The 71,246-nt window shown below is 48.9% G+C and overlaps 1 protein-coding gene across 2 annotated transcripts; it reads right to left on the bottom strand.

Annotated features, from left to right (window-relative positions):
* Positions 1-11,144: 11,144 nt before the first annotated feature.
* LOC311519836 (uncharacterized protein) lies at positions 11,145-35,492 on the bottom strand. 2 transcript variants are annotated; one of them, XM_084626799.1, is made up of 5 exons: positions 35,327-35,492; positions 32,948-33,036; positions 28,056-28,182; positions 14,649-14,762; positions 11,145-14,279 (listed from the first exon to the last, which is right to left on the bottom strand). In XM_084626799.1, exons 2-5 carry the CDS (start codon positions 33,026-33,028, stop codon positions 13,492-13,494), a joined length of 1,110 nt encoding a protein of 369 aa, XP_084482925.1. In that variant the 5' UTR covers positions 33,029-33,036; positions 35,327-35,492; the 3' UTR covers positions 11,145-13,491. The 2 variants fall into 2 exon arrangements, with proteins under 2 accessions (XP_084482925.1, XP_084482926.1); XM_084626800.1 differs by lacking the exon at positions 32,948-33,036.
* Between the last annotated feature and the right edge of the window lie 35,754 nt (positions 35,493-71,246).

The following is a 71,246-nucleotide window of genomic DNA, read 5'->3' as shown; positions in this document are numbered from 1 at the left end:
GAGAAGCTGGATATGAGTCAGCAGTGTGCCCTTGTTGCCAAGAAGGCCAATGGCATTTTGGGATTTATAAGTAGGGGCATAGCCAGCAGATCGAGGGACGTGATCGTTCCCCTCTATTCGACATTGGTGAGGCCTCATCTGGAGTACTGTGTCCAGTTTTGGGCCCCACACTTCAAGAAGGATGTGGATAAATTGGAGAGAGTCCAGCGAAGGGCAACAAAAATGATTAGGGGACTGGAACACATGACTTATGAGGAGAGGCTGAGGGAGCTGGGATTGTTTAGCCTGCAGAAGAGAAGAATGAGGGGGGATTTGATAGCTGCTTTCAACTACCTGAGAGGTGGTTCCAGAGAGGATGGTTCTAGACTGTTCTCAATGGTAGCAGATGACAGAACGAGGAGTAATGGTCTCAAGTTGCAGTGGGGGAGGTTTAGATTGGATATTAGGAAAAACTTTTTCACTAAGAGGGTGGTGAAACACTGGAATGCGTTACCTAGGGAGGTGGTAGAATCTCCTTCCTTAGAAGTTTTTAAGGTCAGGCTTGACAAAGCCCTGGCTGGGATGATTTAACTGGGATGGGTCCTGCTTCGAGCAGGGGGTTGGACTAGATGACCTTCTGGGGTCCCTTCCAACCCTGATATTCTATGATTCTATGAATATCTATATCCTAACAGTGCGCAGACATCCCCAGCGAATCACAAGGACGTGCAGCACAGACTCTTGTGTTGCAGCAATTGCAGTTGAAGCAACCCCCTTGCCAATGCCCATCACGGCAGCCTTTTCATCAACTCCGGGGTTGTGATTTGATTCTTTCCAACGCTTTTCTCTAAAGAAGCCTTTTCCTTGGCAAGCTATTACTTGGATTGCCAAGGGAGGTCTCTTCTGTTTCCCAGGAAGGCATAGGAAAACATGACAAGAGGAGACCAAAAGCCACACAACAAGGTACTACTGGGAGTTGAACCCAGGATCTCCCGTTTACTAAACAGGTGCTTTAGCCAGCTAAGCCATGGTGCCTGCCTCAAGAAGGTGCTTTCAACTGTTCCACTTCATAGAATCATAGAATATCAGGGTTGGAAGGGACCTTAGGAGGTCATCTAGTCCAACCCCCTGCTCAAAGCAGGACCAATCCCCAACTAAATCATCCCAGCCAGGGCTTTGTCAAGCCTGACCTTAAAAACTTCTAAGGAAGGAGATTCCACCACCTCCCTTGGAAACCCATTCCAGTGCTTCACCACCTTCCTAGTGAAAAAGCTTTTCCTAATATCCAACCTAGACCTCTCCCACTGCAACTTCAGACCATTACTCCTTGTTCTGTCATCTACTACCACTGAGAACAGTCTAGATCCATCCTCTTTGGAACCTCCTTTCAGGTAGTTGAAAGCAGCTATCAAATCCCCCCTCATTCTACTCTTCCGCAGACTAAACAATCTCAGTTCCCTCAGCCTCTCCTCATAAGTCATGTGTTCCAGTCCCCTAATCATTTTTGTTGCCCTCTGCTGGACTCTTTCCAATTTTTCCACATCCTTCTTCTAGTGTGGGACCCAAAACTGGACACAGTACTCCAGATGAGGCCTCACCAGTGTCAAATAGAGGGGAACGATCACATCCCTTGATCTGCTGGCAATGCTCCTACTTATACATCCCAAAATGCCATTAGCGTTCTTGGCAATAAGGGCACACTGTTGACTCATATCCAGCTTCTTGTCCACTTTCAGAGTAACAGCCGTGTTAGTCTGTATTCGCAAAAAGAAAAGGAGTACTTGTAGCACCTTAGAGACTAACCAATTTATTTGAGCATAAGCTTTCGTGAGCTACAGCTCACTTCATCGGATGCATACCGTGGAAACTGCAGAAGACATTACATACACAGAGACCATGAAACAATACCTCCTCCCACCCCACTCTCCTGCTGGTAATAGCTTATCTAAAGTGATCACTCTCCTTACAATGTGCATGATAATCAAGGTGGGCCATTTCCAGCACAAATCCAGGTTTTCTCACCCCCCACCCCCATACACACACAAACTCACTCTCCTGCTGGTAATAGCCCATCCAAAGTGACCACTCTCCCTACAATGTGCATGATAATCAAGGTGGGCCATTTCCAGCACAAATCCAGGTTTTCTCAACCCCCCCCCAACTCACTCTCCTGCTGGCAATAGCTCATCCAAACTGACCACTCTCCTTACAATGTGTATGATAATTTTACATTTGGGGACAATGTATACCTTCAGATCAGCGGCACTGCTATGGGTACCCGCATGGCCCCACAGTATGCCAACATTTTTATGGCTGATTTAGAACAACGCTTCCTCAGCTCTTGTCCCCTAACGCCCCTACTCTACTTGCGCTATATTGATGACATCTTCATCATCTGGACCCATGGAAAAGAAGCCCTTGAGGAATTCCACCATGATTTCAACAATTTCCATCCCACCATCAACCTCAGCCTGGTCCAGTCCACACAAGAGATCCACTTCCTGGACACTACAGTGCTAATAAACAATGGTCACATAAACACCACCCTATACCGGAAACCTACTGACCGCTATTACTACCTACATGCCTCCAGCTTTCACCCTGACCACACCACACGATCCATCATCTACAGCCAATCTCTGCGATACAACCGCATTTGCTCCAACCCCTCAGACAGAGACAAACACCTACAAGATCTCTATCAAGCATTCTTACAACTACAATACCCACCTGCGGAAGTGAAGAAACAGATTGATAGAGCCAGAAGAGTTCCCAGAAGTCACCTACTACAGGACAGGCCTACAAAGAAAATAACAGAACGCCACTAGCCGTCACCTTCAGCCCCCAACTATAACCCCTCCAACGCATTATTAAGGATCTACAACCTATCCTGAAGGATGACCCAACACTCTCACAAATCTTGGGAGACAGGCCAGTTCTTGCCTACAGACAGCCCCCCAACCTGAAGCAAATACTCACCAACAACCACACACCACACAACAGAACCACTAACCCAGGAACCTATCCTTGCAACAAAGCCCGTTGCCAACTGTGCCCACATATCTATTCAGGGGACACCATCACAGAGCCTAAGAACATCAGCCACACTATCAGAGGCTCGTTCACCTGCACATCCACCAATGTGATATATGCCATCATGTGCCAGCAATGCCCCTCTGCCATGTACATTGGTCAAACTGGACAGTCTCTACGTAAAAGAATCAAAGGACACAAATCAGATGTCAAGAATTATAACATTCATAAACCAGTCGGAGACACTTCAATCTCTCTGGTCACGCAATTACAGACATGAAGGTCGCTATCTTAAAACAAAAAAACTTCAAATCCAGACTCCAGCGAGAAACTGCTGAATTGGAATTCATTTGCAAATTGGATACTATTAATTTAGGCTTAAATAGAGACTGGAAGTGGCTAAGTCATTATGCAAGGTAACCTATTTCCCCTTGTTTTTTCCTAACCCCCCCAGCCCCAGACGTTCTGGTTAAACTTGGATTTATGCTGGAAATGGCCCACCTTGATAATCATACACATTGTAAGGAGAGTGGTCAGTTTGGATAAGCTATTACCAGCAGGAGAGTGAGTTTGTGTGTGTATGGGGGTGGGGGGGTGAGACAACCTGGATTTGTGCTGGAAATAGCCTACCTTGATTTTCATACACATTGTAAGGAGAGTGGTCACTTTGGATAAGCTATTACCAGCAGGAGAGTGAGTTTGTGTGTGTGGTTTTTGGAAAAAGGGGCGGGGGGTGAGAAAACCTGGAGTTGTGCTAGAAATGGCCCACCTTGATTATCATGCACATTGTAAAGAGAGTGGTCACTTTGGATAAGCTATTACCAGCAGGAGAGTGAGTTTGTGTGTGTATGGGGGTGGGGGGGTGAGACAACCTGGATTTGTGCTGGAAATAGCCTACCTTGATTTTCATACACATTGTAAGGAGAGTGGTCACTTTGGATAAGCTATTACCAGCAGGAGAGTGAGTTTGTGTGTGTGGTTTTTGGAAAAAGGGGCGGGGGGTGAGAAAACCTGGAGTTGTGCTGGAAATGGCCCACCTTGATTATCATGCACATTGTAAAGAGAGTGGTCACTTTGGATAAGCTATTACCAGCAGGAGAGTGAGTTTGTGTGTGTATGGGGGTGGGGGGGTGAGACAACCTGGATTTGTGCTGGAAATACCTACCTTGATTTTCATACACATTGTAAGGAGAGTGGTCACTTTGGATAAGCTATTACCAGTAGGAGAGTGAGTTTGTGTGTGTGGTTTTTGGAAAAAGGGGCGGGGGGTGAGAAAACCTGGAGTTGTGCAGGAAATGGCCCACCTTGATTATCATACACATTGTAAAGAGAGTGGTCACTCTGGATGGGCTATTACCAGCAGGAGAGTGAGTTTGTGTGTGGGGGGGCAGAGGGTGAGAAAACCTGGATTTGTGCTGGAAATGGCCCAACTTGATTATCATACTCATTGTAAGGAGAGTGATCACTTTAGATAAGCTATTACCAGCAGGAGAGTGGGGTGGGAGGAGGTATTGTTTCATGGTCTCTGTGTATATAATGTCTTCTGCAGTTTCCACGGTATGCATCCAATGAAGTGAGCTGTAGCTCACGAAAGCTTATGCTCAAATAAATTGGTTAGTCTCTAAGGTGCCACAAGTACTCCTTTTCTTCTTGTCCACTGTAACCCCTAGGTCTTTTTCTGCAGAAATGCTGCTGAGCCATTCGGTCTCTAATCTGTAGCGGTGCCTGGGATTCTTCCATCCTAAGTGCAGGACTCTGCACTTGTCCTTGTTGAACCTCCTCAGATTTCTTTTAGCCCAATCCTCTAATTTGTCTAGGGCCCTCTGTATCCTATCCCTACCCTCCAGCGTATCTACCTCTCCTCCCAGTTTAGTGTCATCTGCAAACCTGCTGAGGGTGCAATCCATGCCATCCTCCAGATCATTTATGAAGATATTGAACAAAACCGGCCCCAGGACCGACCCTTGGGGCACTCCGCTAGATACCGGCTGCCATCTAGACATGGAGCCATTGATCACTACCCGTTGAGCCCGACAATCTAGCCAACTTTCTACCCACCTTATAGTGCATCCATCCAGCCCATACTTCCTTAACTTGCTTGCAAGAATACTGTGGGAGACCGTCACAGGAACCTCGGCTCAATTCTGAGTCCTGGTAACCTTTCGATCAGCTCCAGACCCCTCATTTGCCACTTTCCAAGCGTGGTGGGGCGGTTGCCCCACGCAGGCAGGAGAAAGGTTAAGGCAGCCTTGGAAAGCCTGTGCAGAATCCAGCCAATCAGGAAGGGACTTATTGGGAGAGCCAATCAGGAGAAAACTTGCTGGAGTAGTCCATATAATTCCCAGGATCGCCAGCAGGAGGTGTCTCAGTGGTGAGACATGCCCCATTACACCAAGACTTAGCTGCAAGGAAGGATTGCGCTGACAGGTCTTTTCTTTTTATGAAAAGAGATACAAAATAGGAGCCAACAGACACACTAGGTTCAGCAAAGAAGAACTGGGGAGGATATGGGGGGAGGGGTAGCTCAGTGGTTTGAGCGTTGGCCTGCTAAACCCAGGGTTGTGAGTTCAATCCTTGAGGGGGCCATTTAGGGATCTGGGGCAAAAATTGGGGATCGGTCCTGCTTTGAGCAGGGGGTTGGATTAGATGACCTCCTGAGGTCCCTTCCAACCCTGATATTCTATGATTCTATGAACTGGCAGGTCTAGCCAGGATCTCCTGGTTTCGTAGGAAGGCTCTTCAGCCAGCTGTTCCCAAAGATCACTATCTAGGGGCCTTTTAACAGCCACTGCAGATGTTCACCACAAAAGAGACAAAGAGATGCCAAAATAGAGTTCTCCATTGCCTGCAGGCATCAAGCTACCGGGAGTTCTGTGCAAAGAGGGGCCTGTGCTGGTGGAAAATGCTTTGGTAGAGACTCTTCTGACACCAGCCATGGTCATACAGTGTTTAGAACTCTGTGTTGTGGCTTCAACATCCACAGATGCAAGTTCAGTTATGGGGACATTTTTCTTGTCTCCACATTTGTCTGATGCCTCCTTTCAACACTTGTCACCAAAAAGACCTGTTTCTTTTGCAAGCAATGTACAGCTAGACAAAGGCAGTCTTCTCCATTTCCTCAAATGATCTCCAAGCTGTGGGGAGAGGAGACACATTCAGCCAGGCACCACTGGGTGCTGGATCCTGAATCTTCTCTTTACTCAGCTGGTGTCTGTTAGGGGTTTCCCTTCACCCCCTGCCCTGGTTCTTGTCACACAGGCAGAAATCAGGAGACCAGCAGTCAGAAGTGAAGGCAATGCAATGTTTATTGGGGTTAGTTTCAAGCAAGAATATCCATGGTCCACATGCCAGGAGAGTCTGTTTCCCAGTGTTCTGTTCCCAGGTCTGACATTAGAGAGCCTTTATCCGTGTCCCTGTTTCCCCCTCCTCTTTCTTAGGAGGCCCAAATATACCTGCAGTGCACGCCCCTGGTCCTACCCCTTACAATTTATGGTCATGTTCTGTTTTGGGAGCTTGGTACCATCTCTTTTCTATCCCATGGGAGGGTAAGAAGTGAGGTTGTATACAGCCTTCCAGTGTGTGCTCACATGTTACACTCTCACCATACCTTTAACTCTATCCCTTCACTTTTCCATTATACTAACAAACCCATCTGGCTGGGCAGAAGCAACATACAGTTTCTTTGTTCTTTGTTCACACATATTAGCAAGGATATAAGAGTATCAAAAATCAAACCCAAAATTCTATCGCAGGCTAACAAACAGGCCTATATACTAACAGGGCCTTGGCCAGATTAGCCACATTGCTGCTCTCTGGGACTTTTCTTCTAACTGCTCCATTTTTCATCTATGACAATTAAAGGGAAGGTGAAAGGAGAGGAACTCTCCATTTCCTGCAAGACCTACAGAGATTGCACTATCAGGGTCTCTGTGCACAGACACACCCAGCGAATCCCAAGGACGTGCGGCGCAGGCTTTTGTGTTGCAGCAATTGCAGCCCAAGCAACCGCCTTGCCAATGCCCATCACAGCAGCCTTTTCATCAACTCCAGGCTCCTGGTTTGACTTTTTTCCAGTGCTCCTCTGCAGAGAAGCCTTTCCCTTAACAATGTGTTAATTAGATTACCGATGGAGGTCTTGTGCGTTCTCTAGAAAGACAGAGTAAAATGTGAGCAGAGGTGGTCATAGAAAGATAGAAAAATAGGGTTAGAAGGGACCACAAAAGTCATCTAGTCGAACCTCCTCTTCTTGGTCTGATGTTGTTTAACATCTTCATTAATTACCTGGATGTAGGAACAGAGCATACTGATCACATTTGCAGATAACTTTGCCTACTATTTCTCTGAGTTGGTTGAAATCCAACTGTCTGAAGACCAGTGCTCTTGCTTTGCTGTTCTCATGTCCTCCTTTCCACAGGATCCTGAATTCTATCAGATCATGATCACTTCTCTCCCAAGTTCCCCATCACCCTCACATTCCCTACTAATTTATCCCTGTTAGTCAAAACCAGATCCAAAATGGATAATCCCCTGGTTGTTTCCTCAGCTTTATGAATCAGAACGTTGTCCTCTATGCATACTAAAAATTTTCAGGCCATATTACATTTTGTTGTAATAATCTTCCAACAGATATGTATCCTAGTATATTCTGATATTCTTGTCCCACATACTCAAAAACTTTGCAGTCTTTTCAAACAGTGAATATATGAAAATATCCAAAATTGTTAATTAGAATGCTCTCAGTGTCTACCAGGATAGTATCCCCTGTAATTCAGTATACTAGTGCATGATGTGAACAGGACATCCAAGGCCTATCACTTCCCTTTTTAAGCTCATCTTTACTTTGGTGTGCAAATGTTCTCTTCCATGTCTGTATCGACCACCAAAGTTTGTGTTTGTATTATCTGCTTCCATACTTATTCAGAACCTTTATTATCTCAGCTGCAATAAATTCTGATGTTTCCTCTTTAAGTTTGACAAAATACACAGGTTTAATTTGAAGACACAAACTGCCTTCATAAGCCTTGAAATGCGAACAAAGAGAGGAAGGAATTTCACATATCTGTGATTCAGTGCTCCGACAGTGACATGTATTTAACATTTTTCAGGTTGTCAATTAGTTCATTATTGCCCATGGATCAAAAACATTTGCAACTATTCTTTCACACTTTGTCTGGGCACATCAGCATGAGCACTAAGGACACTTACTATTCATTTCTGCTTTGTGGTCCCTCTGTCTATAGCTTGGTACCAAAAGCCTGATCTGAAGTCTTGATATGAGCGCTCTTCTCATGAGAGACTAAGGGTATGTCTTCACTACCCTCCGGATTGGCGGGCAGTGATCGATCCAGCGGGGATTGATTTATCGCATCTCATCTAGACGCAATAAATCGACCCCCGAGCGCTCTCCCATCAACTCCCGTACTCCAGCGCCACGAGAGGTGCAAACAGAGTCGACGGGGGAGTGGCAGCAGGCAATTCACCGTGGTGATGACACCACAGTAAGTCAATCTAAGTACATCGACTTCAGCTATGTTATTCACGTAGCTGAAGTTGCGTAACTTAGATCGCTCCCCCCCACCCCAGTGTAGACCAGGGCTAAGAGACTTAAGCAGTTTGCATCCTAGGTTCCAAGACCAGAAGAGACAGTTATAATAATGTAGTCTGACCTCCTGTATAACACTGGCCATTGAACATCCCCAGAACATCTTTGAGCAGATCTTTTAGCAAAACATGCAATCTCAATTTAAGAATGGTCAGTGATAGAGAATTGACCATGACCCTTGGTAAGTTGTCCCAACGATGAGTTACTCTCATGGTTTAAAATATACACCTTATTTCCAGTTTGAATTGGTCTCGCTTCAACTTCCAGCCATTGGATTATATTAAACCTTTCTCTGCTACACTGAGTAGCCCAGTATTGAATATTTGTTCTCCACTTAGATATTTATAAATTGGGATCAAGTCACCCCTTAACCTTCTCTGGCTTAAGCTAAATAGATTGAGCTCCTTTAGTCTATCCCTACAAGTTGTGTTTTCTAATCCTTTTATCATTCAGCTAGATCATATCACGACAACTGCCCCTGCTCTAGGTGGGTTTCAGAGTAGCAGCCGTGTTAGTCTGTATCCACAAAAAGAAAAGGAGGACTTGTGGCACCTTAGAGACTAACCAATTTATTTGAGCATAAGCTTTCGTGAGCTACAGCTCACTTCATCGGATGCAATCATCCAAGTTCAAAAAAGAAACAAGGACAAAAAATAGAAAAAGGAACAAAATGTTTCTAAGGGGTTGGATCTCTGCACCTCTCGGCCTTTGGATTCCCCTGGAGCAGGAACTGTACCTGCAGTTGAGGAACCAGGTGCTGGCGTAGATGGTCCAGCACGTTGGGCTAGCAGGGTTTACAGGTACAGGAGACGAGTGAAGGCTGCATAGCCTGTCGACGTTGTGCTTCATTCCCCAGAGGGGATCAGTCCTGGGATCCTGGCAGCCTGTCTCTCTGAGGCTCTGTCTACACTGGCAGAGTTACAGCACCAGGAGTCACAGTGCTGCTCAGAGAGCGCTGAAGGGAAACCGCTGTTGTGTGTTCACACTGTCAGCTGCCTGCACAATAGTGTGTTCACACTTGTGGCACTTGCTGTGGTATTCGGAGCGGTGCACTCTGGGCAGCTGTCCCACTGAGCATCTCTTCCTCTTCTGCTGCTAAGAGTTGTGGGAAGGTGGGGGGGGGGTCCCGGGGCATCCCGGGACCTGTCCCAATGCCCCGTGATGCCTTGCTTCACATCCCAGCAATCCCTGTGCTTCCGTCCGCATTTGGCGCCATCTTTCAATGGTTGGTGTACTGCGCGCTCTGCCTCTTCGGGCAGCAGGAATGGATCCCACGCCGTTGACCAATATGCTGCTCCCTCCTACTGACACATCACGAGTGGCAGTGGAGTTACTCCTTCAACTACAAAGGCAAGAGGAGTTCGACATTGATCTCACCCCACGTACTAGCTGTGACACGAGACTGCTTGTGGCATTCACAGAGGTGCTGACCACAGTGGAACGCCGCTTTTGGGCTCAGGAAACAAGCACTGACTGGTGGGATCACATCATCATGCAAATCTGGGATGACGAGCAGTGGCTGCTTTTGGATGGGGAAAGCCACATTCATGGGACTCTGTGAGGAGCTCGCCCCAACCCTGCAGCACAAGGACACGCGAATGAGAGCTGCCCTGTTATGGGAGAAGTGCGTGGCAATTGCTCTCCGACTGCTACCAATCGGTTGCTGATCAGTTTGAGGTGGGAAAGTCGACCGTTGGACATGTGTTGACAAAAGTGTGCAGGGCTATTAATTGCATCCTGCTCCAAAAGACTGTGACTCTGGGCAACGTGCGCGACATTGTGGATGGCTTCGCACAAATGGGCTTCCCTAACTGCGGAGGGGGATAGATGACACACCTATTCCAATTCTGGCACCGGACCACCTAGTCACGGAGTACATTTACCAGAAGGGGTACTTCTCTATGGTTCTCCAGGCATTTGTGGATCACCGTGGGCATTTCACAGCCATTAATGCAGGCTGACCCGGTAAGGTGCATGACGCATTCATCTTTCGGAACACTGGCCTGTTCAGGAAGCTGGAAGCAGAGACTTTCTTCCTGGAGCAGAAGATCACCGTAGGGAAGTCAAAATGTCCACTGTGATTCTAAGAGACCCTGTCTACCCCTTAATGCCGTGGCTTATGAAGCCATACGTGGGGCACCCTGACAGCAGCAAGGAGCGGTTCTACAACAGGTTGAGCAAGTGCAGAATGATTGTTGAGTGTGCTTTTGGCCATTTATCTGTGAAGGGAAGGGTGAAAGCTTCACTCAGGGCTGGACCACTGAGGCTCAGCACCTGGAGGGTGAATTTGAAGAGCCAGAGACCAGGGCTATTAGAGGGGCGGAGCGCGGGGCCATAAGGATCAGGGATACCTTGAAGCAGCAATTTGAAGCTGAAAGCCACGAATATTTTTTGCTATGCACAGGAGTGCAGTGCTTGTAATGGTGGGGGGGATTGTGATTGGTGGAGACGATGCACTGTGACGGTTTAAGAAAATCGCCTATTGCTTTGCAGGGTTCTGTTTGCTTTCAGTTAATGGAACGAAGATGGCTTTCAAACCAAAACCATTCTTTTATTAAAAAATCAACCACCGGAGGAGAGACAAACAAACAAACAAACAAAAACACATCAGCACTGTAGGGGATGGGTAAAAGGTTACACATCTTGTTTCAAGTAATTTTCCTCTTAACAGCAGATTTATTTTAAAATTTATCAAAATGAATTCCATTTGAAATAGAAATAATCACAGTCCAGACTGGGTCTCTATTCTCGTACATGCTATTTCTTTCACATATTCCCCCACTCTGATTCCTTTGGAGTGAGGTTTTAATTTCAGGACTAGCCACCATTTCCGATACAGTAGGAGGGGGCAGGGAGAGAACGAGAAGAAAACGTGAATCATATTGTAACACTGAAAAGTTATCACAGAATCAGCCTCTTACACTAATTAATGTCATGTTTAATTTCACTGTCGCTGGTAACAATTTATTCAAAGATTACAAAATATAAACCTTTTGGGCAGTTTTCTCTTAATTCCCATTTCCACCCAGTGAGCTCTGTGTGAAGTCACATTCTACAATAACCTAGGAGCCTTCCATTTCTGTGAGTTCATGTCTCCCAGGGTTGTCTCCCAGAAGTGTGGGTGGAAGGGGTCTCTCACTACGTGGGAAGGCTGCATCATGAGAAAAACCACCTGTGCTCTATTTTCACATTTTCTCATCTTTCAAAGTAGCAGGAGGTGGAGAAGTGATACAAATGTGTTAGATTCAAGAGCAAAACTAAGAGACCAAACCACAGACTGGACTCAGCATTCATGTATCCTGCAGTCTGAACTTGGAATCTGATACACTCCCTCATTGGCTACCATCATTTTCTCAGCACGGAAGTGCTTCTTGTCCAACAAGGAAGCCAAATTGGGACCCATAGGCATGGAACGGCCCTGAAGGAATCAGGTGAAAAAGACAGTTGTTCCCAGTTTAATCATGGCATCCTTTAGGAGTGTGATCAATGCCACTTAACTAGGGAGCAGCGTTCTAAAAATAGTTTACCTGGGCCACAGGTCACCATAGCGTCCATCACTGGGGTGAAAATCAACCACTCGTACCTGCAATTTCTACCTGAGTTCTTGTCAAATCTTTGACCTTCCTTGGAGTAATTTTACACTTCTCTGCCATAGAATTCTTCACCAACCGCACAACATACCAGTTGCGATAGTGAGATATAATTCCCCCAAAATGCCCCTTTATTTCTTTAATCTGGTGGCACAGATTTAAATTAGGGACTAAATTCAGGTGCGGTTTACAATCCCTGTAAGACACCAAATGTCAGGTATCTATTAACAATAGGTGTCTTTCTGCACTCGATCACATTCAACACGGATTTCATTTTCTACACATTTGTATCTCCTCCCAGGGGTGAGCGGAACAGAAACCTCACTTCCATTTTTCCCATCCCCACCTAGCTAGGGATTGCATTTCCCAAATAATAGGCAACATGTACCTGATTAGGAAGGAGCTATCTTCAGGAGCCATCTCCTGCAGGGCCTGGGTCACAACTGCTTTGGGAGCCAGATGCATGGGTATTTTGCTTAGTTCCAAGTCATTTACTAGGGAATCCTCTTCCCAGCCCTTTTGAAAAAATATTGACCTAACCAATTGAACAACATGAGGGTTGGGATAGTGATGGGGAACAAGGGAATCCCTCTGACTTACCCTATCTTCTTCTGTTGTTACAGAGGGTGAAATGACATTTTTCCTATCCCTGCCCTGTTCCTGCTCTTTGTTATAGTTCAATATATTTTAAGTAAGGAAAATGGTAGTAAAAATATCTGCTCTCCAGCCCAACCTGCAGCAACGTCAGAGCAACTGAGAATGAAAGAATTTGTTCCTGAAGGGGGAACCTGATGACTAACAATTGCTTTGAAATGGGGGAACAGTATAACTGAGATGCTCAGGGTTTGTTTAGACGAGGAAAAGTGATGGAGTTTAGGTCAGGTCAAGGGGAAAGCTAATGCCAACCACTGCACCTGTATCTGCTCTACAACTATAATTGTCTTTTTACACCAAGATCACTAACTTGAGCAGCCAACGCCATGTACAGTCCTAGTGGATGTAAGGCACAGGTAGTTTTTGCCCAAGTGTAGCTTGTTGGGCTCAAACCTCTCTCCCCACCTGGAGCTGATGAACATTCCTGGCTGGAGGGGGGGACACTCCTACGACTCAAAAGGAAAGGGGTTGATAGAAAAGATCCCAGGACTGACCCCAAAGAAGGGTGAGCAGCAAAAGACAGAAGCAGGCAACTCCTCTGGGGGAGCTGAGAGACCACGGTGAAGATGGTGCAAAGATCACTATGTGGGAATTAGCAAATGTGATTTAAAAAAAAAAAATCTTTGGTCAGCCCTAGTCAAGGCATTTATTACAGTTCTCTCTCATGTGGATTTTCTGATGTCTAGTAAGGATTGAGCTCTGATTGAAGCTTTTCCTGCACTCAGAGCATGTGTAGGGCCTCTCTCCTGTGTGGATTCTACGATGTGTGATCAGGTCAGAGCTCTGATTGAAGCTTTTCCCACACTCAGAGCATATGTAGGGCCTCTCTCTTGTGTGGATTTTCTGATGTGAGATGAGGGCTGAAGTATGAATAAAGCATTTACCACACTCAGAACATCCATAAGGTTTCTCACCTGTGTGGATTCTCCGATGTCTGAGAAGGCTTGAGTTCTGACTGAAACTTTTCCCACACTCAGGGCACGTGTAGGGTTTCTCTCCAGTGTGGGTTATCCAATGTCTGATAAGGGTAAAGCTCTGATTGAAGCTTTTCCCACACTCAAAACACATGTAGGATTTCTCTCCTGTGTGGATTCTCTGATGTTTGATAAGGGCAGAGCTCCCATCAAAGCTTTTCCCACACTCATGGCATGTGTAGCGTGTCTCTTCCAAGTTGATTCTCTCGTGTGTAACAAGATCTGAGTGGCTACTGAAGTTTTCCTCTGGCCTCTGCTGACTCTCGCAGGCTTTTGCTTCTTCTGCGAGTGCACAACTCCCGGAAACATTCCCTTTGGATCTTCCTGATAACGTCCCATATGGTTCTAGTGGCTCAGCATCTTCCTGCTGGGGTTTTTCCTCCTCATTCTCACTCACCATCCCATCACCTGATGGGAGACAGAGAGAATCCAGACATAGGTCACTCCCTGCACCACAGAGAAAGGAAATCTCAGAGACAGGAATGGAAAAAGGGACGAACAAACTAAAATACGTGCAGGAGAGATCAAACCTATCAGGAGCTGATTTTCCCCAAACCCTTCCCCAGAGGAGAGAGGAAGGGATCAGTTCTGGGTCCACATCTCACCAGAACACTGAGGGGAAAGCGAGATCGGGGAGGGACCTGCTGCCGGATGTCAGTCAGGATAGGTGGGAAGCCATGAGTGACATCTGCCTAATGATTCCACATCTGCAGGGAACAATCCTGAACTTGGAGAGCTCACAAGGTCTTTGAAGGGCATCCCAAATGCTTCCTGTATTCATGGACAGTTTCTGAGTTGCTTTAACCAATTCCCTACCTGTGCAGGCAGCTCTCGGGAGCACTTCTTTCTCAGAGCCCTGGAGGTCTGGAACCCACGGTTCTTCCCCTCGTTCCAGCTGCGAGATCCCATCAGGTTTGGAAACTGGGAACTCTATTCCAGGCAAAGAAAACAAGGGAGGTCAGTGAAATTTGTGGGATACTTGTCACAAGGAATATTCTATGGTTTTATCCTCAGCTCATTTTTAAGCAGTAACATCCCAAGACCAGCTTCCTTGGCTCAAAGTGGCAGGAGAGTTATTATTATAAATCATATTCATTATCTTAGTGCCCAAGGACCAACAAACGCTGGGTCCCCATTGTGCTAGGCAAAGTACATACACAGAATAGTAGATGGCTCATGCCTTGAAGAATTTACAATCTAAATAGACAAGACAGACACAGAATGGGGGAAGGGGTAGAACCCACTGTTAGAATGTAGATATACTGAGGCCTGCCTGTAAATCCTATAGTTTAAGAACTTAGGTGTATATTTATCACTTAGCTAGTTACAGGGGTATAAAAACAAAGAATCAAAATCACAGTCCACCTATGTATGGGCCTTCTCTCACTCGGATAGTCCGAGGGCTTGTTGTTAGGGTAAGGCCTTTGGCTAAGCAGCAGGGGCAGCCATAAGCTGGGAAGTGTCTGGTCACATCCCAAACCAGTCACACTGAATAAGGCGGTATTGGGCTGTTAGGAAGCTGATCCTGCCCAGATAGTGCCCATCACCACCAGATAAAGAAACAGATCTTAAGATGGTTAAAGAAAACTTAGTTTGATAGCACCCTGTCTGGCAAGAAATCGCTTATCAATGGTTGTGGTTGTGAAACCCTCATTTCTCTATTGTTTTATCTTTATGGCCACCACTTTTCTATTGTTAATCTGTCTGGTTCTCCAATTGTTTCTGTCTGCTGTATAATAAATTTTGCTAGGTGTAAGTTAATTAGGGTAGTGGGATATAATTGGATAGAGAATTATGTTAAAATATGTTAGGATTGGTTAGTTAAATTTCAATAAAATGATTGGTTAAGGTATGGCCGAGAATATTCCTGTATAAACGGAGTCAAACAGGAAGGGGAAGGGGAAGGGAAATTGGAATCATGTTTGTTAAGGGGGGTAACAGGAACAGGGAATGGGGAACAGGGACACAGGCAAGGCATCAGAGCTGGGAAGAGAACACTGGGGAATGGACTCTGTCGGCACATAGAGATAAGCCCGACTGGTGTGAAGGGCTTCAGAATATGCTTGCTTGGAAACTAACCCCAATAAACATTGCATTATCTGCACTTTGGACTTCTGGTCTTTTGCTGCCTGTGTGACAAGAACCAGGGAAGTGGGAGGCCCTCTTAAAAAACTGACCTGACCCGATAACTAAGAGTATGTCTACGCTACAAAATTAGGTAGATTTTATAGAAGTCAATTTTTAGAAATCAATTTTATACAGTCGATTGTGTATGTCCCCACTAAGCGCATTATGTTGGAGGAGCATGTCCTCAATACCTTGGATAGCATTGACTTACAGAGCAGTGCACTGTGGGTAGCTGTCCCACACTTCCCGCAGTCTCCGCTGCCCATTGGAATTCTGGGTTAACCTCCCAATGCCTGATGGGGCAAAAACATTGTCGTGGGTGGCTTTGGGTACATGTCGTCAGTCGCCCTTCCTTCCCTTCCTCCCTCCGTGAAAGCAATGGCAGACAATCATTTTGTGCCTATTTTCCTGGGTTACTCGTGCAGACACCACACCACGGCAAGCATGGAGCCTGCTCACCTCACCGCTGCTGTTTGAGCATTGTAAACACCTCGCGCATGATCCTGGAGTTTGGGCAGAACCTGGCTGAAAGACTCCAGCACGAGGACGATTGTGAGGAGGACATGGACACAGATGTGAACCTGCTGCTCACAAACTGGGAAGAATTAGTAGGGGAAGCAAAAATGGACGGAAACCTGGGAGGCAGTGACCATGAGATGGTCGAGTTCAGGATCCTAACACAAGGAAAAAAGGAGATCAGAAGAATACAGACACTGGACTTCAGAAAAGCAGACTTTGACAACCTCAGGGAACTGATGGGCAGGATCCCCTGGGAGAATAACATGAGGGGGAAAGGAGTCCAGGAGAGCTGGCCGTATTTTAAAGAATCCTTATTGAGGTTGCAGGAACAAACCATCTTGATGTGTAGAAAGAATAGTAAATATGGCAGGCGACCAGCTTAGCTTAACAGTGAAATCCTTGCTGATCTTAAACACAAAAAAGAAGCTTACAAGAAGTGGAAGATTGGACAAATGACCAGGGAAGAGTATAAAAATATTGTTCGGGGATGCAGGAGTGAAATCAGGAAGGCCAAATCACACTTGGAGTTGCAGCTAGTAAGAGATGTTAAGAGTAACAAGAAGGGTTTCTTCAGGTATGTTAGCAACAAGAAGAAAGTCAAGGAAAGTGTGGGCCCCTTACTGAATGAGGGAGGCAACCTAGTGAAAGAGGATGTGGAAAAAGCTAATGTACTCAATGCTTTTTTTGCCTCTGTCTTCACGAACAAGGTCAGCTCCCAGACTACTGCACTGGGCAGCACAGCATGGGGAGGACGTGACCAGCCCTCTGTGGAGAAAGAAGTGGTTTGGGACTATTTAGAAAAGCTGCACGAGCACAAGTCCATGGGGCCGGACGCGTTGCATCCAAGAGTGCTAAAGGAATTGGCGGATGTGATTGCAGAGTCATTGGCCATTATCTTTGAAAACTCATGGCAATCAGGGGAAGTCCCGGATGACTGGAAAAAGGCTAATGTAGTGCCCATCTTTAAAAAAGGGAAGAAGGAGGATCCTGGAAACTACAGGCCAGTCAGCCTCACCTCAGTTCCTGGAAACATCGTGGAGCAGGTCCTCAAGGAATCCATTCTGAAGAACTTAGACGAGAGAAAAGTGATCAGGAACAGTCAGCATGGATTCACCAAGGGCAAGTCATGCCTGACTAATCTAATTGCCTTCTATGACGAGATAACTGGCTCTGTGGATGAGGGGAAAGCGGTGGACGTGTTGTTCCTTGACTTTAGCAAAGCTTTTGACACAGTCTCCCACAGTATTCTTGCCAGCAAGTTAAAGAAGTATGGGCTGGATGAATGGACTATAAGGAGGATAGAAAGCTGGCTCGATTGTCGGGCTCAACGGGTAGTGATCAATGGCTCCATGTCTAGTTGGCAGCCAGTATCAAGTGGAGTGCCCCAAGGGTGGTTCCTGAGGCCGGTTTTGTTCAGTATCTTCATTAATGATCTGGAGGATGGTGTGGATTGCACTCTCAGCAAGTTTGCAGATGACACTAAACTGGGAGGAGAGGTAGATACGCTGGAGGGTAGGGATAGAATACAGAGGGCCCTAGACAAATTAGAGGATTGGGCCAAAAGAAATCTGAGGAGGTTCAACAAGGACAAGTGCAGAGTCCTGCACTTAGGACGGAAGAATCCAATGCACCGCTACAGACTAGGGACCGAATGGTTCGGCAGCAGTTCTGCAGAAAAGGACCTAGGGGTTACAGTGGACCAGAAGCTGCATATGAGTCAACAGTGTGCCCTTGTTGGCAAGAAGGCCAATGGCATTTTGGGCTGTATAAGTAGGGGCATTGCCAGCAGATCGAGGGACATGATTGTTCCCCTCTGTCATAAATATAAAGGGAAGGGTAAACCACTTTAAAATCCCTCCTGGTCAGAGGAAAAATCCTCTTACCTGTAAAGGGTTAAGAAGCTAAAGGTAACCTCGGTGGCACCTGACCAAAATGACCAATGAGGACACAAGATACTTTCAAAATCTGGGAGGAAGAAGAAAAAAAAACAAAGGGTCTGTGTCTGACTGTATGATGCTTTGGCCGGGGACAGAACAGGAATGGAGTCTTAGAACTTAGTAAGTAATGTAGCTAGGTATGTGTTAGATTATGATTTCTTTAAATGGCTGAGAAGATAGCTCTGCTGAATAGAATGAATATTCCTGTCTGGGTGTCTTTTTTGTAACTTAAGGTTTTGCCTAGAGGGATTCTCTATGTTTTGAATCTAATTACCCTGTAAGGTATTCACCATCCTGATTTTACAGAGGTGATTCCTTTACTTCTATTAAAAGTCTTCTTGTAAGAAAACTGAAAGCTTTTTCATTGTTCTAAGATCCAAGGGTTTGGGTCTGTGGTCACCTGTGCAAATTGGTGAGAATTTTTACCAAACCTTCCCCAGAAAGTGGGATGCAAGGGGTTGGGAGGATTTTTGGGGGAAAGACGTGTCCAAACCACATTTCCCAGTAAACCCAGATAAAGTTCGGTGGTGGCAGTGGAAATCCAAGGGTAAAATAATTTTGTACCTTGGGGAAGTTTTAACCTAAGCTGGTAAAAGTAAGCTTAGGAGGTTTTCATGCAGGTCCCCACATCTGTATCCTAGAGTTCAGAGTGGGGAAGGAACCTTGACACCCTCTATTCGACATTGGTGAGGCCTCATCTGGAGTACTGTGTCCAGTTTTGGGCCCCACACTACAAGAAGGATGTGGAAAAACTGGGGAGAGTCCAGCAGAGGGCAACAAAAATGATTAGGGGGCTGGAACACATGAGTTATGAGGACAGGCTGAGGGAACTGGGATTGTTTAGTCTGCAGAAGAGAAGAATGAGAGGGGATTTGATAGCTGCTTTCAACTACCTCAAAGGGGGTTCCAAAGAGGATGGATCTAGACTGTTCTCAGTGGTAGCAGATGACAGAACAAGAAGTAATGGTCTCAAGTTGCAGTGGGGGAGGTTTAGGTTGTATATTAGGAAAAACTTTTTCCCTAGGAGGGTGGTGAAACACTGGAATGTGTTACCTATGGAGGTGGTGGAATCTCCTTCCTTGGAAGTTTTTAAGGTCAGGCTTGACAAAGTCCTGGCTGGGATGATTTAGTTGGGGATTGGTCCTGCTTTGAGCAGGGGGTTGGACTAGATGACCTCCTGAGGTCCCTTCCAACCCTGATATTCTATGATTCTATGTTCCTGAAAGCACGGGCTGTGGCAATTGGGACATCATGGCGGCAGTAGGGCTGGTTGATACAGTGGAATGCTGATTCTGGGCCAGGCAAACAAGCACAGACTGGTGGGACCGCATATTGTTGTGGGTTTGGGATAATTCACAGTGGCTGCAAAACTTTCGCATGCGTAAGGCCACTTTCCTTGAACTTTGTGAGTTGCTTTCCCCCACCCTGAAGTGCAGGAATACCAAGATGACAGCTTCTCTGACAGTTGAGAAGAGAGTGGCAATAGCCCTATGAAAGCTTGCAACACCTGACTGCTACCAGTCAGTCGGGAATCAATTTGGAGTGGGCAAGTCTACTGTGGGGACTGCTGTGATCCAAGTAGCCAGTGCAATCACTGATGTTCTGCTATCAAGGGTAGTGACTCTGGGAAATGTGCAGCTCATACTGGATGGCTTTGCTGCAATGGGGTTCCCTAACTGTGGTGGGGCGATAGATGGAACCCATATCCTTATCTTTGCACCACACCACCTTGCCAACCAGTACGTAAACAGCAAGGGATACTTCTCAATGGGGCTGCAAGCACTGGTGGATCACAAAGGACGTTTCACTGAGATCAACGTGGGGTGGCCGGGAAAGGTGCATGATGCTCGCATCTTTAGGAACTCCAGGCTGTTTGAGCAGTTGCAAGAAGGGACTTAGTTCCCAGACCAGAAAATTACCACGGGGGGGGGTGTTGAAATGCCAATAGTTATCCTTGGGGACCCAGCCTACCCCTTGCTCCTATGGCTCATGAAGCCGTACACAGGCAGCCTGGACAGTAGAAAGGAGTAGTTCAGCTTTAGGCTGAGCAAGTGCAGAATGGTGATAGAATGTGCCTTTGGACTTTTAAAAGCCCACTGGCACTGTTTGCTGACTAGGTTAGACCTCAGCGCAACCAACATTCCCATCGTTATTGCTGCTTGCTGTGTGCTCCATAATATCTGTGAGAATAAGGGGGAGATGTTTACGGCAGGGTGGGAGGTTGAGGCAAATTGCCTGGTGGCTGATTTTGAGCAGCCAGACACCAGGGTGATTAGAAGAGCATAGCTAGGCGTGCTATGTGTCAGAGAGCTTTTGGAAACCAATTTCTTGACTGGCCAGGGTACAGTGTGACAGTTGTGTGTGTTTCTTCTTGCTGCAAACCTGCCCCCTTTGTTGACTTTAATTCCCTGTAAGCCAACCACCCTCCCCCATTCGATCGCAGCTGGCAAAGGGTATAAAGTAACTATTGTTTTGAAACCATGCATTCTTTCTTTATTAATTTTTTAAAAAGTGAGATAATTGACAAGGTAGCCTGGGTGGGGTGCGATACGGGAGGAGGGAAGGACAAGGCCACATTGCTTATTGTGGCCACACTACAAATCAAAACTGTTTGAATGCCAGTCTTCTGTTGCTTGCGCCATCCTGTGGAGTGGAGTGGCTGGGTACCCGGAGCCTCCCCGCCACGTTCTTGGGCGTCTGGATGAGGAGGATATGGAACTTGGGGAAGAGGGTAGGTGGTTATACAATGGATGCAGCAGGGGTGTGTGCTCGTGTTGGCGTTCCTGCAGCTCCAACAGCCGCTTCGTCATGGCCGTTTGCTCCCCCATTAGCCTCAGCATCATCTCCTGCCTCTGCTCTTCGCACTCACTTAATGCTTTCCTGTCCTCTGCCATGGAATGCTTCCGTGCATTAGGCTGTGCCCTATCAGTGGGAGAGGACTGCATGAGCTCGGAAAACATGGCATTGCGAGTGCGTTTTTTTCACCTTCCAATCTGTGATAACCCCAGGGATAGAGACAATGGGGGGACCATAGAAACATTTGCACCCGGGGGCAGATAAAAAGGAGAGTAAAATTTAAGATAAAAAGGGAGAGTAAAAGTTAAGAAGATACATTTCTGAGAACAAAAGGGAGACTCTTTCACAGTGAATCAAGCAATTCACAGCAGACAGCACATGTGCTTTAGATACAAGGTCACATTTTGCCTTTTATATTGAGTGCCTGCCGGCATGGTGACACATCACACACAGCTGGGCAGCAGAATTCAGATGCCAGGCAGCCATGGTAAGGCTCAGGGTACGCGGGGTTGGCTTCTCATGCAGAACATGTGGGAATGGTTTCACATTGCAGTGGCCTCCTTTCCCATAGCATGCAGTGCCGGCTGGGTTTCACATTTAAAAGGAGGGGCTGCAGTTTTCGGGTGGATATGCAGCACACACCTACCCCCACCCCACCATGTGGCTATTCTTTGGGATGGTCCCTTCACCCCTCCCCCCACCACGTGGCTATTCTCTGGGATGATCCCTTTTAGCCAAGCGCAAACAACCCAGCATGAATGGGGTCCTTTTACTGTTCCCTTAGACAAATTCCTCTATTTCAACCAGGTGACCATGAATGATATCATTCTCCTGAGGCTAACACAGAAAGATAAAGACTGAATGTTGCTTGAATGTGACCAAAACCCAGAACCATTCGCTGCCATGCTTTGTGCTGCAATGATTCCAGACCACTTACTACTGGCTTGGCATGGTAGCATCCTACCGTGGAGGATGAAATAAGGCAGCCCTCCCCAGAAACCTTCCACAAAGGCTTTCAGAGTACCTCCAGGAGAGCTTCATGGAGACGTCCCTGGAGGATTCCGCTCCATCCCCAAACATGTTAACAGACTTTTCCAGTAGCTGTACTGGCCGCGAATGTATCCCAAGTCTTCAGGGCAAATCAAACATTAAACACGACTGCCTTTAAACCCCTGTACTGTAGTTACAAATGTGCACTCACCAGAGCTGCCTTTTCCAGCTTCAGGGTCGGGGATCCTGCCTTGGGAGGGTATTGGCTCCAGGGTGATGAAAAGGTCCTGGCTGCTGGGGAGAACGGATTCACCACGTGCCTACTGCTCATTCTCTTCCTCCCCCTCATCCACAAAATCCTCCTCCCTGTTGTGTGAGACTCCCCCCTTGCAGCTGTCCATGGACAGTGGTGGGGTAGTGGTAGGGTCCCCCCCTAGAATGCCATGCAGCTGATCATAGAAGCAGCATGTATGGGGCTCTGACCTGGAGCGACCATTTGCCTCCTTTGTTTTTTGGTAGGCTTGCCTGAGCTCCTTGACTTTCACGGGGCACTGCTGTGTGTCCCTGGTGTAGCCTCTCTCCACCAGGCCCTGTGCGATTTTGGCATGTATATCTGCATTTCTTCTTTTTGATCGGAGTTCTGCCTCCACAGATTCTTCTCCCCATACAGCAATCAGATCCAGTGTCTCCCTTTTGGTCCATGCTAGAGCTCGTTTGCGATTCTGGGGGGACTGCATGGTCACCTGTCCTGCTGAGCTCGCCATGCAGACCAAACAGGAAATGAAATTAAAAATTTCCTGGGGCTTTTCCTGTCTACCTGGCTAGTGCATCGGAGTTGAGAGTGCTGGCCAGAGCAGTCACATTGGAGCACACTGGGATAGCTCCCGGAGGCCAATACCGTCGCATTGCATCTTCACTGCCCCAAATTCCACCCAGCAAGGTCGATTTTAGCGCTACTCCACACGCCAGGGAGGAGTACAGAAGTTGATTTTAAGAGCCCTTTAGGTCAACAGAATGGGGTTGGTTGTGTAGATGCATTCATTTTAAAGTCAACCCAACGCTGCTAAATTCAACCTAACCCTGTAGCGTAGACCAGGGCTAAGAGGTAAGCCTTTAAGGAAGGTTTTAATACACTTTGGAACTGATCAGGGAGTCCCATGAGGACTGATGAGGGGGCCATGGTAAATATGCATTTAGATCCTTTTCTTGTTTTATATCTTTTCCCCATAAGGCACACTGTCATGGATCCATAGGATCTGTGCAATGCCCTGGATTTTAAACAGCCCTTGGGAAGCCTCTGGCTTCAACGCACCTATTTCAACCCGTGAACTCTGCCAGCAGGCCCAGCTGAACTACACTCCTCTTCAGAGACCGTTCCTCATTCATGCTTCAATGCACCTCAGCAAGTTTTTGCTGTGACACTGGGCAGACTTTTAAAACATAGCAGGGTTTATTAGTCAACCGAAACACAGCATTGGAAAGTCCTTAGATTAGGACAGAGAAGCAAAGAAGACAATATAGTCCAGACTGGACAATGCCTTTGAGCCATGCTGCTGTTGAAAACAGTTTCCTTTCACTGTGCCTGTCCATTCGTCTTCGATCCAGTAGAGCTCCCTGCATCTGTGAGCCCATTTCTTCCTGCTCCCCAAAACACGAGTCCATGTATGCTTCACTCAGCCAAGCGGAGATCCTCCCGTGGACAGGTGACAATTATTCCCTTGTCTCTGTCGGGTATTCCACTGATGTAAGTTGGTTCCAGCCAGTCCTTAATGAGCCATTCAGATCACCCCATGACAGCTACATGACAAAACACCTCATGTCTCCTGCTCTGTCTAATCATAGCAATACTAATCACAGAGGGAAACTGAGGTGTGTATTCGCATCATAGAAGTACCACCAAAATTCCCACCTCTATTTTACACACACACACAGCCCTTGGAGAGAAACCAAAGCACAGGAACAGGATGTTTGTCCTCCACTGTGTTCACTGGACTAGCTGCAACCCTCCAACCCTGGTCAAAAAGGAGAGGCATGTGGGTCCCTAGCCATAGAGAGGGGCTGGCTAGAGTCCTGATACCTGAGAGGGCATTCCTTGAGCAGAGCATGGAGGCAGGTCAAAGGCTTAGCTACCCCAGAACTGTGACATCGCAAAAGCGCATTTCGGGGAATTAGGAAATCTAGTGACTCAGGTGTAATGGGAGGGAGATGTGTAATGTGGAAAACGCTGGGGAACTAAACACTAAAATTCAGCAAAAAGAAAAGGAGTACTTGTGGCACCTTAGAGACTAACCAATTTATTAGAGCGTAAGCTTTCGTGAGCTACAGCTCACTTCATTGGATGCATATTGTGGAAACTGCAGAAGGTCTATCCCCGGCAAAGACAGAATATAGACAGACACACAGACCCTTTGTTTCTCTCCCTCCTCCCAGCTTTTGAAAGTATCTTGTCTCCTCATTGGTCATTTTGGTCAGGTGCCAGCGAGGTTACCTTTAGCTTCTTAACCCTTTACAGGTGAGAGGAGCTTTCCCCTGGCCAGGAGGGATTTCAAAGGGGTTTACCCTTCCCTTTATATTTATGACACGCCCCCCAAATCTCAGCTAGGGTGAAACACTGGCTGGGATTTCTTCCTGGAGCTCTAGGAAAAACAGAGTTAATAAGACACATGCATCTCTAAATATACTACCAAGTACATAAAGACTAACAATATTTTCTACATCTCAAGGACGATTTTAACCAGTTGATTCTGGGAAACTTTCACAGGAGAGTGCATCCCCCACTTTGCTAGAAGCTCCTGAGATGTGTTGGATGTCAAAATCAAAATCTTGGAGAGCTAAACTCCACCGAAGTTTTTTGTTAGTTTCTTTGACTTCTGCAGTTTCCACAGTATGCATCCGATGAAGTGAGCTGTAGCTCACAAAAGCTCATGCTCAAAATAAATTGGTTAGTCTCTAAGGTGCCACAAGTACTCCTTTTCTTTTTGCGAATACAGACTAACACGGCTGTTACTCTGAAACTAAAATTCAGGAGCAACAGCCTCTAATTCTTCCAGAAAAGGAGAACGTAAGAAACAAGAACTAGGCCACACAACTTCAGGAGGGACAGGCTCAGAGACACAAGGAGCCTGGAAGGACGACAGCTTTAGGTTGCTGCAGATGGAGAGAGGGGGGACAAGGCTCTCCCCAAACTCTCACTCCTGTTGACCCCGACCTGTGACCTATGACCCAGTCTCAGGTCTTGTGGGTAATTTTATACTTGCTAGAGGTAAAATGTCATTATCAGAGTATTGCTTATCAGCTTGGAACATGCATGGAGGGGCAAGGAGGTGAACAGAAATAAATGGGTTATTAAGCTTGTTAATGGCAGTGGTGAGCTGGAGCCGGTTGTTAAATTTAGAAGCCCTTTGAGAACTGGTTGTCCCACGACTTCTAAAAGGGCTTTGACATTTAACAACCAGCCCAAAGTGGTGCCTTAGGCACCGACTCCGTGGGTGCTCTGGGGCTGGAGCGCCCACAGGGAAAATTTGGTGGGTGCAGAGCACCCACCAGCAGGTCCCCGCCCCGTCCCACGCCCGGCCCCAGCTCACCTCCGCTTCCCCCCTACCCCCGAGTTATGCTCCACCCCGCTCTGCTTCTCCATGCCCAAACAGCTCATTCGTGGGATGGAGAAAGAGAGCGGGGCGGTGTGTTCAGGGGCGGAGGCGGAGCAGAGGTGAGCTGGGGCCGGGCGGGGAGCTGCCGGGGGGTGCTCTGAGCCCACCAAATTTTCCCTGGGGGTGCTTCAGCCCTGCAGCACCCAGGGAGTCGGCACCTAAGGCGCCACTTTTGATGTGATCAGTGGGGGGAGCAGCTGCTCCCCCTGCTCCCCCCAGCTACGCTCCTCCGCCCCTAGGAGCCAAAGGGACCTGCCGGATGCTTCCCGGGAGCAGCCCCAGGTAAGCACCACCGGGACTCACCATCTCGCCCCCCGGCAGGTCCCTCTGGCTCTTAGGGGCGGGGTGGGCATCCACTACGGTGACCCACGAGACCTTCCTGCCCGGTTCCGGGAGAAGTCAGGGGACAGGGGTAGATGGGGCAGGAGTCCTGGGGCACGGGGAGGGAACCGGTGGTTAATATTTGGCAGCTCATCACTGGTTAAGGCCCTTATATTAGGTCCAGGCTTTATGGGAGTGGTTATGCTAAAGTCTGGGATTTACCTGAATAGGCCTAAGGAGAGAATCCCAGGTCAGATATTTTGCACCCTCATTTTGAGAGGCTAATGAGGAACCACAAACAGGTGCAATAAGCCACAGGATTCTGAAAGAAGGAAGTTCGGGGGGGGGCAGCTTCAGCAATTAGGTTGCTATGCAGTATCTCAGCAGTTGGACTGCATTCATATATTGGAATTATTTATTAATAAGTGATGTAAATCATGAGTCTTGATGCTTAATTATGGACTTCCCAAAGGCCACATATGGGTTGTGGCAGATATTGACAGTCTTGTAATCAGAGTAAAGGAGCAGATATCGTATATATCTGTACTATTACCATAAGGAAGCAGATAAAATACCTCTCCTAGTCACCATTTTTTTTGTTTGTCAGGTCCTGGAGACAGTGTAAATTGAAGCAGGGCCTCCCTTCTGATGGTCTCCCTTGTCCTTTGATCTTTGTCTCCAATGGTGTCCATAACTGGCAAGTATGCACAGTGCAAGACCCTCTTTACTACACTTATCTTAGTCTAATCGTTAGGTGCATTGATCCTTGCCTATGATTTCAGTTATAACTGTCTGTATTAAATCAAGTTCTGTGTCTTTCACCAAATTTCATCTTCTCAATTAACTATGAGTAGCCAGGTACAGGGGCAAGCTGTACCCCAATATGTAACCTTAGAGGTGTAAAAATTGTCACTCTGTGACACCATCAACAGTGTCCGTTTGTGCTGGGTAGCGGCCCGGCTATGGGAGGGAGGAATGCAGCAAGGACTCAGGATCGGTGGCCGGGGTCGCTGTGCATAGAGATGGGGAGGGGGGTAATGAGTGGGAGAGGGAGGTCAAGAGTTAAAATAATATTTGGGGGGGAAATGTATAATGAAGTGAAACTGAACAGAAATAAAACTGGAGCGTAGGCTCTAAAGCAACAAGACTTGGGTAGGGATTCGGGGTTAAAGGTCTGGGATCCCCCACAGATCTAGATCCCCAAACCTCTCTTCCCTCAAACTGACCCACCCAGCCCACTTCCTGGGTGCCTTCCTCCACACTCCCCTCCCTTTCTTCCCATTACTCTCAGCCACCACCACCTCCCGGCACCTTGGGAGCTTTTTGTGTTCCCTCCTCATCTCACTACCTCATCCCCCCCCCCCCCACTCCATACCGCTAATCCTGCACACACCTTCCCCATGTCCTGGCACCCCAGAATGATCTACTCCCCCTTCTCCTCCCCTCCCATGGCTCTGTTCTCCCTTGACCCTTGGACTCCTAAATGGCAACATTATACGCTCTGCTATCAAAAGATGAGCTCATTTAATTGTCACACAAGCCATGCATCAGTCATACATGTATTTACTCAATTCTACAGGTGGCATATTTTCCTCTTAAAAAGAGGTAAAGGCATGAAAGCGCTAGTTATTAATGTAGTTATGAATGTATCCAATAAGGATACACTAAATGCCATTTTACAATGACTGATGGCACCAAAAAAGCAAATGTCCAAAAAATTATTCTAGTGGGTGGGAGATAAGGCCAAAAAAAGAAAAAAAAGGGGGGGGGGGGCAAGGAAACTTGTCAAAACTTGTATGATGAATGAAGGTATAAAGTTATTACTACTCAGGTTCTTTAGAGACCCCACAGCTTCTAATAACCCAGGGGACAGGACTCCTTACCCAGCAAGACCAAAGTCTCATAGTTCTCCTGCATGACGTCTCTGCAGAGGGCTCTCTGAGCGGGGTCCAGCAGAGCCCACTCTTCCCTGGTGAAATACACAGCCACCTCCTCGAAGGTCACCGGCCCCTGAAAGAGCAAGAGTCCCACACTCAGTACCCACTGCCCCACTCACAGCCCCACTAGTCGTGGGGGAGAGGAGCCAATCAAATGGGAGCTCTGGGTGGCTTTGTCAGGAATCCCACCCCCAACCCACTCAGAGCACCCAAAAAACGGCAAGTGTCAGGGGGAAAAGAGAGCCCCTCCTCTCTCCCAGCAGATCCATCACACACCTACTCGCCACAGACTGATACAGGAGATGGAGCCCCTAGCAGGGTCCAGGGAGAGCTCCCTGGTAGGAAGCCCAGCGCTGTTCTCATTGTGAGGAGCTGGACAGGCCCAGCCTTAGTGGGGCGCGGACTAGGCGACATTCCGGGGGGGCCCTTGCTGAGGGGGTTCCTCTGGCAGGGGTGTCCTGACTCATCTCCCTACCTCTCTTCCGTGCTCGGTCTCTCCGGAGCTGAGGCAGGGGACACGAGTCTGTCCTGCTGCCTCGGGGTCAGGCGCGGGAGCTGCTGGCCGCAGCCTTCAGACTAGTGAGCGCCAATGTGTGTGAAGTGACAGTGTGCTGTGTCTCTCACACTCCCCCAACACACACACCCCCCCCCACAATAGACACTTCAATTACTGTTATTACTTCCTGTCAAAATACGCAATGCACATACGTTCTCTGTAATTTTATTCTTTCACATTCGTTAAGGGTTACAGTGCGGTTATTTTAGCTTTGTTTCAGAGTAACAGCCGTGTTAGTCTGTATTCGCAAAAAGGAAAGGAGGACTTGTGGCACCTTAGAGACGAACCAATTTATTTGAGCATGAGCTTTCGTGAGCTACAGCTCACTTCCTCAGATGCATATCGTGGAAACTGCAGCAGACTTTATATACACACAGAGAATATGAACCAATACCTCCTCCCACCCCACTGTCCTGCTGGTAATAGCTTATCTAAAGTGATCATCAAGTTGGGCCATTTCCAGCACAAATCCAGGTTTTCTCACCCTCCACCCCCCCACACAAATTCACTCTCCTGGTCTGCGCGTTTCATAATTTTATTTCTGTCTTATGCTTAAATTCAGTTCTTTGAGTAATGAGTTCTCAAATGCCGAACCGGTCCTGGCTGGAGTAATTATTACTGTAATTAACATATTGTGCGTTTTCGTTCATTATTGAAAATGGCACAATCAAAGCATAGACTGTAAATTTTGCTTGTGCTTACCATAGCAGTGCTTGTTTAAAAAAAAAATTAGCTAAACTCAAAATAGACACTGTGCAGATGAAGATCACGTATCTTCAAATTGCATTTTTAGTTATATCTGTAAAGTAACTTACAATTTCCTATGAAAATAAACGTAGTTCCAAGTACGATACGAATATCAATGCTGAAGTCAAATGTTAGTGTGTCACATACATGATAGGTTTCAGAGGAGCAGCCGTGTCAGTCTGTATCCGCAAAAAGAACAGGAGGACTTGTGGCACCTTCTAGACTAACCAATTTATTCGAGCATAAGCTTTCGTGAGCGACAGCTCATTTCATCGGATGCATTCAGTGGAAAATAGTGGGGAGATTTATATACACAGAGAACATGAAACAAAACCCATTGTTTCCATACAGACTGTAACAAGAGTGATCAGATAAGGTGAGCTATTACCAGCAGGAGAGCGGGGGGGCGTGCGGGTGGAAAAACCTTTTGTAGTGATAATCAACTGCTGGAAATGGCCCACCTTGACAAGAACATCTGAGGAACAGTGTGTGTGTGTGTGGGTGGGGGGGTGAACATGGGGAAGTAGTTTTACTTTGTGTAATGACCCATCCACACCCAGTCTTTATTCAAGCCTAAATTAATTGTATCCAGTTTGCAAATTAATTCCAATTCAGCAGTCTCTCGTTGGAGTCTGCTTTTGAAGTTTTTTTTGCTGAAGAATTGCCACTTTTAGGTCTGTAATCGAGTGACCAAAGAGATTGAAGTGTTCTCTGACTGGTTTTTGAATGTTCTAATTCTTGACATCTGATTTGTGTCTATTTATTCTTTTACGTAGAGACTGTCCAGTTTCGCCAATGTACATGGCAGAGGGGCATTGCTGGCACATATCACATTGTTAGATGTGCAGGTGAACGAAAAGAAGCCCTTGAGGAATTCCACCATGATTTCAACAATTTCTATCCCAACATCAACCTCAGCCTGGACCAGTCCACACAAGAGATCCACTTCCTGGACACTACGGTGCTAATAAGCGATGGTCACATAAACACCACCCTATACTGGAAACCTACTGACCGCTATTCCTACCTACATGCCTCCAGCTTTCATCCAGACCACACCACACGATCCATCGTCTACAGCCAAGCTCTATGATACAACCGCATTTACTCCAATCCCTCAGACAAACACCTACAAGATCTCTATCAAGTGTTCTTACAACTACAATACCCACCTGTGGAAGTGAAGAAACAGATTGACAGAGCCAGAAGAGTACCCACAAGTTACCTACTCCAGGACAGGCCCAACAAAGAAAATAACAGAAATCCACTAGCCATCACATTCAGCCCCCAACTAAAACCTCTCCAGTGTATCATCAAGGATCTACAACCTATCCTGAAGGACGACCCATCACTCTCACAAATCTTGGGAGACAGGCCAGTCCTTGCTTACAGACAGCCCCCCAACCTGAAGCAAACACTCACCAGCAACCACACACCACACAACAGAACCACTAACCCAGGAACCTATCCTTGCAACAAAGCCCGTTGCCAACTGTGTCCACATATCTATTCAGGGGACACCATCACAGGGCCTAATCACATCAGCCACACTATCAGAGGCTCGTTCACCTGCACATCTACCAATGTGATATACGCCATCCTGTGCCAGCAATGCCCCTCTGCCATGTACATTGGTCAAACTGGACAGTCTCTACGTAAAAGAATAAATGGACACAAATCAGACGTCAAGAATTAGACCATTCAAAAGCCAGTCGGAGACACTTCAATCTCTCTGGTCACTCGATTACAGACCTAAAAGTGGCAATTCTTCAGCCAAAAAACTTCAAAAACAGACTCCAATGAAAAAAGAAAAGGAGGATTTGTGGCACCTTAGAGACTAACAAATTTATTTGAGCATAAGCTTTCGTGAGCATCCGATGAAGTGAGCTGTAGCTCACGAAAGCTCATGCTCAAATAAATTGGTTAGTCTCTAAGGTGCCACAAGTCCTCCTTTTCTTTTTGCAAATACAGACTGACACGGCTGCTACTCTGAAAGACTCCAACGAGAGACTGCTGAACTAGAATTAATTTGTAAACTGGATCTAATTAATTTAGGTTTGAATAGAGACTGGGAGTGGATGGGTCATTACACGAAGTAAAACTATTTCCCCATGTTTATTCCCCCCCCACACACACAGTTCCTCAGATGTTCTTGTCAACTGCTGGAAATGGCCCACCTTGATTACCACGACAAAAAGTGTCCCTCCCCCCACTCTCCTGCTGGTAATAGCTCACCTTACCTGATCACTCTTGTTACAGTCTGTATGGAAACAAAACCCATTGTTTCACATTCTCTGTGTATATAAATCTCCCCACTGTATTTTCCACTGAATGCATCCGATGAAGTGAGCTGCAGCTCACGAAAGCTTATGCTCTAATAAATCTGTTAGTCTCTAAGGTGCCACAAGACCTCCTTTTCTTTCTGTTAAGCTTGAAACTGTAGCCACCAGAGCTGAACACACGGTGGTGTGATGCCACATTACAAAATGCACTTTAAATAAAATAAAAGGCTACACAATACACCACATACCATCCCACCCTTACTTCTGCTGGCGGTGGCATTGCCTTCAGAGCTGGGCGCTCGGCCAGCATCAGCCGCTGTCAGGCCTCCCTGCCAGCGCTTTATTTGTGCCACGGCTGAGCTCTGGCACGTCTTTCTATACAAATTAAGCACTAGAGGGAGGCATCGGGGCCTGGACGAGACGGTGGGGAGCCTGGGAGGACCAGGGGTGATGGGGGACACTAAAATACAAGTTCACCCAGGGTGCCATTCTCCCTAAGGCCAGTCCTGGAGCTGGATATGGAGGGAGGGGCATATCCTCCAAGGCAGTGGTTCTCAACCAGGGGTCCCTGGACCTCTGAGGGACTGCAAGCAGGTTTGAAGCGGTCCTCCAAGTGGGGCCAGTGTTCGACTTGCTTGGGCCTAGGGCAGAAAGCCCAAACCTCACTGCATGGGACTGAAGCCTGAGGCCATGAGCCTCAGTGGCTGAAGCCAAAGCTTGAGTAATTAGCTTTGCAGGGGCCCGTGTCACATGGGCCCCAGGCAATTGCCCTGGTTGCCACCCCCTAATGCCCAGCCCTGGCTTTTATATGCAGAAAACCATGCATATGTGGGGCCATCAAGTTTTTATAGTATGTTGTGGGGCCTCAGAAAGAGGCCCCACAACCCCTCCCTAAGCTTCACTGGTGGGTGCCCCCTCTATATCTCATAGCAGCCACTGGTTAATCAGCTCTGGCTCCAGCACTGGGAGTCTGCTCCATTTTTCTAGCCCCACCTAGGTGGGTTGTTTCCTGTTCCACAAATTAGGGCATTTCAATCTTCTAACCTCACGGATCTGTTCCTAGAATCTAAGCCACATATTAAACAAGTCCCAACAGATTTGCTACGCCCTGGCTCCTCCCTTTCTCCACCCTGGGAATTTCCTGCCCTGCTCCAACCTCCAAACCAGATGGTGCAAACCTTCCCATCTGCGGGGTATTTGCTGTCCATCTCCCTCCTGCAGGAGCCCACCAGCAACCCCCCAGTAATTCCTACCTGAACTGGCTCCTTTGCAGCCATTTCTCTCCCCCGTCCCATGAGAGGATGGGATGAGCTGGAGGGAAACATGGACGTCATTCTGCAGACTGGCAGGGCGAGAAGGGCAGTTGTGGAGGTTTAAGAACAGGCTTTGATTTCACATCACGATTCCTCCAGGCCCTTTCCCTGCAGGCAGACACCCTAGAGTCTGCCATGCTGGGAAAATGCTTGATCTCTTTAATACAGTGTGGACCTGGTCCCTCCTGCTTGGGCTAAACCCACAGAGACATTTTTCAGCCTCCCCAGTAATAAAAACAACAAGGAATCTGGCGGCACCTTAAAGACTAACAAATTTATTTGAGCATAAGCTTTTGTGGGTAAAAACCCCACTTCTTCAGATTTATGGAGTGAAAATTACAAGATGCAGACAGAAATTTACTGGCAAATGAAGAGAAGGGAGTTATCTCACAAGTGGAGAACCAGTGTAGACAGGGCCAATTTGATCAGGGCGGATGTAGTCCACTCCCAACAATAGATGAGGAGGGGTCAATTCCCGGAGAGGCCAAGCTGCTTTTGTAATGAGCCAGCCACTCCCAGTCCCTATTCAAACCCAAATTCATGGTGTTAAATTTGCAAATGAAGTTCAGTTCTGCTGGTTCTCTTTGAAGACTGTTTCTGAAGGGCTTTTTTTGTGTGTATGTGGGTTCAAGTATAACTACTTTCAAATCTGTTATAGAATGTCCAGGAAGATTGAAGTGTTCTCCACTGGTTAGGTAACTCCCTTCTCTTCATGTGCCGGTATATTTATGTCTAGTTTCAGAGTAGCAGCCGTGTTAGTCTGTATTCACAAAAAGAAAAAGAGGACTTGTGGCACCTTAGAGACGAACCAATTTATTTGAGCACAAGCTTTCGTGAGCTACAGCTCACTTCATTGGATGCATTCAGTGGAAAATACAGGGGGAGATTTATATACACAGAGAACATGAAACAATGGGTGTTACCATACACACTGTAACCAGAGCGATCAGGTAAGTTGAGCTATTACCAGCAGGAGAGCGGGGGGAAGGGGGGGGAACCTTTTGTAGTGATAATCAAGGTGGGCCATTTCCAGCAGTTGACAAGAACACTGAGGAACAGTGAGTGTGTGTGTGGGGGGGGGGGGCATAAACATGGGGAAATAGTTTTACTTGTGTAATGACCCATCCACTCCCAGTCTTTATTCAAGCCTAAATTAATTGTATCCAGTTTGCAAATTAATTCTAATTCAGCAGTCTCTCCTTGGAGTCTGTTTTTGAAGTTTTTTTTGCTGAAGAATTGCCACTCTTAGGTCTGCAATCCAGTGACCAGAGAGACTGAAGTGTTCTCCAACTGGTTTTTGAATATTTATGTCTGCATCTGTAATTTTCACTCCATGCAATCTGAAGAAGTGGGGTTTATACCCACAAAAGCTTATGCTCAAATAAATCTGTTATTTAAGGGGCCATCGGACTCCTTGTTGTTTTTGTGGATACAGACTAACACGGCTACCCCCTGATACCTGACACCCAGTAATAAAGTCTTTCAACAAGATGCTAAAAAGGAGCAGAATCAAAGGGGCTGGGCAGGCTCCATAGAGGCCACTGGCTCCTCCCTTCATGCCCTTCATGCCCTCCCTTCATGCCTCCATGCCCTCTTGGTGGCAGAGGACAGCAACCCCATCCCCACCCCAGAGGAAGCCATGTCTCAGGGCTCCCCCAAAGAGCACCCACTAACCCTGATCCCTTTTGGGGAATGACTCAGGGCCACAACTTCCCACTCAAACAAGGACAAATACCTGCAGACAAAATGGGTGAGGAAATATCCCAGAGCTGAGGAGAATAATTAAATTACAATTTGAGAATTAGGGAGAAAATAGGGAAAAATAAGAGAACAGAGAGTCAATTTTAGGAAAAGCGAGGGAAATGCCTTGGATTTCATAGCCATATGTGGTAAGGGGAGAGAAAAGGGGGAAAACTAGAGAGAATTGTTTCAGTATATGGCACAAACAGGAAAAGGATGCAAGGAGCTCACCCCCTCTCTCACACACACACTTCTCCCCCCGGACTGTCCTGGCTGCACAGAGACCGTTCAATCCCCCACCTGCCCCACCGTCCTTCCCACCACCTCCAGCCACACAAAGGGGAACCCCCGGGCCCCATTCTCTGCCCCCACCTGCATCTCAGCGGGGCCAGGGGCAGATCCTGGCTGCAGCTGAGACCGGCCGCTCCGCTATAGGGCTCAGGCGGCTCCAGCGCGGCTGGCCGGCACGTGGGCAAACCAGGGAGCCGATTCCCGGGGGCTGCAGCGTCTGGGGCTCCCCGGGGCAGAGAGTCACGTTCCCGCCCGGCCCCAGCGCTCCCCCCGGGGGCTCTCACTCACCTGGAGTCCCCTGGCTCCGGAGCGGATGGTGAGAGTCCGGGGCTCTAGGAGGCTGGTTCCCCACGTGGCAGGGAAGGAGCTTTAATGACGGGCCCCCCCCCCAGCAGGGACCCCAGGGGGGAGCAGCCGCTGCCCAGCCCGGGCTCCCGGGAGGCAACAGCTGAGTCTGGTCCGGGCCCGAGCCCCGCCCCCAGGCGCTGCCCCGCCCCCGGGCTGTGACAGGCCCCGCCCCCAGGCGCTGCCCCGCCCCCGGGCTGTGACAGGCCCCGCCCCCAGGCGCTGCCCCGTCCCCAGCCTCTGGGCTTTGTTCCCACCGCTCCCCTTTCTTGCGTCTTGCAAAGAGCACCCCCGGGGCGGGCTGCAGCGCTGGCTGGGGCTGTCTGCAGTGGCTGAAGTTGCCTCCATGGCTTCTTCACCTGGGGGGCGGGAGCAGATGGGCCCGGGGTGTGCAAGCCAAGAGAGGGGGCAGGGGAAGAAGGACTGTTTGGAAAGGTGGGTTTATTGCGGGGGGGGTTGATCCACAGGGGATCAGAAGGAGTTGGGCAGCAGAGACTCAGGGAAATTGAGGGAACCCCGCAGGTGTTGGCCAGGGTTTGTACAGCACCTTGCACAAGAGGGGGTCCTAACCTCAGTCCCGGTCTGTGCGGCACCTGAGAGCCCCGATCTGTGGTTCCTGATCACGGGCACCGGGAATGGATAGAGGGGAGACCTCAGCACCCGGAGGGTTCGTGCAGCCCTGGGCACAGGCCCCAGTGGACGGCGCCGCTGCTCTCACAAGGGGTTGGCTTAGAGAAGCCCAGGAGTGCCAGTCCCATGTGGTCTAGTGGTCAGGATTCCTGGTTTTCACCCAGGCGGCCTGGGTTCAATTCTGGGTGTGGGAAAAGGGCAGTGCTTTTGCTCAGAGGGGAGGCAGGAATTGAAAAAAGAAAAGGAGGACTTGTGGCACCTTAGAGACTAACCAATTTATTTGAGCATGAGCTTTCGTGAGCTACAGCTCACTTCATCGGATGCATACCGTGGAAACTGCAGAAGACATTATATACACAGAGACCATGAAACAATACCTCCTCCCACCCCACTCTCCTGCTGGTAATAGCTTATCTAAAGTGATCACTCTCCTTACAATGTGTATGATAATCAAGGTGGGCCACTTCCAGCATAAATCCAAGTGCTGGAAGTGGCCCACTTGATTATCATTCACATTGTAAAGAGAGTGGTCAGTTTGGATGAGCTATTACCAGCAGGAGAGTGAGTTTGGGGGGGGGGGGGCGAGAAAACCTGGATTTGTGCTGGAAATGGCCCATCTTGATTTTCATACACATTGTAAGGAGAGTGGTCACTTTGGATAAGCTGTTACCAGCAGAAGAGTAAGTTTGTGTGTGTGGTTTTTGGAAAAAAAAAAAAAAGGGGGGGGGTGAGAAAACCTGGATTTGTGCTGGAAATGGCCCAACTTGATTATCATACACATTGTAAAGAGAGTGATCACTTTGGATGGGCTATTACCAGCAGGAGAGTGAGTTTGGGGGCGGTGGGGGTGGGCGGAGGGTGAGAAAACCTGGATTTGTGCTGGAAATGGCCCAACTTGATGATCACTTTAGATAAACTATTACCAGCAGGAGAGTGGGGTGGGAGGCGGTATTGTTTCATGGTCTCTGTGTATATAATGTCTTCTGCAGTTTCCACAGTATGCATCCGATGAAGTGAGCTGTAGCTCACGAAAGCTCATGCTCAAATAAATTGGTTAGTCTCTAAGGTGCCACAAGTACTCCTTTTCTTTTTGCAAATACAGACTAACACGGCTGTTACTCTGAAACCAGGAATTGAAAGGAACTGGGAAGGATCCTGTCAGTAAGGGAGTTGGACAGTGTTGGGAGGGGATCCCAGAAGTGGGGGTGGGGGGCAGAGATCTTGGGGGAGATCAGGGAAGGATCCCAGCAGCGTGGGAAGTGGGGAGCACAGGCCTAGCACAGGGGCTGGGGAGAGTGAATGTCTCCCTCTAAACTCACCAAGGACAGGCTCGGAAGAACGACGTATTTGTTGGTAAATGTCAATATCTGTGTAAACACGCAACCCAATGGCAAAATATTGCCATCGATAATAATCAAAATTGACAGATGGGCAAAGTAAGACACATGCTGCTTGAGAACTTATCCTATCCTAATCCTATAGGGTTCCCTTATGCCTTAAGCACTACCATGTGGGTGTTTCATTTCCCTCCTCATTTGCACACAGAGAAACAATTTCCTTTGCACGGATCCCTGAACAGCAAAATCGTCCTGTGTCTCTTGTCTGAGCCAGGGCATTCAATTCCACTGAAACTTTCTATCCTCCAATGGCAATGGTCAGACAGAGGGGACGTGGCCACCTCCCCCCCAGGCAGTGAGATATTCACTCTCCTCTTTCTTTATGCTGCTGTTGTTCTTCCATGAATCAACAAGGATGGAATAAAAAGCTGAGTTTACTCCAGAGTGAGGAAGGAAAGGAGCCACCAACTCCCCCAAAAATCTCAGTGCCCCAGAGAAAACCTGCCACTGGAATCACTGATGTGCTGCCGACATGTTGGGGAAAGGGACTGTCTGAATTGTCAAGGCAGGGAATGAACAATGAACAATTAACCACAAACACACTCTAACCATGCTCCAGCCAGAAGGGAAATGGGCAGGAATTGTCACTGTTCAGCCATGGACACACTTACAGAACTACCCAGCTGTCAGTGTGGTGTCTTACCACCCAAGGTGCCAAATGGAGCCAGTCTGGACTTCTGGTCTTACTCTGAGGCAAGTCGACATTCAAAATGCTGCAGTGGCGTGATAAGGAAGATGCTCGAAGTGGATGGGAAATTTGCAGTGTAGACATCTCGGCTCAGGCTCAGCACCGGGCTCTGGGACCCCGCAAGGTTGGAAGGGAGTTTTGCAAGCGAAAAAGGTAAAACGGCCATGGAGTATTACCTTGGACTCAGTGGCAGTTCTCCATTGGTCGCTCTGCTTTGGGGCAGGGACAAAACCACGTCCCGCTGCATTCGTTAGTGCAAAGGGTGGTTTAGGATTTTTATTCTCAGACACGGTGCACTAAGCAGGACTCCACCCTTGGCATAAATTAAATGAGCCGCCCACAGAGTCTGCCAGCCACAATGCGCCATTTGGTGGGAGAGCTCAGACCTGCCCTGTCCCAGAGGAAGGGGGATCATCCGCGAGGGGCCTGGAACACTGACCTATCAGCTCTTACCTCCCAAACGCTCAGTACCTCTATTATCAGTGCCCGTGAGTGTAATTTAAACCATAAAAACAGGCATAGTGGGCTAGACCAAAGGCCCATCTAGCTCTGTATCTTGTCCTCTGACTGTAGCCAATACCAGGTGCCCCAAAAGCCTCTCAACAAGGCACCCCTGGGAGTTGAAGCCAGGATCTCCTGTTTATGAAACCGGTGCTGTATCCAGCTAAGCCATGGTGTCTGCCCACACCTGACTCCCTGCCAGACCCCACCGGGGCCTGACAAGCTTTTCTTGTGCTTGGATTCTGCAAAAGCAGAGCATGTGTGTGTGTGTGTGAAAGAGAGAGAGAGAGAGACAGAGAGAGAGCGAATCTTTGGCCAGGTCTGCACTACCAAGTTATTTCAGCATCATTATATTGTTCGGGCGTGTGAAAAACACACGAGGCTCCCTCCGTCGCCAGCTTTTGGCTGGTGTACACACCGCACTGCCCCGTCGGGGTGACAAAACTGCCCTGTTTTGGCAACAAAATAAAACGGCCTCGAGGAGCGGCCTAGAGCTTTTTGCAGCAAACTTAAAGCAACAAAGCGTCAGTGTAACTGGCCTCGCCAGTATCCCACAATGCCCGCCGTGAACTCGCCTGCCCTGCCGTCCTGCTCCGGGGGCTCCGGGACGTTCTGACAGCTGAGCCGGCGGCTCTGCTCCGGCCGCCAGGAGCAAATCGCTGCCGTGGGATGCTGCTCCCCTGCACTGCGAACACAGAGCAGGGGTGGCAGAAGCTTCCTTACAGTGTGTGGGGGGGGGCCCTACCGGTGTCCAAACTGTGGAACCCCCCTGATGCTCCTTCCCCAAGGCCCTTCACTCACTGCACCCCTTCTCCCTGAGGCCCCGCCCCAGCCCTTCCCCAAGGCCACACCCACAGAATGCCTCTTCCCCCCAAGAGTCTGCCTTGTCCCCCCCTCCCTTGTCGGTCCTTACAGCTGGTAAAAAGTGGTAAGGCCATGGCCCTCTACACCCCCCTGTTCTGGCACCCCTGACACAGAGCTAGGCAGGCAGCAACGTGTGTGTGTGTGAGAGAGAGAGACTGCTGTGCTGATCCAGTGAGGGAAGCGGGGGCTGATGTCGGGGCTGTCCCCCTCCCCCTGCCTCAGTAAAGGGGTGTCCCCCTCCCCCTGCCTCAGGACTGGTTGCTTCCAGCAGCTCTCTGAACTTACAGCCTGCCACACTCGCTCTTCCCCAACACACACAGTCCCCCCGCACACACGGTCTCTCCCCACACACACACAGTCTCTCCCCCGCCCCGCTCATTGCAGGTGAAGAGCAGCTGGCGATCAAGTCGGATGCCCAGGGAACGAAGGGACAGAGAAACCCGCCTCGTGGTGCCGCGCAGGCCCACGGGACCCTGCAAACCCTTCCCAAAAGACCCTGCGGCCGGTGGCACAGGGGGATAGCCACCCACCGTGCACTGCTCTGTGTGCCGATGCACGAGCTGCTGGCGTGGATGCGCTCTGGTGACGCAGGGAGCATAGTATTTAATTAAAACGCTTCAACTAAAGCGGCATAACGCTGTAAGGTAGCGTAGCCATAGCCTCAGGCGAGAAAAGACCCGCTTCCCATTGACACCAGGATACTCAGGCACTGAAACTAAAGAGCCACCATAGAATCATAGAATATCAGGGTTGGAAGGGACCCCAGAAGGTCATCTAGTCCAACCCCCTGCTCAAAGCAGGACCAATTCCCAGTTAAATCATCCCAGCCAGGGCTTTGTCAAGCCTGACCTTAAAAACCTCTAAGGAAGGAGATTCTACCACCTCCCTAGGTAACGCATTCCAGTGTTTCACCACCCTCTTAGTGAAAAAGTTTTTCCTAATATCCAATCTAAACCTCCCCCACTGCAACTTGCAACCTCCCCCACTGCAACCTCCCCACTGCAACCAGCTCCTCTTTAAAGGAAAAGGACCTAGGGGTGACAGTGGACGAGAAGCTGGATATGAGTCAGCAGTGTGCCCTTGTTGCCAAGAAGGCCAATGGCATTTTGGGGTGTATAAGTAGGGGCATTGCCAGCAGATGGAGGGACGTGATCGTTCCCCTCTATTCGACATTGGTGAGGCCTCATCTGGAGTACTGTGTCCAGTTTTGGGCCCCACACTACAAGAAGGATGTGGATAAATTGGAAAGAGTCCAGCGAAGGGCAACAAAAATGATTAGGGGTCTAGAACACATGACTTATGAGGAGAGGCTGAGGGAGCTGGGATTGTTTAGCCTGCAGAAGAGAAGAATGAGGGGGGATTTGATAGCTGCTTTCAACTACCTGAAAGGGGGTTCCAAAGAGGATGGCTCTAGACTGTTCTCAATGGTAGCAGATGACAGAACAAGGAGTAATGGTCTCAAGTTGCAGTGGGGGAGGTTTAGATTGGATATTAGGAAAAACTTTTTCACTAAGAGGGTGGTGAAACACTGGAATGCGATACCTAGGGAGGTGGTAGAATCTCCTTCCTTAGAGGTTTTTAAGGTCAGGCTTGACAAAGCCCTGGCTGGGATGATTTAACTGGGAATTGGTCCTGCTTCAAGCAAGGGGTTGGACTACATGACCTTCAGGGGTCCCTTCCAACCCTGATATTCTATGATTCTCTGTAGTTGGCAGGATTTGAACCTGTGCAAGGAGCCCCCAATGGATTTCTAGTCCATCGCCTTAACCACTCAGCCACAACTACTGACTTTTGGCAGCGCTCCCACTGCACACTAGTTCTGTTCTCACTGCATGATCGTTTCCAATTGTTTCCTCAGACCAGCTTCCCCAGCACACTGTCGGCTGTGCCATTGTGTCAGTGGGCCCGTGGCTGAACAGCGAGAATTCCTACACTTTCCCTGCTGGCTGGAGCACGAGGAGAGAGTGTTTGTGGTTAAGGATGTCAGCGATGTCTGAGAATGGAGCCCAACACTGTGGCATTTAATTTCAGAAAGGGGAACTGTGCAAAAATGAAGAGGTTAGTTAAACAGAAATTAAAAGGTACAGTGACTAGAGTTTCAGAGTAGCAGCCATGTTAGTCTGTGTCCGTAAAAAGAAAAGGAGTACTTGTGCCACCTTAGAGACTAACCGATTTATTAGAGGAGATTTATTAGAGCATAAGCTTTCGTGAGCTACAGCTCACTTCATCGGATGCATGCAGTGGAAAATACAGTGGGGAGATTTATATACACAGAGAACATGAAACAATGGGTGTCACCATACACACTGTAACCAGAGTGATCAGGAAAGGTGAGCGATTACCAGCAGGAGAGCGGTGGAGGACCTTTTGTAGTGATAATTAAGATGAGCCATTTCCATCAGTTGACAAGAACCGTAGGAGGAGAAATAAACAAGGGGAAATAGTTTTACTTTGTGTAATGACCCATCCACTCCCAGTCTCTATTCAAGCCTAAGTTAATTGTATCCAGTTCGCAAATTAATTCCAATTCAGCAGTCTCTCTTTTTGGAGTCTGTTTTTGAAGTTTTTTTGTTGAAGAATTGCCACTTTTAGGTCTGTAATCGAGTGACCAGAGAGATGGAAGTGTTCTCCAACTGGTTTTTGAATGTTCTAATTCTTGACGTCTGATTTGTGTCCATTGATTCTTTTACGTAGAGACTGTCCAGTTTGACCAATGTACATGGCAGAGGGGCATTGCTGGCACATGATGGCATATATCACGTTGGTAGATGTGCAGGTGAACGAGCCTCTGATAGTGTGGTTGATGTTCTTAGGCCCTGTGATGGTGTCCCCTGAATAGATATGTGGGCATAGTTGGCAACGGGCTTTGTTGCAAGGATAGGTTCCTGGGTTAGTGGTTCTGTTGTGTGGTGTGTGGTTGCTGGTGAGTATTTGAGTGAAATCCCTGCAAGCTGCATGGACACTTTTCAAAGACACCATAATAGATGCTCAACTTAAATGTATACCCCAAATTAAAAAACACAGTAAAAGAATTTAAAAAGAGCCACCGTGGCTTAACAACCATGTAAAAGAAGCAGTGAGAGATAAAAAGGCATCTTTTAAAAAGTGGAAGTCAGATCCTAGTGAGGTAAATAGAAAGGAGCACAAATACTGCCAAATGAAGTGTAAAAGTATAATAAGAAAAGCCAAAAAGGAGTTTGAAGAACAGCTAGTCAAAACCTCAGAAGGTAATAACAAAATGTTTTTAAAGTACATCAGAAGCAGGAAGCCTGCTAAACAACCAGTGGGGCCCCTGGACGATCGAGATACAAAAGGAGCACTTAAAGACGATACAGTCATGGCGGAGAAACTAAATGAATTCTTTGCTTCAGTCTTCACGTCTGAGGATGTTAGGAAGATTCCCAAACCTGAGCCATCCTTTGTAGGTGACAAATCTGAGGAATTGTCACAGATTGAAGTGTCATTAGCGGAGGTTTTGGAATTAATTGAGAAACTTAACAGTAAGAAGTCACTGGGACCAGATGGCATTCACCCAAGAGTTCTGAAAGAACTCAAATGTCAAATTGTGGAACGATTAACTAGGGTTTGTAATCTGTCCTTTAAATCAGCTTCTGTACCCAGTGACTGGAAGACAGCTAATGTTACACCAATATTTTAAAAGGGCTCTAGAGGGGATCCTGGTAATTACAGACCAGTAAGTCTAACATCAGTACTGGGCAAATTGTTGGGCAAAAGTCAACATGGTTTCTGTAAAGGGAAATCATGTCTTACTGATCTCTTAGAGATCTTTGAATGGGCAACAAACATGCAGACAAGGGGGATCCAGTCGACATAGTGTACTTAGATTTCCAAAAAGCCTTTGAGAAGGTCCCTCACCAAAGGCTCTTGCCTACATTAAGTTGCCATGGGAGAAGAGGGAAGATCCTTTCATGGATTGAGAACTGTTTAAAAGACAGGGAACAAAGGGTAGGAATAAATGGTAAATTTTCAGAACGGAGGGGGTAACTTGTGGTGTTCCCCAAGGGTCAGTCCTAGGACCAAACCTATTCAACTTATTCATAAATAATCTGGAGAAAGGGATAAATGGTGAGGTGGCAAAGTTTGCAGATGATACTAAACTGCTCAAGATAGTTAAGACCAAAGCAGATTCTGAAGAACTTCAAAAAGATCTCACAAAACTAAGTGACTGGGCAGCAAAATGGCAAATGAAATTTAATGTGGATAAATGTAAAGTAATGCACTTTGGAAAAAATAACCCCAATATGATTGGGGGTTAATTTAGCTCCAGCCAATCAGGAGAAAGATCTTGGAGTCACCGTGGATAGTTCACTGAAGACGTCCACGCAGTGCGCAGCGGCTGTCAAAAAAGCAAACGGGGTGTTAGGAATCATTAAAAAAGGGATAGAGAATAAGACGGAGAAGATCTTATTGCCCTTTGTGACCGGTTTCAATCGGTACACCGAGCCCCTAGGGGGTGATGGAGAGTGTTAGGATATAGATATTCAGGCCTGTCTGTAAAGGCCTATACGCTAAGAATTTAGGTGTATTCTTACCACTTGGCTAGTTATAGAGGTATAAAAGAAAGAATCAAAATCACTGTCTGCTGGTGTAAGGGCCTTCTCTTACTGTGACAGTCTGAGGCCCTGTGCTTAGGCTAAGGCCTTTGGCTAAGCAGCAGACGCAGCCATAAGCTGGGAAGTGACAGGTCACCTCCTCACATTCCCAACTAGTCACATTGAAAGAAGGTGCTATTGGGCTGTTAGGAACACAATCCTGTCCTGATAATGCCGATCGCCTCCAGAGAAAGGGAAGGGCCTAGAAAATGTAAAAGGAAACTTAGTTTGAGAGCATCCTGTCTGGCAAGAACTCACTTATCAATAGCTGGGATGTGAAATCCTCACTTCTGTATTGTTTTGTCATTGTAGTTCCCACTTTGCTGTTGTTTGTCTGTATAATCTCTGTCTGGTTCTGTGATTGTTCCTGTCTGCTGTATAATTAATTTTGCTGGGTGTAAACTAATTAAGGTGGTGGGATATAATTGGTTACATAATCATGTTACAATATGTTAGGATTGGTTAGTTAAATTTAAGGAAAATGATTGGTTAAGGTATAGCTAAGCAGAACTTAAGTTTTACTATATAATCTGTAGTAATGAGGAAGTGAGGGGGTGTGGGTGGGTGTGGGTGGGCATGTGGGTGTGTGAGATGGGAACAGGGAATGGGGGTAAGAAAATTGGAATCATGTTTTGCTAAAGGGGGAAATGGGAACAGGGAATGGGAGTAAGGAAGTTGGAATCATGTTTGGCTAAGGGTAGGAATGGGAACAGGGACACAGATGTAAGGCTCTGTGGTGTCAGAGCTGGGAAGGGGGACAGTAAGGAAGGAAACTGGAATCATGCTTGCTGGAAGTTCACCCCAATAAACATAGAATTGTTTGCACCTTTGGACTTGGGGTATTGTTGCTCTCTGTTCATGCGAGAAGGACCAGGGAAGTAAGTGGGTGAAGGAATAAGCCCCCTAACAGAGAGCTATGGTCCCACAGGCAGGCCTCAGTCACACCTTTCGGGCGCTGGGGAATTAGCGGAAAAGGTGTGCCAGCCGGAGTCCGTAGTGCACCCCTCAAGCCCCGGGGCACGCTGGCCCGAGTCCGTAGCATGCCCCTCAAGCCCCGGGGCACGCCGGCGCGGGTCTACGGTGCGCGGTCCTGCTACCCGAGGCGGGCTGGCCGGGGCAGGGGAACGCAGGCCCACCCGACTCCACTGCGTTCCAGCCCAGGGCCCTGACAGTGGCGGGAGGCGAAGGTCCCGCCGCTGGGTGAGTGGAGAACCATCCGCGCCCCGCTGACCAAATACGCCCCCCACATGGTGCAGTTCTGCCCCTGGGCTACTTCCTCTCCGGTCCCTCCAGCTTGTCCGGGTGTCTCTGTGTCGGGCTCACGCTGGCCCGGGCTACAGCCGGGCCCCTCCGGGGACTCAGCGGCTGGCAGCCCTGGTCGCCCCAGTCCTTCCTCCCGGTCAGGTTCCTCCTGGCCCAGGGCCCCCCCTGGGTCGGCAGCAGGGTCTGGAGGGAGCAGCCAGCAGCCTGGGTCTCCCTCCCTCCCAGTTGCCGCCCTCCATGGGCCCACCCTTTTTACTTCTGTCCCACCCCACCCCTTCCGGGGATTGGCGTACGCTTGGCCTGGCCCCGGCCACTCAGGCTGAGAGGGTGGCTCTTTACGCTCTGGTTCGGAGGAACCCACCCTGGCTCCCTACACCCTTATACAAATCCATGGTTCGCCCACATCTTGAATCCTGCATACAGATGTGGTCTCCTCACCTCAAAAAAGATCTACGGGCATTAGAAAAGGTTCAGAGAAGGGAAACTAAAACAATTAGGGGTTTGGAACGGGTCCCATAGAAGGAGAGCTTAAAGAGGCTAGGACTTTTCAGCTTGGAAAAGAGGAGACAAAGGGGAGATATGATAGAGGTCTGTAAAATCATGAGTGGTGTGGAGAAGGTGAATAGGGAAAAGTTATTTACTTGTTCCCATAATATAAGAACTAGGGGCCACCAAATGAAATTCATGGGAAAACAAATAAAAGGAAGTTCCTCTTCACACAGCGCACAGTCAACCTGGGGAACTCCTTGCCTGAGGAGGTGGTGAAGGCTAGGACTATAACAGGGTTGAAAAGAGAACTGGATAAATTCATGGAGGTTAAGTCCATGAATGGCTATTAGCCAGGATGGGTAAGGAATGGTGTCCCTAGCCTCTGTTTGTCAGAGAGTGGAGCTGGATGGCAGGAGAGAGATCACTTGATCATTACTTGTTAGGTTCACTCCCTCTGGGGCACCTGGCATTGGCCACTGTCGGTAGACAGGATACTGGGCTGGATGGACCTTTGGTCTCACCCCGTCTGGCCGTTCTTATGTAGCTGCAGGTTGCTATTGATTTCCTTCCCTGACAATTCAGACCGTCCCTTTCCCGTCATATCGCCGGCAAATCGGTGACTCCACTAGCAGGGGGCAGGTTTTCTCTGGGGCACTGAGCTTTGCCAGGGGGTTCATGGCTCCTTTTTTCCTCTCACCCTGGAGTAAACTCAGCTTCTTATTCCAACCTTGATGTTTCATGGAATAACAACAGCAGCATGAAGAAAGAGGTGGACAGGACGGGTCTCAGGGGAGGGGCAGAGAGGTGCAGGCAGTGGGCAGGGGTGGGTCTCAGGGAGGGGGCAGAGAGGTGTGGGCGGTGGGCAGGGCGGGTCTCAGGGGAGGGGCAGAGAGGTGCAGGCAGTGGGCAGAGGTGGGTCTCAGGGAGGGGGCAGAGAGGTGTGGGAGGTGGGCAGGGCAGGTCTCAGGGGAGGTGGCAGAGAGGTGTGGGAGGTGGGCAGGGCGGGTCTCAGGGGAGGTGGCAGAGAGGTGTGGGCGGTGGGCAGGGCGGGTCTCAGGGGAGGGGACAGAGAGGTGTGGGTGGTGGGCAGGGCGGGTCTCAGGGGAGGGGGCAGAGAGGTGTGGGAGGTGGGCAGGGCGGGTCTCAGGGAGGGGGCAGAGAGGTGTGGGAGGTGGGCAGGGCGGGTCTCAGGGGAGGTGGCAGAGAGGTGTGGGCGGTGGGCAGGGCGGGTCTCAGGGGAGGGGACAGAGAGGTGTGGGTGGAGGGCAGGGCGGGTCTCAGGGGAGGTGGCAGAGAGGTGTGGGAGGTGGGCAAGGCGGGTCTCAGGGAGGGGGCAGAGAGGTGTGGGAGGTGGGCAGGGCGGGTCTCAGGGGAGGGGCAGAGAGGTGTGGGAGGTGAGCAGGGCGGGTCTCAGGAGAGGGGGCAGAGAGGTGTGGGAGGTGGACAGGGCGGGTCTCAGGGGAGGGGACAGAGAGGTGTGGGTGGTGGGCAGGGTGGGTCTCAGGGGAGGGGCAGAGAGGTGTGGGAGGTGGGCAGGGTGGGTTTCAGGGAGGGGGCAGAGAGGTGTGGGAGGTGGACAGGGCGGGTCTCAGGGGAGGGGCAGAGAGGTGTGGGAGGTGAGCAGGGTGGGTCTCAGGAAAGGGGGCAGAGAGGTGTGGGAGGTGGACAGGGTCTCAGGAGAGGGGGCAGAGAGGTGTGGGCGGTGGGCAGGGTGGGTCTCAGGGGAGGGGCAGAGAGGTGTGGGAGGTGAGCAGGGTGGGTCTCAGGGAGCGGGCAGAGAGGTGTGAGAGGTGGACAGGGCGGGTCTCAGGAGAGGGGGCAGAGAGGTGTGGGCGGTGGGCAGGGCGGGTCTCAGGGGAGGGGACAGAGAGGTGTGGGTGGTGGGCAGGGCGGGTCTCAGGGGAGGGGCAGAGAGGTGTGGGAGGTGAGCAGGGTGGGTCTCAGGAGAGGGGGCAGAGAGGTGTGGGAGGTGGACAGGGCGGGTCTCAGGGGAGGGGCAGAGAGGTGTGGGCGGTGGGCAGGGTGGGTCTCAGGGGAGGGGCAGAGAGGTGTGGGAGGTGAGCAGGGTGGGTCTCAGGGAGGGGGCAGAGAGGTGTGGGAGGTGGGCAGGGCGGGTCTCGGGGGGGGCAGAGAGGTGTGGGAGGTGGACAGGGCAGGTCTCAGGGAGGGGGCAGAGAGGTGAGGGTGGTGGGCAGGGCGGGTCTCAGGGGAGGCGCAGAGAGGTGTGGGCGGTGGGCAGGGCAGGTCTCAGGGGAGGGGGCAGAGAGGTGAGGGTGGTGGGCAGGGCGGGTCTCAGGGGAGGGGCAGAGAGGTGTGGGCGGTGGGCAGGGCAGGTCTCAGGGGAGGGGCAGAGAGGTGTGGGAGGTGGGCAGGGTGGGTCTCAGGGGAGGGGCAGAGAAGTGTGTGCGGTGGGTAGGGCAGGTCTCAGGGAGGGGGCAGAGAGGTGTGGGCGGTGGGCAGGGCGGGTCTCAGGGGAGGGGCAGAGAGGTGTGGGCGGTGGGCAGGGGGGTCTCAGGGGAGGGGACAGAGAGATGTGGGCAGTGGGCAGGGCGGGTCTCAGGGGAGGGACAGAGAGGTGTGGGCAGTGGGCAGGGTGGGTCTCAGGGGAGGGGCAGAGAGGTGTGGGCTGTGGGCAGGGTGGGTCTCAGGGAGGGGCAGAGAGGTGTGTGCGGTGGGTAGGGCAGGTCTCAGGGAGGGGGCAGAGAGGTGTGGGTGGTGGGCAGACCTTGGGGCAGTGGGTGGAGAGGGAGAAGCAGGAGGCAAGGAGGCCTCAGGGGAGGAGCGGAGTGAGGAAAAGGTGGACCAGGAGGCCTGAGCAGAAGAGGCAGAGCTGGGGTGGGAAGTGATGAAATGGGAGAGAGGGTGGGGCACAGGTGGGGCCTCAGAGGGAGGAGAACAAACAAGGGGTGTGGAGGGCGGCCCGATGGCCCCCCCACTTCTTTGGAGCTTCCACGGCTCACGCCCAGCCTCCCCAAATGCAAGAGCCACAGGCCACCTATTCTCTGGGTCTTCACTAAGCAAGCATCTCCCCAGGCTATGCCTCCTGCAGACCCGGGGCTAGCTACACCAGGGTTAGGTTGCTATAACTGCATTGCTTGGGGGGGGGGTAAATTTTTTACACCCCGAGGTATTGTAATGACACCGACCTAATTTTGTATTGTAGACCCGTCCAAAGAATCACACACACACCTTGGGAGCAAAACTTCTCCTGCTCCTCTGCTTGACAGAACCGAATCACAAGCAACGCTTGTCCGGCCGTGGTGGGGGTGGGCAGGGAGTCAGGTGAGGGCAGACACCATACATTAGCCAGAGACGGGCACCATGGCTTAGCTGGCTAAAGCACCTGTCTTGTAAACAGGAGATCCTGGGTTCGACTCCCAGTGGTGCCTTGTTGCGTGGCTTTTTAGGGCACCTGGTATTGGCTACAGTCAGAAGACAAGAGATAGATGGACCTTTGGGATAGCCCAGTGTGTTTTTTCTTATGGTTTAAATTATAATCGCAGTCACTGATAATAGTGTTACTGAAAGTTTGGGAGTTAGGAGCTCGTAGGTCAGTGGCCCAGCCCTGTCACAGACGACCCCCTCGCTCTGGGACAGGGGCGGGTCTGAGCTCTCCCACCAAATGGCTCATTGGGGCTGCCAGAATCTGTGGGCGGCTCATTTAGTTTACGCCGAGGGTGGAGTCCTGCTTAGTGCACCGTGTCTGAGAACAAAAATCCTAAACCTCCCTTTGAAATAACGAATGCAGCAGGACGTGTTTTTGTCCCTGCCCCAAAGCAGAAAGACCACTGGAGAAATGCCACTGAGCCCGGGGTAATACTTCACTGCGGTTTTACCATTTCCGCTTGCGAAACTCCCTCTCAACCTTCTGGGCCCCTAGAGCAGGGTACTGAGCCTAGGCAAGACACGTACAGTGCAACTTTACAGCCCAAGTCGCATGATCTTGATTAATATGACACAGGCCAGCTGTGCGTGTTTCACTGCACTGTAGTCGTATCCTAATGTTATGTCTACACTGCAATTAAAACACCCAGGGCACCTGTCTCAAAGCCCGGGTGAGCTGACTCAGGCTTATGGGGCTTGGGCTGCAGGACTATAAAATGACAGTGCAGACCTATGAGCTTGAGCCCAACCTCTGAGGCCCCAGGAGGGGTGAGGGTTTCCGAACCCAGGCTTCAGCCTGAACACAGATATCTGCTCCCCAGTTTTTAGCCCCACAGCTTGAGCTCCATAAGCCCAAGTCAGATGACCCAGGCCAGCCCTGCTGCCATCTTTATCCCAGGAGAGATGGACTCTAAGGGTACGTCTCCATTGCAATGTCAGCCCAGGGGTGGCACCCTGTGCTCAAAGCAGCACCCTGGAAGCCCCATAGTCACCACTGTCACATAATGATGACATGGTTCGTACAACATGTGTCTTGTGAGGTATCATTGTAAAAGTTGTGATCTGTTGAACGTTAATACCTGGTTGGATGGTGTGTGCTATCCTTTTTTGTCTGGGAAGTGATGAAGTTTTCCTCTGGGTGCGTTACTGAAATATGTTCTGAGGTTGGGAAGTGCCCACCACCAGTCTTTTAGGTGCGACAATGGAAAAGCTAGGCTCGCTGCTGGTCCATTAAAGGTATCCACACTCGCAAGGTCTATCCCAGGAACCGTGTATAATGCAGACTTCTCCAAGATAGCACAGAGACAATGGACACTGCTTGACTCACATCCTAGCAAAGGAGCTTTCTAGAAAGTTGGAAGAAACTATGAAAGAGGGGAAGAGACATCATGACTTGGCCTCGCTCCCTCACAAATCAACGTCTGGCAACACATCTGGAGGACTGCACTGAAATAATTCAGAGATCAGAAGAGAATAATAATAATTCATTCAAATTAAAGTCCCCAAACAGACTAGTATTGGTTTTTCAGAAGAAAATTTTCAATTTGGGGGATTTTGTTTTCCCAGTCAGACCTTGCCAAGGGAAGCAGAGAGAAAATGTTTGAGTTGCCTCCTTCAGAACAGCTTGGCCTAGACACGATAGCTGTGGGTCACTGTCGTGGTCTTGCTGAGGTGGGGGGCATTTAAATTATTTGGGCAGGTCCCAGGGTATTTGGGGAAGATTATTAGGATGTTACCTTTTGAGATACAAACGAAGAAATATAGAACTCTTTGAGAAATCTGGGAATTAGACACATTTTATTGAAAGCAGGGAAGTCTGAGTTCCTGAGAAGGTTTTTGTTTACAGGAAGCATTGTGGCTTGGTCTGTCATTGTACCAAAGGGGAGATGGTTGTTCGTTAAGGAGGGGCGAAGACTAAATGCGCACAATGAGGATGGGATTCAAACCCATGCATGCAAAGTACAATAGATTAGCAGTCCATCACCTTAACCACTCAGTCACCCCATCTGAGCTGTTGAAGAACAGACAGGAGGAGAAATCTAAGGCCAGCAGAAGTAGGGAAAAGAAAGAGTTTTTAAATACTAAGTGTAAGGAGGATCTGAATGATCTCCCCCCTCACATCTAGAGATGAGCTGGGGGAAAGACTTCAGGACCAGGCCATGTTTACACAGACAGGCCTCCTCTGCCTAGATATGCAGCAAGTATCCTTTGTATAAAACAAACAAAAAAACATAAAGGTAATTCTTCTGTTTTCCTGCAGTCAGCGAAAAATTTGTAAAAAGAAAGGGGTATTTATAAGCAATCATCTGTCCCCACCCAGGGGCTGGGGAATGTTTATTTAGTTTTTCAGACACTTTATGGGCAAGCTGTCACCAGTGGAAGAACACCCCAGAACGCCATGGGTCCCCTGTCGCAACAAAAAATTGGGTTCTGTGTTTGTCTCGTTATTCCTGTTATTTTGGTGGATATTCTAAATTCTTCAGGCGTGACACCCCCTTTTAATTGGACATGTCGTGCTGCCCCTTTTGGGACCAAGGGAAAATGTACCCTAATTCAACCTCTTGCACCCCCTACTCCGCCACCTCCCTCCAAATTGTCTGTGCACCCCCATCCCCACGGTGGCCTACCCCCATCCAGAGGCCTGTGGTTCTTAATGCAACTGGTTTACAAATGACTATCGCTCTGTTCCCCACTGACTCGTCGCTCAGTACAACATTTCCTAACTGTTCTCAGTTTACCAAAGTAGGTGAAAGAATGTTGCTATGAGTAATTTCAAACTCATTCGAATTGGGTGGATGGGAATTAAACAAGAACATCTGAAAATGGCGAGCCCTCACAAATTACCTCTGGGAAGGCTGAAACTCATTGCAGGAAGCTGACTCAGCAGCTCGAATCCAATGCTTGGAACCTGCCCTAGAGCTACTGGACAGGGGGGATTATAATAGCGATTTGCACTCAGCTCAACCGACCGTTTGTTTGGAAATGTTATTCTAACCCTCGATCAGGGTTGGAAGAGACCTCAGAATGTCATTGAGTCCAACCCCCTGCTCAAAGCAGGACCAACACCAACTAAATCATCCCAGCCAGGGCTTTGGCAAGCCTGGCCTTACAAACCTCTGAGGATGGAGATTCCACCACCTCCCTAGGGAGCCCATTCCAGTTCTTCATCACCCTCCTAGGGAAATAGTGTTTCCTAATATCCAACCTACACCTCCCACACTGCAACTTGAGACCATTACTCCTTGTTCTGTCATCTGCTACCACTGAGAACAGTCTAGATCCATCCTCTTTGGATCCACCTTTCAGGTAGTTGAAAGCAGCTATCAAATCCCCCCTCATTCTTCTCTTCTGCAGGCTAAACAATCCCAGTTCCCTCAGCCTTTCCTCATAACTCATGTGTTGCAGTCCCCTGATCATTTTTGTTGCCCTCTGCTGGACTCTCTCCAATTTGTCTACATCCTTTCTGTAGTGGGGGGGCTAAAAACTGGAGATAATACTCCAGATGTGGCCCCACCAGTGCCAAATAGCAGGGAATAATCACTTCCCTCGATCTGCTCGCAATGCTCCTGCTAATGCAGCCCAATATGACCAGTTACCCATATTAAATGCAGACAGAGCAATATTTTATAAATTATTTACTGTCCATTCGGTAGGTTATTTCCTATTTAGTCAAAAATGATGAAGATGCTCTAAGGGGATGGGAGAGAGCTGTCCCATCCGTGTAGTTAATCCACCTCCCCAAGAGGTGGTAGCTATGTCAGTGGGAGAAGCTCGGTCAGTGAGTGGGCAAGCTGTGGTGTCTACAGGTATATATAAAGTTTAATCGAACCCCATTTTTAAAACCACTGTGGTCTGGGAGTGGAAAAAGAGCTGTCTGAGGCAGGGCCTGTCCTTCAAGATCCTTGAGATCACTGACTTACCAATGCAAATGTCATGGGGGGTGTAGCTCAGTGGTAGAGTGTTTGACTGCAGATCAAGTGGTCCGTCGTTCAAATCCAAATGCCCTCTTCCTTTAACAAAAAGAATTGCATATCCATTTCCATTATGTTCAGGAGTTCCACTGAATAGGGATACCTGAAGTGAATGGAAACACTCAATGTTTTCCTCTACAAACGCATAAAAACCTAGCAAACAGGTCCCTCCACTGAAATCAGTTCCAATCCTCTAAGTGTCTAGTTTATGTTTTCATCAATTAAACAAAGGTATAATATGAAGGCACATTTGCAGGTCCTTGGTCTCTGTGGGCTACAATGTGCAGAAGAACAAGAACCCCATCCCCTTGGGAGGAATGGACTAGTTTGTGCTACATTTGGTAAGTAAGTTGCCATTGGGACTGAAAACTCTACTGGAGGTGGACAGGAACCTCTGACAAAAATAAAATAACCAAGATTTACCAAACTACCTGTTACACATTCAAACCTCTCTTTGTGCACACAATAGAAATTGGGGCTCTAATAAATGGCAACCTTCCTTTAACACAGATCGCTGTTCCTTGTGACTTTCCGATGCATTCAAATGCCAGATGTTTAAAGGGAATGTGCTTCTCGTTCATGATCAGCAGCAGAGTCTCTGTAAGGTTACCAACCATAGAGCTGGTTGTGTCTGCATCTAAGTAACTGCAGAGTTAGTGTAGTACCAGATAGTTAATTGCACAGTCTTACTTCTCTAGTCTCACTTTCTGGTCTCATTGATCGCTTGGGTAGAAACAGCAATGGTTTAGTGGTTTTTGGTTTTTTCTCCCTTCATTTTCTCCTAAGGAATGTGGATAAATTGGAGACAGTCCAGCAAAGGGCAACAAAAATGATTAGGGGTCTGGAACACATGACTTATGAGGAGAGGCTGAGGGAACTGGGATTGTTTAGCCTGCAGAAGAGAAGAATGAGGGGGGATTTGATAGCTGCTTTCAACTACCTGAAAGGGGGTTCCAAAGAGGATGGCTCTAGACTGTTCTCAATGGTAGCAGATGACAGAACAAGGAGTAATGGTCTCAAGTTGCAGTGGGGGAGGTTTAGATTGGATATTAGGAAAAACTTTTTCACTAAGAGGGTGGTGAAACACTGGAATGCGATACCTAGGGAGGTGGTAGAATCTCCTTCCTTAGAGGTTTTTAAGGTCAGGCTTGACAAAGCCCTGGCTGGGATGATTTAACTGGGAATTGGTCCTGCTTCAAGCAAGGGGTTGGACTACATGACCTTCAGGGGTCCCTTCCAACCCTGATATTCTATGATTCTCTGTAGTTGGCAGGATTTGAACCTGTGCAAGGAGCCCCCAATGGATTTCTAGTCCATCGCCTTAACCACTCAGCCACAACTACTGACTTTTGGCAGCGCTCCCACTGCACACTAGTTCTGTTCTCACTGCATGATCGTTTCCAATTGTTTCCTCAGACCAGCTTCCCCAGCACACTGTCGGCTGTGCCATTGTGTCAGTGGGCCCGTGGCTGAACAGCGAGAATTCCTACACTTTCCCTGCTGGCTGGAGCACGAGGAGAGAGTGTTTGTGGTTAAGGATGTCAGCGATGTCTGAGAATGGAGCCCAACACTGTGGCATTTAATTTCAGAAAGGGGAACTGTGCAAAAATGAAGAGGTTAGTTAAACAGAAATTAAAAGGTACAGTGACTAGAGTTTCAGAGTAGCAGCCATGTTAGTCTGTGTCCGTAAAAAGAAAAGGAGTACTTGTGCCACCTTAGAGACTAACCGATTTATTAGAGGAGATTTATTAGAGCATAAGCTTTCGTGAGCTACAGCTCACTTCATCGGATGCATGCAGTGGAAAATACAGTGGGGAGATTTATATACACAGAGAACATGAAACAATGGGTGTCACCATACACACTGTAACCAGAGTGATCAGGAAAGGTGAGCGATTACCAGCAGGAGAGCGGTGGAGGACCTTTTGTAGTGATAATTAAGATGAGCCATTTCCATCAGTTGACAAGAACCGTAGGAGGAGAAATAAACAAGGGGAAATAGTTTTACTTTGTGTAATGACCCATCCACTCCCAGTCTCTATTCAAGCCTAAGTTAATTGTATCCAGTTCGCAAATTAATTCCAATTCAGCAGTCTCTCTTTTTGGAGTCTGTTTTTGAAGTTTTTTTGTTGAAGAATTGCCACTTTTAGGTCTGTAATCGAGTGACCAGAGAGATGGAAGTGTTCTCCAACTGGTTTTTGAATGTTCTAATTCTTGACGTCTGATTTGTGTCCATTGATTCTTTTACGTAGAGACTGTCCAGTTTGACCAATGTACATGGCAGAGGGGCATTGCTGGCACATGATGGCATATATCACGTTGGTAGATGTGCAGGTGAACGAGCCTCTGATAGTGTGGTTGATGTTCTTAGGCCCTGTGATGGTGTCCCCTGAATAGATATGTGGGCATAGTTGGCAACGGGCTTTGTTGCAAGGATAGGTTCCTGGGTTAGTGGTTCTGTTGTGTGGTGTGTGGTTGCTGGTGAGTATTTGAGTGAAATCCCTGCAAGCTGCATGGACACTTTTCAAAGACACCATAATAGATGCTCAACTTAAATGTATACCCCAAATTAAAAAACACAGTAAAAGAATTTAAAAAGAGCCACCGTGGCTTAACAACCATGTAAAAGAAGCAGTGAGAGATAAAAAGGCATCTTTTAAAAAGTGGAAGTCAGATCCTAGTGAGGTAAATAGAAAGGAGCACAAATACTGCCAAATGAAGTGTAAAAGTATAATAAGAAAAGCCAAAAAGGAGTTTGAAGAACAGCTAGTCAAAACCTCAGAAGGTAATAACAAAATGTTTTTAAAGTACATCAGAAGCAGGAAGCCTGCTAAACAACCAGTGGGGCCCCTGGACGATCGAGATACAAAAGGAGCACTTAAAGACGATACAGTCATGGCGGAGAAACTAAATGAATTCTTTGCTTCAGTCTTCACGTCTGAGGATGTTAGGAAGATTCCCAAACCTGAGCCATCCTTTGTAGGTGACAAATCTGAGGAATTGTCACAGATTGAAGTGTCATTAGCGGAGGTTTTGGAATTAATTGAGAAACTTAACAGTAAGAAGTCACTGGGACCAGATGGCATTCACCCAAGAGTTCTGAAAGAACTCAAATGTCAAATTGTGGAACGATTAACTAGGGTTTGTAATCTGTCCTTTAAATCAGCTTCTGTACCCAGTGACTGGAAGACAGCTAATGTTACACCAATATTTTAAAAGGGCTCTAGAGGGGATCCTGGTAATTACAGACCAGTAAGTCTAACATCAGTACTGGGCAAATTGTTGGGCAAAAGTCAACATGGTTTCTGTAAAGGGAAATCATGTCTTACTGATCTCTTAGAGATCTTTGAATGGGCAACAAACATGCAGACAAGGGGGATCCAGTCGACATAGTGTACTTAGATTTCCAAAAAGCCTTTGAGAAGGTCCCTCACCAAAGGCTCTTGCCTACATTAAGTTGCCATGGGAGAAGAGGGAAGATCCTTTCATGGATTGAGAACTGTTTAAAAGACAGGGAACAAAGGGTAGGAATAAATGGTAAATTTTCAGAACGGAGGGGGTAACTTGTGGTGTTCCCCAAGGGTCAGTCCTAGGACCAAACCTATTCAACTTATTCATAAATAATCTGGAGAAAGGGATAAATGGTGAGGTGGCAAAGTTTGCAGATGATACTAAACTGCTCAAGATAGTTAAGACCAAAGCAGATTCTGAAGAACTTCAAAAAGATCTCACAAAACTAAGTGACTGGGCAGCAAAATGGCAAATGAAATTTAATGTGGATAAATGTAAAGTAATGCACTTTGGAAAAAATAACCCCAATATGATTGGGGGTTAATTTAGCTCCAGCCAATCAGGAGAAAGATCTTGGAGTCACCGTGGATAGTTCACTGAAGACGTCCACGCAGTGCGCAGCGGCTGTCAAAAAAGCAAACGGGGTGTTAGGAATCATTAAAAAAGGGATAGAGAATAAGACGGAGAAGATCTTATTGCCCTTTGTGACCGGTTTCAATCGGTACACCGAGCCCCTAGGGGGTGATGGAGAGTGTTAGGATATAGATATTCAGGCCTGTCTGTAAAGGCCTATACGCTAAGAATTTAGGTGTATTCTTACCACTTGGCTAGTTATAGAGGTATAAAAGAAAGAATCAAAATCACTGTCTGCTGGTGTAAGGGCCTTCTCTTACTGTGACAGTCTGAGGCCCTGTGCTTAGGCTAAGGCCTTTGGCTAAGCAGCAGACGCAGCCATAAGCTGGGAAGTGACAGGTCACCTCCTCACATTCCCAACTAGTCACATTGAAAGAAGGTGCTATTGGGCTGTTAGGAACACAATCCTGTCCTGATAATGCCGATCGCCTCCAGAGAAAGGGAAGGGCCTAGAAAATGTAAAAGGAAACTTAGTTTGAGAGCATCCTGTCTGGCAAGAACTCACTTATCAATAGCTGGGATGTGAAATCCTCACTTCTGTATTGTTTTGTCATTGTAGTTCCCACTTTGCTGTTGTTTGTCTGTATAATCTCTGTCTGGTTCTGTGATTGTTCCTGTCTGCTGTATAATTAATTTTGCTGGGTGTAAACTAATTAAGGTGGTGGGATATAATTGGTTACATAATCATGTTACAATATGTTAGGATTGGTTAGTTAAATTTAAGGAAAATGATTGGTTAAGGTATAGCTAAGCAGAACTTAAGTTTTACTATATAATCTGTAGTAATGAGGAAGTGAGGGGGTGTGGGTGGGTGTGGGTGGGCATGTGGGTGTGTGAGATGGGAACAGGGAATGGGGGTAAGAAAATTGGAATCATGTTTTGCTAAAGGGGGAAATGGGAACAGGGAATGGGAGTAAGGAAGTTGGAATCATGTTTGGCTAAGGGTAGGAATGGGAACAGGGACACAGATGTAAGGCTCTGTGGTGTCAGAGCTGGGAAGGGGGACAGTAAGGAAGGAAACTGGAATCATGCTTGCTGGAAGTTCACCCCAATAAACATAGAATTGTTTGCACCTTTGGACTTGGGGTATTGTTGCTCTCTGTTCATGCGAGAAGGACCAGGGAAGTAAGTGGGTGAAGGAATAAGCCCCCTAACAGAGAGCTATGGTCCCACAGGCAGGCCTCAGTCACACCTTTCGGGCGCTGGGGAATTAGCGGAAAAGGTGTGCCAGCCGGAGTCCGTAGTGCACCCCTCAAGCCCCGGGGCACGCTGGCCCGAGTCCGTAGCATGCCCCTCAAGCCCCGGGGCACGCCGGCGCGGGTCTACGGTGCGCGGTCCTGCTACCCGAGGCGGGCTGGCCGGGGCAGGGGAACGCAGGCCCACCCGACTCCACTGCGTTCCAGCCCAGGGCCCTGACAGTGGCGGGAGGCGAAGGTCCCGCCGCTGGGTGAGTGGAGAACCATCCGCGCCCCGCTGACCAAATACGCCCCCCACATGGTGCAGTTCTGCCCCTGGGCTACTTCCTCTCCGGTCCCTCCAGCTTGTCCGGGTGTCTCTGTGTCGGGCTCACGCTGGCCCGGGCTACAGCCGGGCCCCTCCGGGGACTCAGCGGCTGGCAGCCCTGGTCGCCCCAGTCCTTCCTCCCGGTCAGGTTCCTCCTGGCCCAGGGCCCCCCCTGGGTCGGCAGCAGGGTCTGGAGGGAGCAGCCAGCAGCCTGGGTCTCCCTCCCTCCCAGTTGCCGCCCTCCATGGGCCCACCCTTTTTACTTCTGTCCCACCCCACCCCTTCCGGGGATTGGCGTACGCTTGGCCTGGCCCCGGCCACTCAGGCTGAGAGGGTGGCTCTTTACGCTCTGGTTCGGAGGAACCCACCCTGGCTCCCTACACCCTTATACAAATCCATGGTTCGCCCACATCTTGAATCCTGCATACAGATGTGGTCTCCTCACCTCAAAAAAGATCTACGGGCATTAGAAAAGGTTCAGAGAAGGGAAACTAAAACAATTAGGGGTTTGGAACGGGTCCCATAGAAGGAGAGCTTAAAGAGGCTAGGACTTTTCAGCTTGGAAAAGAGGAGACAAAGGGGAGATATGATAGAGGTCTGTAAAATCATGAGTGGTGTGGAGAAGGTGAATAGGGAAAAGTTATTTACTTGTTCCCATAATATAAGAACTAGGGGCCACCAAATGAAATTCATGGGAAAACAAATAAAAGGAAGTTCCTCTTCACACAGCGCACAGTCAACCTGGGGAACTCCTTGCCTGAGGAGGTGGTGAAGGCTAGGACTATAACAGGGTTGAAAAGAGAACTGGATAAATTCATGGAGGTTAAGTCCATGAATGGCTATTAGCCAGGATGGGTAAGGAATGGTGTCCCTAGCCTCTGTTTGTCAGAGAGTGGAGCTGGATGGCAGGAGAGAGATCACTTGATCATTACTTGTTAGGTTCACTCCCTCTGGGGCACCTGGCATTGGCCACTGTCGGTAGACAGGATACTGGGCTGGATGGACCTTTGGTCTCACCCCGTCTGGCCGTTCTTATGTAGCTGCAGGTTGCTATTGATTTCCTTCCCTGACAATTCAGACCGTCCCTTTCCCGTCATATCGCCGGCAAATCGGTGACTCCACTAGCAGGGGGCAGGTTTTCTCTGGGGCACTGAGCTTTGCCAGGGGGTTCATGGCTCCTTTTTTCCTCTCACCCTGGAGTAAACTCAGCTTCTTATTCCAACCTTGATGTTTCATGGAATAACAACAGCAGCATGAAGAAAGAGGTGGACAGGACGGGTCTCAGGGGAGGGGCAGAGAGGTGCAGGCAGTGGGCAGGGGTGGGTCTCAGGGAGGGGGCAGAGAGGTGTGGGCGGTGGGCAGGGCGGGTCTCAGGGGAGGGGCAGAGAGGTGCAGGCAGTGGGCAGAGGTGGGTCTCAGGGAGGGGGCAGAGAGGTGTGGGAGGTGGGCAGGGCAGGTCTCAGGGGAGGTGGCAGAGAGGTGTGGGAGGTGGGCAGGGCGGGTCTCAGGGGAGGTGGCAGAGAGGTGTGGGCGGTGGGCAGGGCGGGTCTCAGGGGAGGGGACAGAGAGGTGTGGGTGGTGGGCAGGGCGGGTCTCAGGGGAGGGGGCAGAGAGGTGTGGGAGGTGGGCAGGGCGGGTCTCAGGGAGGGGGCAGAGAGGTGTGGGAGGTGGGCAGGGCGGGTCTCAGGGGAGGTGGCAGAGAGGTGTGGGCGGTGGGCAGGGCGGGTCTCAGGGGAGGGGACAGAGAGGTGTGGGTGGAGGGCAGGGCGGGTCTCAGGGGAGGTGGCAGAGAGGTGTGGGAGGTGGGCAAGGCGGGTCTCAGGGAGGGGGCAGAGAGGTGTGGGAGGTGGGCAGGGCGGGTCTCAGGGGAGGGGCAGAGAGGTGTGGGAGGTGAGCAGGGCGGGTCTCAGGAGAGGGGGCAGAGAGGTGTGGGAGGTGGACAGGGCGGGTCTCAGGGGAGGGGACAGAGAGGTGTGGGTGGTGGGCAGGGTGGGTCTCAGGGGAGGGGCAGAGAGGTGTGGGAGGTGGGCAGGGTGGGTTTCAGGGAGGGGGCAGAGAGGTGTGGGAGGTGGACAGGGCGGGTCTCAGGGGAGGGGCAGAGAGGTGTGGGAGGTGAGCAGGGTGGGTCTCAGGAAAGGGGGCAGAGAGGTGTGGGAGGTGGACAGGGTCTCAGGAGAGGGGGCAGAGAGGTGTGGGCGGTGGGCAGGGTGGGTCTCAGGGGAGGGGCAGAGAGGTGTGGGAGGTGAGCAGGGTGGGTCTCAGGGAGCGGGCAGAGAGGTGTGAGAGGTGGACAGGGCGGGTCTCAGGAGAGGGGGCAGAGAGGTGTGGGCGGTGGGCAGGGCGGGTCTCAGGGGAGGGGACAGAGAGGTGTGGGTGGTGGGCAGGGCGGGTCTCAGGGGAGGGGCAGAGAGGTGTGGGAGGTGAGCAGGGTGGGTCTCAGGAGAGGGGGCAGAGAGGTGTGGGAGGTGGACAGGGCGGGTCTCAGGGGAGGGGCAGAGAGGTGTGGGCGGTGGGCAGGGTGGGTCTCAGGGGAGGGGCAGAGAGGTGTGGGAGGTGAGCAGGGTGGGTCTCAGGGAGGGGGCAGAGAGGTGTGGGAGGTGGGCAGGGCGGGTCTCGGGGGGGGCAGAGAGGTGTGGGAGGTGGACAGGGCAGGTCTCAGGGAGGGGGCAGAGAGGTGAGGGTGGTGGGCAGGGCGGGTCTCAGGGGAGGCGCAGAGAGGTGTGGGCGGTGGGCAGGGCAGGTCTCAGGGGAGGGGGCAGAGAGGTGAGGGTGGTGGGCAGGGCGGGTCTCAGGGGAGGGGCAGAGAGGTGTGGGCGGTGGGCAGGGCAGGTCTCAGGGGAGGGGCAGAGAGGTGTGGGAGGTGGGCAGGGTGGGTCTCAGGGGAGGGGCAGAGAAGTGTGTGCGGTGGGTAGGGCAGGTCTCAGGGAGGGGGCAGAGAGGTGTGGGCGGTGGGCAGGGCGGGTCTCAGGGGAGGGGCAGAGAGGTGTGGGCGGTGGGCAGGGGGGTCTCAGGGGAGGGGACAGAGAGATGTGGGCAGTGGGCAGGGCGGGTCTCAGGGGAGGGACAGAGAGGTGTGGGCAGTGGGCAGGGTGGGTCTCAGGGGAGGGGCAGAGAGGTGTGGGCTGTGGGCAGGGTGGGTCTCAGGGAGGGGCAGAGAGGTGTGTGCGGTGGGTAGGGCAGGTCTCAGGGAGGGGGCAGAGAGGTGTGGGTGGTGGGCAGACCTTGGGGCAGTGGGTGGAGAGGGAGAAGCAGGAGGCAAGGAGGCCTCAGGGGAGGAGCGGAGTGAGGAAAAGGTGGACCAGGAGGCCTGAGCAGAAGAGGCAGAGCTGGGGTGGGAAGTGATGAAATGGGAGAGAGGGTGGGGCACAGGTGGGGCCTCAGAGGGAGGAGAACAAACAAGGGGTGTGGAGGGCGGCCCGATGGCCCCCCCACTTCTTTGGAGCTTCCACGGCTCACGCCCAGCCTCCCCAAATGCAAGAGCCACAGGCCACCTATTCTCTGGGTCTTCACTAAGCAAGCATCTCCCCAGGCTATGCCTCCTGCAGACCCGGGGCTAGCTACACCAGGGTTAGGTTGCTATAACTGCATTGCTTGGGGGGGGGGTAAATTTTTTACACCCCGAGGTATTGTAATGACACCGACCTAATTTTGTATTGTAGACCCGTCCAAAGAATCACACACACACCTTGGGAGCAAAACTTCTCCTGCTCCTCTGCTTGACAGAACCGAATCACAAGCAACGCTTGTCCGGCCGTGGTGGGGGTGGGCAGGGAGTCAGGTGAGGGCAGACACCATACATTAGCCAGAGACGGGCACCATGGCTTAGCTGGCTAAAGCACCTGTCTTGTAAACAGGAGATCCTGGGTTCGACTCCCAGTGGTGCCTTGTTGCGTGGCTTTTTAGGGCACCTGGTATTGGCTACAGTCAGAAGACAAGAGATAGATGGACCTTTGGGATAGCCCAGTGTGTTTTTTCTTATGGTTTAAATTATAATCGCAGTCACTGATAATAGTGTTACTGAAAGTTTGGGAGTTAGGAGCTCGTAGGTCAGTGGCCCAGCCCTGTCACAGACGACCCCCTCGCTCTGGGACAGGGGCGGGTCTGAGCTCTCCCACCAAATGGCTCATTGGGGCTGCCAGAATCTGTGGGCGGCTCATTTAGTTTACGCCGAGGGTGGAGTCCTGCTTAGTGCACCGTGTCTGAGAACAAAAATCCTAAACCTCCCTTTGAAATAACGAATGCAGCAGGACGTGTTTTTGTCCCTGCCCCAAAGCAGAAAGACCACTGGAGAAATGCCACTGAGCCCGGGGTAATACTTCACTGCGGTTTTACCATTTCCGCTTGCGAAACTCCCTCTCAACCTTCTGGGCCCCTAGAGCAGGGTACTGAGCCTAGGCAAGACACGTACAGTGCAACTTTACAGCCCAAGTCGCATGATCTTGATTAATATGACACAGGCCAGCTGTGCGTGTTTCACTGCACTGTAGTCGTATCCTAATGTTATGTCTACACTGCAATTAAAACACCCAGGGCACCTGTCTCAAAGCCCGGGTGAGCTGACTCAGGCTTATGGGGCTTGGGCTGCAGGACTATAAAATGACAGTGCAGACCTATGAGCTTGAGCCCAACCTCTGAGGCCCCAGGAGGGGTGAGGGTTTCCGAACCCAGGCTTCAGCCTGAACACAGATATCTGCTCCCCAGTTTTTAGCCCCACAGCTTGAGCTCCATAAGCCCAAGTCAGATGACCCAGGCCAGCCCTGCTGCCATCTTTATCCCAGGAGAGATGGACTCTAAGGGTACGTCTCCATTGCAATGTCAGCCCAGGGGTGGCACCCTGTGCTCAAAGCAGCACCCTGGAAGCCCCATAGTCACCACTGTCACATAATGATGACATGGTTCGTACAACATGTGTCTTGTGAGGTATCATTGTAAAAGTTGTGATCTGTTGAACGTTAATACCTGGTTGGATGGTGTGTGCTATCCTTTTTTGTCTGGGAAGTGATGAAGTTTTCCTCTGGGTGCGTTACTGAAATATGTTCTGAGGTTGGGAAGTGCCCACCACCAGTCTTTTAGGTGCGACAATGGAAAAGCTAGGCTCGCTGCTGGTCCATTAAAGGTATCCACACTCGCAAGGTCTATCCCAGGAACCGTGTATAATGCAGACTTCTCCAAGATAGCACAGAGACAATGGACACTGCTTGACTCACATCCTAGCAAAGGAGCTTTCTAGAAAGTTGGAAGAAACTATGAAAGAGGGGAAGAGACATCATGACTTGGCCTCGCTCCCTCACAAATCAACGTCTGGCAACACATCTGGAGGACTGCACTGAAATAATTCAGAGATCAGAAGAGAATAATAATAATTCATTCAAATTAAAGTCCCCAAACAGACTAGTATTGGTTTTTCAGAAGAAAATTTTCAATTTGGGGGATTTTGTTTTCCCAGTCAGACCTTGCCAAGGGAAGCAGAGAGAAAATGTTTGAGTTGCCTCCTTCAGAACAGCTTGGCCTAGACACGATAGCTGTGGGTCACTGTCGTGGTCTTGCTGAGGTGGGGGGCATTTAAATTATTTGGGCAGGTCCCAGGGTATTTGGGGAAGATTATTAGGATGTTACCTTTTGAGATACAAACGAAGAAATATAGAACTCTTTGAGAAATCTGGGAATTAGACACATTTTATTGAAAGCAGGGAAGTCTGAGTTCCTGAGAAGGTTTTTGTTTACAGGAAGCATTGTGGCTTGGTCTGTCATTGTACCAAAGGGGAGATGGTTGTTCGTTAAGGAGGGGCGAAGACTAAATGCGCACAATGAGGATGGGATTCAAACCCATGCATGCAAAGTACAATAGATTAGCAGTCCATCACCTTAACCACTCAGTCACCCCATCTGAGCTGTTGAAGAACAGACAGGAGGAGAAATCTAAGGCCAGCAGAAGTAGGGAAAAGAAAGAGTTTTTAAATACTAAGTGTAAGGAGGATCTGAATGATCTCCCCCCTCACATCTAGAGATGAGCTGGGGGAAAGACTTCAGGACCAGGCCATGTTTACACAGACAGGCCTCCTCTGCCTAGATATGCAGCAAGTATCCTTTGTATAAAACAAACAAAAAAACATAAAGGTAATTCTTCTGTTTTCCTGCAGTCAGCGAAAAATTTGTAAAAAGAAAGGGGTATTTATAAGCAATCATCTGTCCCCACCCAGGGGCTGGGGAATGTTTATTTAGTTTTTCAGACACTTTATGGGCAAGCTGTCACCAGTGGAAGAACACCCCAGAACGCCATGGGTCCCCTGTCGCAACAAAAAATTGGGTTCTGTGTTTGTCTCGTTATTCCTGTTATTTTGGTGGATATTCTAAATTCTTCAGGCGTGACACCCCCTTTTAATTGGACATGTCGTGCTGCCCCTTTTGGGACCAAGGGAAAATGTACCCTAATTCAACCTCTTGCACCCCCTACTCCGCCACCTCCCTCCAAATTGTCTGTGCACCCCCATCCCCACGGTGGCCTACCCCCATCCAGAGGCCTGTGGTTCTTAATGCAACTGGTTTACAAATGACTATCGCTCTGTTCCCCACTGACTCGTCGCTCAGTACAACATTTCCTAACTGTTCTCAGTTTACCAAAGTAGGTGAAAGAATGTTGCTATGAGTAATTTCAAACTCATTCGAATTGGGTGGATGGGAATTAAACAAGAACATCTGAAAATGGCGAGCCCTCACAAATTACCTCTGGGAAGGCTGAAACTCATTGCAGGAAGCTGACTCAGCAGCTCGAATCCAATGCTTGGAACCTGCCCTAGAGCTACTGGACAGGGGGGATTATAATAGCGATTTGCACTCAGCTCAACCGACCGTTTGTTTGGAAATGTTATTCTAACCCTCGATCAGGGTTGGAAGAGACCTCAGAATGTCATTGAGTCCAACCCCCTGCTCAAAGCAGGACCAACACCAACTAAATCATCCCAGCCAGGGCTTTGGCAAGCCTGGCCTTACAAACCTCTGAGGATGGAGATTCCACCACCTCCCTAGGGAGCCCATTCCAGTTCTTCATCACCCTCCTAGGGAAATAGTGTTTCCTAATATCCAACCTACACCTCCCACACTGCAACTTGAGACCATTACTCCTTGTTCTGTCATCTGCTACCACTGAGAACAGTCTAGATCCATCCTCTTTGGATCCACCTTTCAGGTAGTTGAAAGCAGCTATCAAATCCCCCCTCATTCTTCTCTTCTGCAGGCTAAACAATCCCAGTTCCCTCAGCCTTTCCTCATAACTCATGTGTTGCAGTCCCCTGATCATTTTTGTTGCCCTCTGCTGGACTCTCTCCAATTTGTCTACATCCTTTCTGTAGTGGGGGGGCTAAAAACTGGAGATAATACTCCAGATGTGGCCCCACCAGTGCCAAATAGCAGGGAATAATCACTTCCCTCGATCTGCTCGCAATGCTCCTGCTAATGCAGCCCAATATGACCAGTTACCCATATTAAATGCAGACAGAGCAATATTTTATAAATTATTTACTGTCCATTCGGTAGGTTATTTCCTATTTAGTCAAAAATGATGAAGATGCTCTAAGGGGATGGGAGAGAGCTGTCCCATCCGTGTAGTTAATCCACCTCCCCAAGAGGTGGTAGCTATGTCAGTGGGAGAAGCTCGGTCAGTGAGTGGGCAAGCTGTGGTGTCTACAGGTATATATAAAGTTTAATCGAACCCCATTTTTAAAACCACTGTGGTCTGGGAGTGGAAAAAGAGCTGTCTGAGGCAGGGCCTGTCCTTCAAGATCCTTGAGATCACTGACTTACCAATGCAAATGTCATGGGGGGTGTAGCTCAGTGGTAGAGTGTTTGACTGCAGATCAAGTGGTCCGTCGTTCAAATCCAAATGCCCTCTTCCTTTAACAAAAAGAATTGCATATCCATTTCCATTATGTTCAGGAGTTCCACTGAATAGGGATACCTGAAGTGAATGGAAACACTCAATGTTTTCCTCTACAAACGCATAAAAACCTAGCAAACAGGTCCCTCCACTGAAATCAGTTCCAATCCTCTAAGTGTCTAGTTTATGTTTTCATCAATTAAACAAAGGTATAATATGAAGGCACATTTGCAGGTCCTTGGTCTCTGTGGGCTACAATGTGCAGAAGAACAAGAACCCCATCCCCTTGGGAGGAATGGACTAGTTTGTGCTACATTTGGTAAGTAAGTTGCCATTGGGACTGAAAACTCTACTGGAGGTGGACAGGAACCTCTGACAAAAATAAAATAACCAAGATTTACCAAACTACCTGTTACACATTCAAACCTCTCTTTGTGCACACAATAGAAATTGGGGCTCTAATAAATGGCAACCTTCCTTTAACACAGATCGCTGTTCCTTGTGACTTTCCGATGCATTCAAATGCCAGATGTTTAAAGGGAATGTGCTTCTCGTTCATGATCAGCAGCAGAGTCTCTGTAAGGTTACCAACCATAGAGCTGGTTGTGTCTGCATCTAAGTAACTGCAGAGTTAGTGTAGTACCAGATAGTTAATTGCACAGTCTTACTTCTCTAGTCTCACTTTCTGGTCTCATTGATCGCTTGGGTAGAAACAGCAATGGTTTAGTGGTTTTTGGTTTTTTCTCCCTTCATTTTCTCCTAAGGAATGTGGATAAATTGGAGACAGTCCAGCAAAGGGCAACAAAAATGATTAGGGGTCTGGAACACATGACTTATGAGGAGAGGCTGAGGGAACTGGGATTGTTTAGCCTGCAGAAGAGAAGAATGAGGGGGGATTTGATAGCTGCTTTCAACTACCTGAAATGGGGTTCCAAAGAGGATGGATCTAGACTGTTCTCAGTGGTAGAAGAGGACAGGACAAGGAGTAATGGTCTCAAGTTGCAGTGAAGGAGGTTTAGGTTGGATGTTAGGAAAAACTTTTTCACTAGGAGGGTGGTGAAACACTGGAATGCGTTACCTAGGGAGGTGGTGGAATCTCCTTCCTTAGAAGTTTTTAAGGTCAGGCTTGACAAAGCCCTGGCTCGGATGATTTAATTGGGGATTGGTCCTGCTTTGAGCAGGGGGTTGGACTAGATGACCTCCTGAGGTCCCTTCCAACCCTGATATTCTATGATTCTATGATCTTTAGCATGTTATTTAAAGTTTCAGAATAGCAGCCGTGTTACTCTGTATCCGGAAAAGAAAAGGAGGACTTGTGGCACCTTAGAGACTAACCAATTTATTTGAGCATAAGCTTTCGTGAGCTGCAGCTCACTTCATTGGATGCATTCCGTGGAAAATACAGTGGGGAGATTTATATACACAGAGAACATGAAACAATGGGTGTTACCATACACACTGTAACCAGAGTGATCAGGTAAGGTGAGCTATTACCAGCAGGAGAGCCGGGGGGAGGGGGAGAACCTTTTGTAGTGATAATCAAGGTGGGCCATTTCCACCAGTTGACAAGAACATCTGAGGAACAGCGGGAGGGGAGGGGGTCAGGGGAAATAAACATGGGGAAATAGTTTTACTTTGTGTAATGACCCATCCACTCCCAGTCTTTATTCAAGCCTAATTAATTGTATCCAGTTTGCAACTTAATTCCAATTCAGCAGTCTCTCGTTGGAGTCTGTTTCTGAAGTTTTTTGGTTGAAGAATTGCCACTTTTAGGTCTGTAATCGAGTGACCAGAGAGATTGAAGTGTCTCCGACTGGCTTTTGAATGTTCTAATTCTTGACGTCTGATTTGTGTCCATTTATTCCTTTACGTAGAGACTGTCCAGTTTGACCAATGCACATGGCAGAGGGGCATTGCTGGCACATGATGGCATATATCACATTGGTGGATGCGCAGGTGAACGAGCCTCTGATAGTGTGGCTGATGTGATTAGGCCCTGTGATGGTGTCCCCTGAATAGATATGTGGACACAGTTGGCAACGGGCTTTGTTGCAAGGATAGGTTCCTGGGTTAGTGGTTCTGTTGTGTGGTGTGTGGTTGCTGGTGAGTATTTGCTTCAGGTTGGGGGGCTGTCTGTAAGCAAGGACTGGCCTGTCTCCCAAGATTTGTGAGAGTGATGAGTCGTCTTTCAGGATAGGTTGTAGATCCTTGATGATGCACTGGAGAGGTTTTAGTTGGGGGCTGAAGGTGATGGCTAGTGGCGTTCTGTTGTTTTCTTTGTTGGGCCTGTCCTGTAGTAGGTAACTTGTGGGTACTCTTCTGGCTCTATCAATCTGTTTCTTCACTTCAGCAGGTGGGTATTGTAGTTGTATGATGTATTCTCTGTGTATATAAATCTTCCCATTGTATTTGCCACTGAATGTATCCGATGAAGTGAGCTGTAGCTCACGAAAGCTTATGCTCAAATAAATGTATTAGTGTCTAAGGTGCCACAAGTCCTCCTTTCCTTTTTTCATGTTATTTAAAGTTCCCTGTGGGTCAGGATAATACCATCTCCTTGAAATAGGTGGGGAAGTGGCCTGTTTGTATAACCTAAAATAAAGGAGCTTTTGTAAAACAGTTCTGCCTTTAAATGTGCTGGGATAAAAATTGGAAATAGTAAATTCCATGGCCAGACACCAGGCCAGGATCAATTGATTTTTTATTCTGGCCAGGATCTATTAATTGCAGAAGAAACAAACTCTCAGGAAGTAGCTGTAATTTGTCCCCAAACCTTTCTTTGTTCTCATATGCTATCAGGGATTCTCTTCTAGAGGGCAGAGTTAAGGTTATCTGGGTTGACAGTTAAGGTTACTGTCGCTCTGTATTCCCTGTTTTTCCAGAGTTTGAGTTTTACTGAACTCGATGTTCTGGAAGGGTAAGAGATTTTCACAAAGTTAACTCTGTTGTAACACAGGCTGTTGTTAGTGACAAATAATGAGACTAATTCCTCACTGCGGTAATTCCACTGACTTCAATGTACTCTTTCCCCGTTTCTAGTTCCAAAAAAATAAGCAAATTAAAACAACTTTGAGAACTAAAATGCTGTGAGAAATCGGAAATTTTAGTAGCTCACATAATTCAGTTTCTTCTGTGTCTTGTGCGTGTGTAAATGGCACAACACGTTAACTTATAAACACATCTTTCTTAACTTCTTTAAGTTTTATCTAGTACATTAACTATATCAGGTGGGTTGTTCAATGCCGTGAGGTTTTCATGCATTGCCCCGAACATATTTTTCATATTATGTAAATGAACACAACTCACTGACCAGAAACTTGTGTATTTCATGATGTGAAGTGCGTTGGTAGCTCAGATTAATAGGTTTATTTTCTCTCTCTCTCTCTCTCTGTGAGGCAGAACAAAATAATTTAGTGATGCGGAAAATGTTCCCTTCTGCTCCAGAACTGCCTCGGAATCACCTTCCCTTCGTAGATTAATCTGCCCCTGTGTCTCTTTGAGGAAAATATTGTTTCTATGAAAAAAACCCAATTTTTTAATTAAAGGAACTGAGACAGAATGGCCACATGATGGCTACACAATGTCAGGAATGCAAAGCAGCAGGTTCCCTCTGGCTGCCCCTTCTGGCTCATTAATTGCACTATTTGGAACCTGCATCTAAAATTACACCCTTCCTGGGAGCAAGATTCAAAACTGCCTAAGGAAACCTCATTGGGTTTCAATTGCAGCAAAGGCAGGGGGGCGAGGGGAGAACACAGGGGTCTCAGCGCTTCTCCTTTGTCCCAGGGAGAAGGGTCTAGAGGGCTCAAATAGGGGGGCTAGTTGTCACGACTCCTAGGTTCTATTCCTGGCTGTGAGAGGAAAGGGGTGTCTAGTGGATTAGAGTGGGGGCCTAGGAGTCAAAGAGAAAACCTCTCCCTTTTCAGCTTCAATGCACATTGAACAAGAACATGGCTTCTCATTTCTTAGGTTCTGATGCCATCATGTGGCCATTTCATTTCACTTCTTATTGTTAAAAGGTTTGGGTACTTTGCACAGAAACGTTATTTCCTGGGGAGAGATGGAGAAGTGGAAGCTGCATTGATTTAATCCTCCAAAAAATAGATAAGGATTAAAATATTCCCCAGACAGCTCAGTCCCACCCGTCCCCCCTCGCTGCTGCCAGTGTAGCTCATTTCTGTCCCACAGCCCCGAGAACTGCTGGGTGCAAGTCCTGGGCCCGTGTGAAGTAAAGGTAGGGGTGACTCTGCCTGCCGAGACTTTTCAGTATAAAAATTCAGACATGACACCATGCCTGGTGAAGGAAATACAGATGTGTTGTTTGATTGTTTTTCTCATTTTAAATGTACTTGATCATTCTGATGGCAAAAATATTTCTACGAGACCATGAAAAAAGGAAGAAACTGTGAAAATACCCATGGGAGAGAGGGGGGTTTCCGAGAGCCAGGGTAGAGATGGAGATTTTCATGAAACGGGGACAGGCCAAAGTAGGGCCTTTAGCTGGAGCAAAAGGGGAGGGTTTTTTGTGCAGTTCCATTTTAACCAGCCTCACATCCTGTAATCCCTAATGCCCCACCCTACCCCCAACATGTGACCTCCAGCCTCCCCACTGGCAAAGCCACTTGTGACTCCTAAGACAGCCCCATTGGTCTGGCCCTCCTCCCCCCTGCAAAAACTGCAGATCCCCCAGCGCTCCCTCTCCTAGCTGGATCCCCTGGCAATCAGATGTCTCTGCAGAATGGCCGCGGTTACTCTCCTGTGTG

Source organism: Lepidochelys olivacea (assembly GCF_965140295.1).
Source record: "Lepidochelys olivacea isolate rLepOli2 genome assembly, chromosome: 4".
NCBI classification, from domain to species: domain Eukaryota; kingdom Metazoa; phylum Chordata; order Testudines; family Cheloniidae; genus Lepidochelys; species Lepidochelys olivacea.
The sequence above is the reverse complement of the archived record's forward strand: the minus strand, read 5'-3'. Positions and strand labels throughout refer to the sequence as shown.

Bases quoted from the DNA above. Each gene is read 5' to 3' on its own strand.
- LOC311519836 (XM_084626799.1), bottom strand. From the start codon at position 33,028: ATGACGTCCATGTTTCCCTCCAGCTCATCCCATCCTCTCATGGGACGG. The intron at 28,183-32,947 runs GTAGGAATTACT...TTGCTCTTTCAG, and splicing joins CTGCAAAGGAGCCAGTTCAG to GGGCCGGTGACCTTCGAGGA. The intron at 14,763-28,055 runs GTAAGGAGTCCT...TGCCTGGAATAG, and splicing joins TGAGACTTTGGTCTTGCTGG to AGTTCCCAGTTTCCAAACCT.